The 61343-nt window shown below is 39.2% G+C and overlaps 1 protein-coding gene across 1 annotated transcript; it reads left to right on the forward strand.

Moving 5' to 3' along the window:
• Positions 1-26762: 26762 nt before the first annotated feature.
• RAP2C (RAP2C, member of RAS oncogene family) lies at positions 26763-59924 on the forward strand. Its single transcript, XM_053699262.1, has 4 exons — positions 26763-26839; positions 36616-37193; positions 45784-46103; positions 55706-59924. The coding sequence occupies exons 2-3, from the start codon at positions 36921-36923 to the stop codon at positions 46060-46062; spliced, it is 552 nt and encodes a 183-aa protein (XP_053555237.1). The 5' UTR covers positions 26763-26839; positions 36616-36920; the 3' UTR covers positions 46063-46103; positions 55706-59924.
• The last annotated feature ends 1419 nt before the right edge of the window (positions 59925-61343 follow it).

The raw sequence follows: 61343 nt of genomic DNA on the forward strand, positions 1-61343 counted from the left end.
AGAATACTGGGCTTCAAGGAGCGCCCCCTCCAAGCACCAGATGCCGTTAGAAAAGAGGAGGACATCAAAAGTCCTCCCACTGAAGGGGAAGACAGACTCAAGAAGAAAACGGTCAACAATGCATAGAGTAACCGATCTCCGACCTTCCCTCCAGGGTAATGGTCCCAGCCCAAAGGCTAGTCAAGACCGAAGACAAGAGTCCCAGACCTCTGGAAGAAAAAAAGGATGGATCTACGAAGAGCAAAACCCCAGAGTAGAACTCTCAGCATCTAAATATCAGAATCCAACAAAGAACAGGAGCTTTACCAGAGTTCAAACCCCTAGCCTCCTGATGCAGGGACGGTGGAACCAGTTACTACTCCACATTTCCCTTTCCAGGATTCTGAAACGCAAGAAGGGAAAAACCCCTACAAGGCAAGAAAAACAAGGACCCACAGGTCGTCACAGATACTCAGGTAACTCTGAATCAGAAGAACACACAAGAACCCATCCCCCACTCTAGGAGAGAAGGGAACCAAAGCAACAGAAACCACTCTACCATAGAGGCGAGACCCCTCTGCCAATATCGCCAACCCAGTTGAAGAGACACCTGGAGTCTACAGGAACATCAAATGCACCAGAAAACCAGTAGGGATCCATCAGAGAGACCTAGAACCTCAGCCTTAGGCAGATAGGAATCACTCATGAGAAAAGAACCCCACCCCCTTCGAAGGGACTCGCGGGACTACAACACCTAAGGTGAGACCGAACCATCCACATCCGATCCAGGGAGAGACATGGTCCTCGAAAAATGGAATTGATCGAAGGATCTAACTTCCTGAGGAACACTAAGCTGCCTCCTATGATTAGGAGCGCACCATCTAATTTCCGTAGACTTGGCGACCTAGCAACAGCCTCAAACCGAAGTGTCTGAAAGAACTATTGACCAGTTTAAGAATTTGGCACCCAGTGCTCCTGGATCGTAAGGAAAAATATGGAAGACAAGCTCAACCATGGGTTACGCACGCTGGCAAGGTAGCAACCAGCACCCGAAGATGAATGTGAACCAAGAACCCTCTGCTTGCCATCCCAGTGAGCTAGACGTAAAACACCATCCACAAAGCCCCAACGGGGCATTGAGGATAAATGGTCATCTACCTGACCCCAGAAGGGCAACCATCTGTAACCGACCTCTGCCCTTCACTGTTAAGCCCCAAGGCTAGATATGCAACGAGGTCGCAGATAACACCCGAGCGTCGAAGACCATGGTCAGACCAAGAGTAGATCCTATATGGAAGAGACAACAGCCTACAGAGATCCTTGCAGGATCGATCTTCCAAAAACCCCTTTAACAGGGTAGAAGCTGGAAGCCTTGAGGCCAACGCTTCCCCAGGAGGCTGAACTGAATCAGGCGATCCCATGCCCGATGGCCCTGGTTAACAGAACACGGACAGTATCTTAGAAATATTTCACTTGGGAGATATAAATGAGTCAGCGCCATAGAAATGACCATGCGGAACCTTGCCGTAACCTCTGGAGGAAATAAGCCACCCTCCGGAGGAGTAAAGGCCATAGGGACACTTGCTTGCATAGCCGAGAAAGGGTCTGGGGCATGCACCTCATGGGACATGGAAACCTTGGAGGCGGATGGCTCAACGCACTCTAAGCTCCCTAGAGGGTGTTAGTTCAGGTGTGCCATATGGATAACACAGTGCTTACGCCCATGGAGTTACTTATGAAAGTGCACTGATTGACTAAAATGGAAGTCTATCAAAAGAACCGAAGTAAGGAGGCAGTCTGCAGAAGCTTAGATACAAGGTTATCACAGAGGTAAAGAGTATATTAATATAACCGTGTTGGTTATGCAAAACTGGGGAATAGATATTAAAGGGATTGTCTATGTTTTGAAACAATAAATAATCTGGAGTAGACTGTCCCTTTAGCTTTGGAATTTGCCAGATAAAAATATACTACTCATTTGAAATTAAAAAACATAATTTATGCTTACCTGATAAATTTATTTCTCTTGTAGTGTATACAGTCCACGGGTCATCCATTACTTATGGGATATATTCCCTTCCCAACAGGAAGTTGCAAGAGGATCACCCAAGCAGAGCTGCTATATAGCTCCTCCCCTCACATGTCATATCCAGTCATTCGACCGAAGCAAGACAAGAAAGGAGAAACCATAGGGTGCAGTGGTGACTGGAGTTTTAATTAAAATTTAGATCTGCCTTAAAAAGACAGGGCGGCCGTGGATTGAATACACTAAAAGAGAAATAAATTTATCAGGTAAGCATAAAACAGAATTTATGCTTACCTGATAAATTACTTTCTCCAACGGTGTGTCCGGTCCACGGTGTCATCCATTACTTGTGGGATATTCTCCTCCCCCACAGGGAAAGGCAAGGAGAGCACACAGCAAGAGCTGTCCATATAGTCCCTCCCAGGCTCCGCCCCCCCAGTCATTCGACCGACGGTTAGGAGAAAAAAAGGAGAAACTATAGTGTGCCGTGGTGACTGTAGTGTATAGAGAAAGAAATTCTTCAAACCTGATTAAAAAACCAGGGCGGGCCGTGGACCGGACACACCGTTGGAGAAAGTAATTTATCAGGTAAGCATAAATTCTGTTTTCTCCAACATTGGTGTGTCCGGTCCACGGTGTCATCCATTACTTGTGGGAACCAATACCAAAGCTTTAGGACACGGATGAAGGGAGGGCGCAAATCAGGTTACCTAAACAGAAGGCACCACGGCTTGCAAAACCTTTCTCCCAAAAATAGCCTCCGAAGAAGCAAAAGTATCAAATTTGTAGAATTTGGACAAAGTGTGCAGAGAAGACCAGGTCGCTGCCTTACATATCTGATCAACAGAAGCCTCGTTCTTGAAGGCCCATTTGGAAGCCACAGCCCTAGTAGAGTGAGCTGTGATTCGTTCAGGAGGCTGCCGTCCGGCAGTCTCGTAAGCCAATCGTATGATGCTTTTCAGCCAAAAGGAAAGAGAGGTAGCAGTAGCTTTTTTGACCTCTCCTCTTGCCAGAATAAACTACAAACAGAGAAGACGTTTGTCTGAAATCCTTTGTTGCTTCTAAAAAGAACTTTAAAGCACGGACTACATCTAAATTGTGTAACAAGCGTTCCTTCTTTGAAACTGGATTCGGACACAAAGAAGGCACAACTATTTCCTGGTTAATATTCTTGTTGGAAACAACCTTTGGAAGGAAACCAGGTTTAGTACGCAAAACAACCTTATCTGAATGGAACACCTGATAGGGCGGATTACACTGCAGAGCAGATAATTCAGAAACTCTTCTAGCAGAAGAATAGCAACCAAAAACAGAACTTTCCAAGATAACAACTTGATATCTATGGAATGTAAGGGTTCAAACGGAACCCCTTGAAGAACTGAAAGAACCAAATTTAGACTCCAGGGAGGAGTCAAGGGTCTGTAAACAGGCTTGATCCTGACCAAAGCCTGAACAAAAGCTTGAACATCTGGCACAGCTGCCAGTCGTTTGTGTAACAAGACAGATAAAGCAGAAATCTGTCCTTTTAGAGAACTCGCTGATAATCCCTTATCCAAACCTTCTTGGAGAAAGGAAAGGATCCTAGGAATTTTAATCTTACTCCATGAGAATCCCTTGGATTCACACCAACAGATATATCTTTTCCATATTTTATGGTAATCTTTCTAGTCACAGGTTTTCTGGCTTGTACCAGAGTATCTATCACAGAATCCGAAAACCCACACTTAGACAAAATCAAGCGTTCAATTTCCAAGCAGTCAGCTGGAGAGAAACTAGATTTGGATGTTCGAATGGACCTTGTACTAGAAGATCCTGTCTCAAAGGTAGCTTCCATGGTGGAGCCGATGACATATTCACCAGGTCTGCATACCAAGTCCTGCGTGGCCACGCAGGAGCTATCAAAATCACCGAGGCCTTCTCCTGTTTGATCCTGGCTACCAGCCTGGGAATGAGAAGGAACGGTGGAAACGCATAAGCTAGGTTGAAAGTCCAAGGCGCCACTAATGCATCCACTAGAGTCGCCTTGGGATCCCTGGATCTGGACCCGTAGCAAGGAACCTTGAAGTTCTGATGAGACGCCATCAGATCCATGTCTGGAATGCCCCATAATTGGGTCAACTGGGCAAACACCTCCGGGTGGAGTTCCCACTCCCCCGGATGAAAGGTCTGACGACTCAGATAATCCGCCTCCCAGTTTTCCACTCCTGGGATGTGGATCGCAGACAGGTGGTAGGAGTGATCCTCTGCCCATTTGATGATCTTGGTCACCTCTCTCATCGCCAGGGAACTCCTTGTTCCCCCCTGATGGTTGAAGTAAGCAACAGTCGTCATGTTGTCTGATTGGAATCTTATGAATCTGGCCTTTGCTAGTTGAGGCCAAGCCCGGAGAGCATTGAATATCGCTCTCAGTTCCAGGATGTTTATCGGGAGAAGAGACTCTTCCCGAGACCATAGACCCTGAGCTTTCAGGGAATCCCAGACCGCGCCCCAGCCTAATAGACTGGCGTCAGTCGTGACAATGCCCCACTCTGGTCTGCGGAAGATCATTCCCTGGGACAGGTGATCCTGAGTCAGCCACCAACGGAGTGAGTCTCTGGTCTTCTGATCTACTTAAATCACTGGAGACAAGTCTGTATAGTCCCCATTCCACTGTTTGAGCATGCACAGTTGTAATGGTCTTAGATGAATTCGCGCAAAAGGAACTATGTCCATTGCTGCAACCATCAACCCTACTACTTCCATGCACTGAGCTATGGAAGGCCGTAGAACAGAGTGAAGAACTTGACAAGCGTTTAGAAGCTTTGACTCTCTGACATCTGTCAGGAAAATCTTCATTTCTAAAGAATCTATTATTGTTCCCAAGAAAGGGACTCTTGTTGACGGAGACGGGGAACTTTTTTCTATGTTCACCTACCACCCGTGAGATCTGAGAAAGGCTAGAACAATGTCTGTGTGAGCCTTTGTCTTTGAAAGAGATGACGCTTGAATTAGGATGTCGTCCAAGTAAGGTGCCACTGCAATGCCCCTGGGTCTTAGAACCGCTAGAAGGGACCCGAGCACCTTTGTGAAAATCCTTGGAGCAGTGGCTAGTCCGAATGGGAGAGCCACAATAGGTAATGTTTGTCCAGAAAGGCGAACCTTAGGAACTGATGATGATCTCTGTGGATAGGAATATGCAGATACGCATCCTTTAGATCCACAGTAGTCATAAATTGACCCTCCTGGATTGTAGGTAAAATCGTTCGAATAGTTTCCATTTTGAACGATGGCACTCTGAGAAATTTGTTTAGAATTTTTAAATCCAGAATTGGTCTGAAAGTTCCCTCTTTTTTTGGGAACTACAAACAGATTTGAGTAAAACCCCTGACCTTGTTCCACAGTTGGAACTGGGAGTATCACTCCCATCTTTAACAGGTCTTCTACACAATGTAAGAATGCCTGTCTCTTTACTTGGTTTGAAGATAAGTGAGACATGTGGAACCTTCCCCTTGGGGGTAGTTCCTTGAATTCTAGAAGATAACCCTGAGAGACTATTTCTAGTGCCCAGGGATCCTGAACATCTCTTGCCCAAGCCTGAGCAAAGAGAGAGAGAGCCTGCCCCCTACTAGATCCGGTTCTGGATCGGGGGCTACCTCTTCATGCTGTCTTGGTAGCAGCAGCAGGTTTCTTGGCCTGTTTACCCTTGTTCCAGCCTTGCATTGATTTCCAAGCTGGTTTAGTCTGGGAAGCGTTACCCTCTTGTCTAGAGGCTGCCGAGTTGGAAGCCGGTCCGTTCCTGAAATTGCGAAAGGAACGAAAATTGGACTTATTCTTAGCCTTGAAAGGTTTATCTTGTGGGAGGGCATGGCCCTTTCCCCCAGTGATGACTGAAATAATCTCTTTCAATTCTGGCCCAAAAGGGGTCTTACCTTTGAAAGGGGTATTAAGCAATTTTGTCTTGGAAGATACATCCGCCGACCAAGACTTTAGCCAGAGAGCTCTGCGTGCCACAATTGTAAACCCTGAATTTTTTGCCGCTAACCTCGCTAACTGCAAAGCGGCGTCTAAAATAAAGGAATTAGCTAACTTAAGTGCGTAAATTCTGTCCATGACTTCCTCATACGGAGTCTCCCTACTGAGCGCCTCTGTAGTGACAGGAATAATGCACGAAATAGGTTGAAGGAGGTAACCTTGCTGTACAAAAATCTTTTTAAGCAAACCCTCCAATTTTTTATCCATAGGATCTTTGAAAGCACAATTGTCCTCAATAGGAATGGTCGTGCGCTTGGCTAGAGTAGAAAACTCCCCCTCGACCTTAGGGACTGTTTGCCATGTGTCCTTCCTGGGGTCGACCATAGGGAACAATTTCTTAAATATAGGAGGAGGGACAAAAGGTATGCCTGGTTTCTCCCACTCCTTATTCACTATGTCCGCCACCCGTTTAGGTATCGGAAAAGCATCAGGGCGCACCGGGACCTCAAGGAACTGTCCATCTTGCACAATTTTTCTGGGTTGACCAGATTGTCACAATCATCCATAGTAGATAGCACCTCCTTAAGTAATGCGCGGAGATGCTCTAATTTAAATTTAAATGTCACAACATCAGGTTCTGCCTGCTGAGAAATTCTTCCTGTATCAGAAATTTCCCCATCTGACAAACCCTCCCTCACTGCCACTTCAGATTGGTGTGAGGGTATGACAGAAAAATTATCATCAGCGCCCTCCTGCTCTACAGTGTTTAAAACAGAGCAATCGCGCTTTCTCTGAAATGCTGGCATTTTGGATAAAATATTAGCTATGGAGTTATCCATTACTGCCGTCAATTACTGCATAGTAACAAGCATTGGCGCGCTAGAAGTACTAGGGGTCGCCTGCGCGGGCATAACTGGTATAGACACAGAAGGAGATGATGTAGAACTATGTCTACTTCCTTCATCTGAGGAATCATCCTGGGCAACTTTACAATTTGTGACAGTTCTGTCCTTACTTTGTTTGGACGCAATGGCACAATTATCACACTATATTTGAAGGGGGAACCACATTGGCTACCATACATACAGAACATGATCTATCTGAAGGTACAGACATGTTAAACAGGCTTAAACTGGTTAATAAAGCACAAAAACCGTTTTAAAACAAAACCGTTACTGTCTCTTTAAATGTTAAACAGGGCACACTTTATTACTGAATATGTGAAAAACTATGAAGGAATTATCCAATCTTTACCAAATTTTCACCACAGTGTCTTAATACATTCAAAGTATTGCACCCCAATTTTCAAGCTGTTAACCCTTAAAATGTGGAAACCGGAGCCGTTTTTCATTTTAACCCCCTTACAGTCCCAGCCACAGCCTTTGCTGCAACTTCACCAATCCCAGGGGGGTATATGATACCAAATGAAGCCTTCTAGGAACGTTTTTAGTGGATTCCAGACCCTCACACATGCAGCTGCATGTACTGAACTCAAAATTAACTGCACAGTAATGGAGCGAAAATGAGGCTCTGCCTACTACAGAGAAAGGCCCTTCCTGACTGGGAAGGTGTCTTAACAAGTGCCTGGTGCTAAAAAACGTTCCCCAATGTTATAAAAGTGTGAAATTCAACTTCAAACTGCATATAATACTTAAATAAAGCAATCGATTTAGCCCCTAAAAGTGTCTACCAGTTTATAGCCCATAATAAGCCCTTTATTCTGTTTGAGACTAAGAAAATGGCTTACCAATCCCCATGAGGGGAAAATGACAGCCTTCCAGCATTACACAGTCTTGTTAGAAAAATGGCTAGTCATACCTTGAGCAGAAAAGTCTGCAAACTGTTCCCCCCAACTGAAGTTATCTCATCTCAACAGTCCTATGTGGGAACAGCAACTTATTTTAGTAACTGCTGCTAAAATCATAATCCTCTCACAAACAGAAATCTTCATCTCTTTCTGTTTCAGAGTAAATAGTACATACCAGCACTATTTTAAAATAACAAACTCTTGATAGAAGAATAAAAAACTACAACTAAACACCACAAACTCCTCACCATCCCCGAGGAGATGCTACTTGTTCAGAGCGGCAAGAGGAATGACTGGGGGGGCGGAGCCTGGGAGGGACTATATGGACAGCTCTTGCTGTGTGCTCTCCTTGCCTTTCCCTGTGGGGGAGGAGAATATCCCACAAGTAATGGATGACACCGTGGACCGGACACACCAATGTTGGAGAAATTATGTTTTCTCTTGTTAAGTGTATTCAGTCCACGGGTCATCCATTACTTATGGGATACCAATACCAAAGCTAAAGTACACGGATGATGGGAGGGACAAGGCAGGAACATTAAACGGAAGGAACCACTGCCTGTAGAACCATTCTCCCAAAAACAGCCTCCGAAGAAGCAAAAGTGTCAAATTTGTAAAATTTTGAAAAGCTATGAAGTGAAGACCAAGTCGCAGCCTTGCAAATCTGTTCAACAGAGGCCTCATTCTTAAAGGCCCAGGTGGAAGCCACAGCTCTAGTGGAATGAGCTGTAATTCTTTCAGGAGGCTGCTGTCCAGCAGTCTCATAGGCTAAACGTATTATGCTACGAAGCCAAAAGGAGAGAGAGGTAGCCGAAGCTTTTTGACCTCTCCTCTGACCAGAATAAACGACAAACAGGGAAGACGTTTGACGAAAATCTTTAGTTGCCTGTAAATAGAACTTCAGGGCACGGACTACGTCCAGATTATGCAAAAGTCGTTCCTTCTTTGAAGAAGGCTTAGGACATAATGATGGAACAACAATCTCTTGATTGATATTCCTGTTAGAAACTACCTTAGGTAAGAACCCAGGTTTAGTACGCAGAACTACCTTGTCTGAATGAAAAATCAGATAAGGAGAATCACAATGTAAGGCAGATAACTCAGAGACTCTTCGAGCCAAGGAAATAGCCATCAGAAACAGAACTTTTCAAGATAACAGCTTGATATCAATGGAATGAAGGGGTTCAAATGGAACACCTTGAAGAACTTTAAGAACTAAGTTTAAGCTCCACGGCGGAGCAACAGTCTTAAACATAGGCTTAATCCTAGCCAAAGCCTGACAAAAAGCCTGAACGTCTGGAACTTCTGCCAGACGTTTGTGTAAAAGAATAGACAGAGCAGAAATCTGTCCCTTTAACGAACTAGCAGATAAGCCCTTTTCTAAACCCTCTTGTAGAAAAGACAATATCCTAGGAATCCTAACCTTACTCCATGAGTAACTCTTGGATTCGCACCAATATAAATATTTACGCCATATCTTATGGTAAATCTTTCTGGTAACAGGTTTCCGAGCCTGTATTAAGGTATCAATAACCGACTCCGAGAAGCCACGCTTTGATAGGATCAAGCGTTCAATCTCCATGCAGTCAGCCTCAGAGAAATTAGATTTGGATGGTTGAAAGGACCCTGAATTAGAAGGTCCTGCCTCAGAGGCAGAGACCATGGTGGACAGGACGACATGTCCACTAGGTCTGCATACCAGGTCCTGCGTGGCCATGCAGGCGCTATCAAGATCACCGATGCTCTCTCCTGTTTGATCTTGGCAATCAGTCGAGGTAGCAGCGGAAATGGTGGAAACACATAAGCCATGTTGAAAACCCAGGGGGCTGCTAGAGCATCTATCAGCACCGCTCCCGGGTCCCTGGACCTGGATCCGTAACAAGGAAGCTTGGCGTTCTGGCGAGACGCCATGAGATCCAGTTCTGGTTTGCCCCAACGATGAATCAGTTGAGCAAAGACCTCTGGATGAAGTTCCCACTCCCCCGGATGAAAAGTCTGGCGACTTAGAAAGTCCACCTCCCAGTTCTCCACGCCTGGGATGTAAATCGCTGACAGGTGGCAAGAGTGAGACTCTGCCCAGCGAATGATCTTGGAGACTTCTAACATCGCTAGGGAACTCCTGGTTCCCCCTTGATGGTTGATGTAAGCCACAGTCGTGATATTGTCCGACTGAAATCTGATGAACCTCAGTGTTGCTAACTGAGGCCAAGCTAGAAGAGCATTGAATTTTGCTCTTAACTCCAGAATATTTATTGGGAGGAGTTTCTCCTCCTGAGTCCACGATCCCTGAGCCTTCAGGGAGTTCCAGACTGCGCCCCAACCTAGAAGGCTGGCATCTGTTGTTACAATCGTCCAATCTGGCCTGCGAAAGGTCATCCCTTTGGACAAATGGACCCGAGAAAGCCACCAGAGAAGAGAATCTCTGGTCTCTTGATCCAGATTTAGTAGAGGGGACAAATCTGAGATGCAGGCGCGCAAATGGAACTATGTCCATTGCCGCTACCATTAAGCCGATTACTTCCATGCACTGAGCTACTGACGGGTGCGGAATGGAATGAAGTACACGGCAAGCATTTAGCAGTTTTGATAACCTGGACTCCGTCAGGTAAATTTTCATCTCTATAGAATCTATAAGAGTCCCTAGGAAGGGAACCCTTGTGAGTGGTAATAGAGAACTCTTTTCCACGTTCACCTTCCACCCATGCGACCTCAGAAATGCCAGAACTATCTCTGTATGAGACTTGGCAATTTGAAAACTTGACGCTTGTATCAGAATGTCGTCTAGGTAAGGAGCCACCGCTATGCCTCGCGGTCTTAGCACCGCCAGAAGTGAGCCCAGAACCTTTGTAAAGATTCTCGGGGCCGTAGCTAACCCGAAGGGAAGAGCTACAAACTGGTAATGCCTGTCTAGAAAGGCAAATCCTAGGTACCGATAATTATTTTTGTGAATCGGTATGTGAAGGTAGGCATCCTTTAAGTCCACTGTGGTCATATACTGACCCTCTTGGATCATGGATAGGATGGTTCGAATAGTTTCCATCTTGAATGATGGAACTCTTAGGAATTTGTTTAAGATTTTTAGGTCCAAGATTGGTCTGAAGGTTCCCTCTTTCTTGGGAACCACAAACAGATTTGAGTAAAATCCTTGCCCTTGTTCCGTCCGCGGAACTGGATGGATCACCCCCATTACTAGGAGGTCTTGTACACAGTGAAGAAAAGCCTCTTTCTTTATTTGGTTTGCTGATAACCTTGAAAGATGAAATCTCCCTTGTGGAGGAGAAGCTTTGAAGTCCAGAAGGTATCCCTGAGATATAATCTCCAACGCCCAGGGATCCTGGACATCTCTTGCCCAAGCCTGGGCGAAGAGAGAAAGTCTGCCCCCCACTAGATCCGTTTCCGGATAGGGGGCCCTCTCTTCATGCTGTCTTAGGGGCAGTAGTAGGCTTTCTGGCCTGCTTGCCCTTGTTCCAGGACTGGTTAGGTTTCCAGCCCTGTTTGTAACGAGCAACAGTTCCTTCCTGTTTTGGGGCGGAGGAAGTTGATGCTGCTCCTGCCTTGAAGTTTCGAAAGGCACGAAAATTAGACTGTTTGGCCTTTGATTTGGCCCTGTCCTGAGGAAGAGTATGACCCTTACCTCCAGTAATGTCAGCAATAATTTCTTTCAAGCCGGGCCCGAATAAGGTCTGCCCTTTGAAAGGAATATTAAGTAATTTGGATTTAGAAGTCACGTCAGCTGACCAAGATTTAAGCCATAGCGCTCTGCGCGCCTGGATGGCGAATCCGGAGTTCTTAGCCGTTAGTTTGGTTAAATGTACAACGGCATCAGAAACAAATGCGTTAGCTAGCTTAAGTGCTTTAAGCTTGTCCATAATCTCATCCAATGGAGCTGTGCGAATGGCCTCTTCCAGAGACTCAAACCAGAATGCCGCAGCAGCAGTGACGGGCGCAATGCAAGCAAGGGGCTGTAAGATAAAACCTTGTTGAATAAACATTTTCTTAAGGTAACCTAATTTTTTATCCATTGGATCCGAAAAAGCACAACTATCCTCCACCGGGATAGTGGTACGCTTAGCTAAAGTAGAAACTGCTCCCTCCACCTTAGGGACTGTCTGCCATAAGTCTCGTGTGGTGGCGTCTATTGGAAACATTTTCCTAAATATAGGAGGAGGGGAAAAGGGCACACCGGGTCTATCTCACTCCTTGCTAATAATCTCTGTAAGCCTTTTAGGTATAGGAAAAACGTCAGTACACACCGGCACCGCATAGCATCTATCCAGCCTACATAATTTCTCTGGAATTGCAACTGTGCTACAGTCATTCAGAGCCGCTAAAACCTCCCCTAACAATACACGGAGGTTCTCAAGCTTAAATTTAAAATTAGAGATCTCTGAATCCGGTCTCCCTGGATCAGATCTGTCACCCACAGAATGAAGCTCTCCGTCCTCATGTTCTGCAAATTGTGACGCAGTATCGGACATGGCTCTCACATCATCAGCGCGCTCTGTCCTTATCCCAGAGCTATCGCGCTTGCCTCTTAATTCTGGCAGTTTAGATAATACTTCTGTCATAACATTAGCCATGTCTTGCAAAGTGATTTGTATGGGCCTCTCTGATGTATTTGGCGCCACAATATCACGCGCCTCCTGGGCGGGAGGCGAAGGTACTGACACGTGAGGGGAGTTAGTCGGCATAACTTCCCCCTCGTTGTCTGGTGATAATTCCTTTACAGATAAAGACTGACCTTTATTATTTAAAGTGAAATCAATGCATTTAGTACACATCTTTCTATGGGGCTCCACATTGGCCTTCAAACATAGTGAACAAACAGATTCATCTGTGTCAGACATGTTTAAACAGACTAGCAATGAGACTAGCAAGCTTGGAAAATACTTTCAAATAAATTTACAAGCAATATAAAAAACGCTACTGCGCCTTTAAGAAGCACAAAAAACTGTCACAGTTGAAATAACAATGAACCAAATCAGTTATAGCAACCAAATTTTCACAGTAAATGTATTAAGTTAGCAGAGCATTGCACCCACTAGCAAATGGATGATTAACCCCTTAATACCCAAAACGGATAATCAATATAACAATTAACGTTTTTAACACAGTCAAACACACTGTCACAGGTCTGCTGTGACTGATTACCTCCCTCAAAATGATTTTTGAAATCCCCTGAGCTCTCTAGAAACGTCCTGGATCATGGAGGAAGAAGCAGGAAGACTGTGACTGAATTTTTACTGAGCAAAAAAGCGCTAAAATAGGCCCCTCCCACTCATTACAACAGCGGGAAGCCTCAGTTAACTGTTTCTATCAGAAATATACGACAGCCATGTGGAAAAATTCATGCCCCAATAAGTTTTATCACCAATGTACCTCACAAAAAACGATTAACATGCCAGTAAACGTTTTAAAACATCAATTTTAAAGGTTATGTATTGTTATTGATAAGCCTGCTACCAGTCGCTTCTACTGCAGTTAAGGCTCATATATTACTTCAGTATTAACAGCATTTTCTTAGTCAAATTCCATTCCTCAGAAAATTACTTTACTGCACATACATTCATCAGCCTGATACCAGTCGCTATCACTGCATTTAAGGCTGTACTTACATTACATCGGTATCAGCAGTATTTTCTTAGTCAATTCCATTCCTTAGAAAAATAATTTACTGCACATACCTTATTTGCAGGAAACCCTGCATGCTATTCCCCTTCTGAAGTTACCCCACTCCTCAGAATGTGCAAGAACAGCCAGTGGATCTTAGTTACTTCTGCTAAGATCATAGAAAACGCAGGCAGATTCTTCTTCTAGATACTGCCTGAGAGAAAAACAGCACACTCCGGAGCCATTTAAAAATAACAAACTTTTGATTGAAGAAATAATTAAATAAAAAACTCCACACTCCTCTCACGACCTTCCTTCTATGTTGAGGGTTGCAAGAGAATGACTGGGTATGACATGTGAGGGGAGGAGCTATATAGCAGCTCTGCTTGGGTGATCCTCTTGCAACTTCCTGTTGGGAAGGGAATATATCCCATAAGTAATGGATGACCCGTGGACTGAATACACTTAACAAGAGAAATTAGTGCTATTGCATTGTCTTTTTATTATGCATTTGCCGAATATGCAATTCTATAATATTTAATGATCCTTTAAGTGCTAAGTTTCAAGATGCTTAATGAATAGATAATGCTTTTGAGGGGGATAGATCGGCACAAAGAGCTAAGTGTGAGGAGGGAGGGGCAAGCAGTAAAAATGAAAGTAAAACCTATAATGTTATTGTTTTAGTTAAATAAAAATATTTAAATTGTTTAAGGCAATGATTATTTCACCTATTAAACTGGAGATAGTTCAACTTGCAATAATTTTACAATCATCTATGTATTACTAATGGTATAATTTCAATACAAAGTTTAAAGTGAAGGTCAAGTCTAATGCAAACAGAATGCATCAATGTGAAGTGTAACATGTATTTATTCAAGTCGCTAACTCAGTTTTCAATAAAATATATATATTTTTTATAATTAATAAAAATATTATACCTCCGTTTATTCTTGGGACTCCTCCCCTCCACCACTTCCTTATTCTGGACTAGTGACGTAGCGAGCGGTTCCACGCGTTCACTACGTCACTAACAAGTTTGTGCACAATACATGAAGCCAAATGGGTATTGTGCAAAAGCATGATGCTGTTGACGAAAGCATCTATAGAACGCATGCGCAGTAGTGACGAGTGACGTGAGGAAAAGGGGGCTGAACGCCCCGGGGTGCAAACTATGATTGGCTATAACAGCATTAAAAACTGTCAATCATTATTAGAAAGATGGCGGGCGGACTATGGAATGAAAACAGCTGCGATTTATAAGGTGAAAATTTCAATTTTAGACGAGTAGTATGAAAATTCATGAATGAACATTTATCTCATTTTTTTTTTTTTTTTTTTTATTATAGTTTTTATTGAGGTAGCAATGACATAGATAAACAGTATCACATGTTTTCATGGCAACATGCCTAAACACATACATCATGTCTTACGTATCTAATGCATAGGCACGTCCTATCACTATAAACAGTATAAGTTCCTAAACAGTAGGAAATACATTAGGCCATGAGCAGCACCTCATTTTATATATAAACTCTTTGGCATGGACATCTCGCAACAGCTCAAATGCTAATCAGGAGACCCAGTTTTCTCAGCAGATCTCTAAGAGAAAAGAAATAGGTCCTCATGCGTCCATAACATATACAGAATCAGATATCCAATAAGGAATTATTCTACAATATTGAGTATCTAGTAGCTATAAGCAGTAAAATGGGAGATATATACTTCATGTCATCAACATCATCAACAGGTTAACATTTTAGATTGTCCTTAACATTGTAGATTGTTAATAAAGTCATTAGAGCTTCCCCCTTATATAATAACATAGATTACAGCAGGATGGCCCCAAATATAAAAAAGAGAAAAACAGCCTCTTTTGGATTACTTGGTACCAGAGTTCCCTGGAAAAAGGGGGATTAGAAGTGCATATAGGGCCACACTTGGATCCTTTAATATTTAGAAGACAGCAGCTTAATAGAAAATACGCTGTTTAGCTTGTGGATTCTAATCTTGGCCCTCTAGAAATTTAAAATGGATATAGTATACAAATAGTATTCTGCCTCAGTATAAGGGAGGAAAGCATACTTATAACTATATTTCTCGATACCTCCTAGGAAAATATAAAATGTCTCAACAGGACGCCCCATCTCGGCCGCTGACAGAGCAAATCCATATGTCTATTATTGGATTATAGGTTGAGTGAAAATTTACATCTATTAACTGAACTATTAAGCTTTCTCCCTTTAACCAGAACACATGTACTATGTTCCAGACCCCAACAAGAGGAAATATGACTCTAAATCAGTGAGTGGAGTCTGTGAATATAATAAAGAGTACTCATTTAAATAAATTACTCACTTTGCACATCAGTACTAATATATATTCACACTGGGTGCAAGAATGTGCTTATAAGCATGAGAAGCTCAACTGTATAAACATATATATAACATAAGTTGGGAGTATAGTGAATAACCTTGTGTTTGTACAGATAATAACCCCTTAGGCCTCATATATACAAGGAAGAAGAGGTGTCTTCCTTGCCAGGGGAGCAAATATGTAATTACTTTCAAACAATACATACACAGTCAACATGAAATATCAAGCAGTAAAGTAGGGAGACAGAACCGTGGATAAGTAGAAGAAAACAAACAAACAAAGGTTACAAGTCCAGGCCAGCCATCTCCTTCATAAGCGTAGTACTTGCCACTTCTGAGGAAATAACCTAGAACACAAGCCCTTTGCCTCGTGTGCACTGCAGATGGTCAATCATATACACATTTGAATAAAACAGTTCACACTTCTGTCTCTTATGGCAAGAATAATGTTCATGAAAATATGTATAGCACTGGTATACATCCATGACTCACATCAAAGAATGCATTAAGCGTGTCTTTTGTGCCCCTGCAAATGGACCAGGCGAGTGACTGACTGTAAATACTTAGTGTCGGCCATGTTCTCAGGAGCGTGCCTATTACTAAGCCCGACAGCCCGGAAAGAAGATCCTCTCCCCTAGCCAACACCGGCCCTGTAGATAATATAAGGCCCCAATCTGTGTGGGATGGCAAGCCATATCTCTGCCGCTAGATCACATCCGATACTGGAGGCTCCCCTACCTTCACTATTAGGCCTAAATGTGGGTGAAGCACAATCTTCTAGGCCATCCCACAGCACCTCTGTCTGTCCTCTCGGACCATATAGCGTCCCCGAAGCTCCTTTCTGGGCCAACGCCTCTAGCTGTCTATATGTCCCAACGTACAGGCTCCTGCGTTTCATAAGAGCAGTGCGGTCCCTCAGGCCCACCCCAGCAACCCCACCCGGAATGCCAGGCTCTCCTCTCTCATCATGGAAGGTAGGCTGTATCGGAAGGCAAGTCTGATCCTCTATGTAATGCTGCTCACCTATCGCTAAATTAGGTTGTCGCGGTCCTGCAGAGCCTGCTTTGTTTTCCAATGGGGTGACCCTCGCCGCGGTCGCCCTTTCCACCATCAGTTGGAGCCGGTCAAATCTGGCAGCGAACTTAAGCTCCTGAGTCTTCAGAAGTATAGTATAGTTAGATATGCTTCCTCCATATCTGGTAAGTGTTGCAACGCACCTTTGGCGTAGCTTAACGACAGAATCGGCGAGCACTCTGCCGGGGGGTAGGTAGAAGGCCGCAGCCTCAATATATGCTCCGGTGTCCTGGTGCTTTCAACCAGCTCCAAAATTTTAGGATAATCAGCTGCAGAATGAATAGCTTGTTTGGGAGAGATAGAAATGTGTGCTAAATGGCACCTTAATGAGGAATTTTATCAAGCCAAATCTTCTAAGAGCAGGAGCAGCACCTGAATCTGCGACCGGTCATGGCCGCTGCCCGGAAGTTCCTCCTATCTCATTTTAAATGTACTGTATAACATTGTGAGCGACTATGCCAGACTTGACCTTCACTTTAATTTTCTGCAGGATAAATTTGTAACGATTTAATGCAATTTAATAATACAATTTGTATCGCATCTTTTTATTTCAATATTTATTTTCATACAATTTTAAAATTATGATTTTTTTTTTGTGAGCACTATTGTAATGTATGCATCTCCTTCACATAAGTACATGCAGGGAAAGCGCCTATGCAAAACCCGTTTTCAATGTTAACTGCATTTAGAGAATTACTACAGGGGCTTCATTGTAACATTGAGATTTTTTAACCCCTTAATGACGACAATGTACCCTGTATGTCACTGGTCGTTAAGGGTTTTTTCAGGACATAATAGCACAAGTCTAGAAAGAAGACGCTATTAATACCCTCCCTCCAGCAGGCTTTGTGGAATAGAGCAGTCTCAACGCTGGTGGCAAGACCGCGCTATAAAACAATCAAGTCCCAAAAAAAGGGACGCTGGTCCTTAAGGGGTTAAGGGAATCTCACAAGCACACAGACCTTTCGATAACCTGGCACTTCATAGCTAATTGTGGAAGATTAGCCACAAGCTGTATACATCAGGGGTATCTAGCCTTTTCAAATGACAAGCCATACCAGATTATTTTTGCTGTGAGATTGGTCCACTTACACTGGGTTCTATTCCTGAAAAAAAAACTGTTGCAAAATAAATAAATTAAAATACTCGTGTAAAATGAATCAATGTATATAATTTAAATCAGAGTTATGTTCTAGGCCTCTCAAAATTAACATTAAAGGGATAGTAAACCCCAAAACTTTATTTTATGATTCAGGTAGAACATACAATTTTAAACAACTTTCCAATTTAATTCTAATCTATTATCAAATTTTCTTCATTCTCTTGTTATCCATTGCTGAAGGGACAGCACTGCACTACTGACAAGAAGCTACAAATTTCTATTTAGCCAATCACAAGAGACAAATGTGTGCAGGCACCAATTAGCAGCAGCTCCCACTAGTTTATGATATGTGCATATTCATTTTTTAACAAGGGATACTAAGAGAACAAAGCACATTGGAAAATAGAAGTAAACATAAAAGTATCTTAAAATGCTTTATCTGAATCATGCAAGTTTAATTTTGACTTTCCTATCCCTATAATAGTATTATTCCGATTTGAAATACATGCTATGAATCTAAAAATTAAGACTGTAATAAAAATTAGTTATACAAGTCTGCACATTGCAAACAAACAATCTTAAAACATACAAAAATATAAAGGACTTCTTCCAAAACACTATAGGCCAGTACCGAACTTACAATATCGTGTGCGCATTAACCAATACCCCCAAAGAATCAATGGAGCAAAAAAAAAAGTGTGTGTGTGGGGGGGGGGAAACCAACACCCTACCCTACTCGTGCACAAATACGATTGCATATTCTCAGGGGCGCTAACCCGAAATGAAAATATGAATATTCCACATTCCAATGTTCTGCGCATAGCAGAATATATTCTATTAATTCATATATATATATATATATATATATATATATATATATGGTATTTTGGTACAATATATATCTATACCTATAGATGATTATATATATAGGTATAGATATATACAGATATATATTAGGGCTGAGTTAGACTAGTCGACTAATCGATTAGTCAATCGGTCTCTCATTATTCGACTAGTACGGCATTAGTCGATTACTGATATATTATATTTTGATAGTCAAAAACAGCCGTAGCCAGCCTACCAGCCCGTAGCCTTAGCCTACTACCGATTGTGCATTGTCTCACTTGGTGGCAGTTATGATGACATGTTATTTTGTTATTCTTGCATAGCTTTTGATATCTTTTAAGATTATCTCTAATATCACTAATAGTATTTTTAAATAATTGATGCTTTACGGTCTGTCACTATTTAGCCCATTTTAAACGTTTACTGCTATGGCTTTTTCAATACATTCTTATGTATCTCTCCATTCCTGTGTGTATATACATGTAAATATCATGAACTTTATTATTATTGTTTATCCCCAATTTTTGTTTTGATTTTTTGTATTGAAATGATGATTAATATCTCCTTGTACAATATCCATTGTCTAAGTAAGGGTTAAGTGGGAGTCTTCTTACATGCTCCCTTGTAGCCAATGACTGTGATGAGTGTTACTTTTAAACGCCCCATGTAGTAATACACTGTTACCGTGCTGGTACTATACTAGATTTTTTATCTGTTTGTCAATAAAGTCATTTGGAATTTTTTGAACTTTGGGACTCCTGAATCTCTCTTTTTTTTGCTATGTTATTTTGTGCTCATAGTAGAGAAAACAAATTTTGAAAAAAAAATGGCATCTTCAACAAAAAGTCCTGCTTGGAAATATTTTGAAAAACTACATGAAAAGGCAGTTAAGTGCAACATTTGCGGCGTGCAATTGCAGTACAACAAATCCACAACTTCCATGTTAAGCCACCTAAAAAACAAACACCCGTCTACATTGGTAGCGACAGAAAAAGAAAAAGGACAGCAACAAACATCCATTGCAGGTTTTACAGTAAGTCATAGGCAATGTGACAATGTGCGTGCTGAAACAACGTCGACTCTGATAGCTAATATGGTAGCAAAGGACATGCTTCCTATAAGTTTTGTTGAAGGAGAGGGTTTTCGGGAGTTAATGAAATATGTCGAGCCCGAATACACTGTCCCTGCACGAAAAACAATTACAACTCGGCTTGAAAAAAATGCATGTAGATTCGGCTAGTTCTGTCCGCAACACCTTGGTAAAAGTCGAGAAGGCTGCAATTACAACTGACGCATGGACAGCACTAACTACCGAGTCCTACATTACCATAACTTGTCATTTCATAAAAGACTGGGAAATGAAAAGTGAGGTTCTACAGACCCGTGCCATGCCAGAGAGTCATACAGCAGAGAATTTCGCGAATGTGTTGAACACTGCAGTAGACCACTGGGATTTGCGGGGCAAAAATCACTGCTTGTGTTCATGACAACGCAAGCAATATCGTCTTAGCAAACTCGGCATTAGAATGGGAGTCAAATCCGTGCTTTGCACACACTCTGCAGCTCACTGTCAACCATGGCATTAAACTACAGCATGTAGTGAGTGCGGCTAGTCGTCTTGTATCACATTTTCATCACAGCACAACAGCTACTCAGGCGCTTAAGATGAAACAAAAACAGCAATCTCTGCTGAGCACCGCCTCGTGTAATACTGCCGTACCCGATGGAATTCCATCTACGACATGTTTATCGCTTACTGGAACAGAGATTTGCAGTTGTCGCAGTCCTGTCTGACAGGGTGTACACAAAGTTGACAGATGCCCGCACACTTGACCTGGCTGACAAAAGCTGGGTAACTATTGAAGAGCTACTGCCAGCGTTAAGCTCCTTGAAATGTGCTACAACTGCTTTGTGCGGAGAGTCTGAGGTATTAATATCTATAATTCACCCTGTCACAGCCACTCTCCTGTCCAAGCATCTCATTAGTACCACAGGAGAGTCAACAAAAGTATCACAGTTTAAAACGACTGTATTGGAGTCCCTCAAGCGCCGCTTTTCACCTACAGGCACAGAAGAATTACATAATGTGGCGCTCATCACTTCATTTCTAGACCCCAGGCACAAACACCTTAAGTTTACAGAAGAGACGGTCAAGAAAGCAGTCACATACAAAGTAGCGGAATTGCTTTATCTTACGGAAAACGGTGGTGATGTCACAGAAGGTGAACCAAGTAGTACAAGTACAGTGGTAAGCGGGCCACCCGAAAAGCAACATCGCACTGTTACTGCTATGGCAACATTATTCTGAGATGACTACTACACAGAGGACACAATGTCTCTGCAAACCGAGCTGGACAAATACATGCAAGATAAGTGCATTCCATTTGAAGACCCTCTGGCATAGTGGAAGGCAAATGAATGCAAGTACAGGAAATTATCACGTGTATCCCAGCAATATCTGTACCGGTTGAATGAGTTTTTCTCAGCTGCGGGCCTGATAGTCAACAGACTACATAATTGTCTACTTCCGGAGCATGTGGACATGCTCATTTTTCTTAACAAGAACAATACATATAATTAAAATAATATGGGCATTGCCAAATAAATTGTTGATGTTTTTGTTAAATAAAAACTTGGATGGACACGCTTTGCCGATTTTGTTTTTTTGTTCCCATATAAGGGTTGTTGTGTCGACTATGACATATGTTTTAAAAATAAATTAAAAAAATTACAATTACATTAAAAATATTTTGCATTTACCTATTTTCTGGCAGGAGGGGGTGACAGCTTTTGACTAGTCGATTGTTAAAAAAATAGTCATGCACACCCCTAATATATATAAGAATATCTACTGAGAAATATTTAGAACATATTCCCCTATGTGCAGAACATAGGAATGTAAAATATGCACAGTAAATACACATTGTAACACTATTAATTATGACTATTCAATAAATGTTTTTACATGTCTATATGTGTGTACTTATGTATTTATGTGTGTAAATACATATATAAAGAGATATAAATACATATTATTTACACATATATAGACATATATAAATACATACATATCCATCTTTAATTATGTATGTATCTTAATGTTAAAGCCTTTTTTTTTCTAACACCTGAGACCTCATATATTTGCACCCATATAACTTTTGTGTGCAATATTTTTTATAAATATTTTTAATTAGATGGTGTTTTTATAAGTCTAGGTGTACTTTGTAATGTATTTTTGAAGTGTTTTATGACACTTTTTTGTTTCGTGAAACAGCTAACCACACCTCCTAGGACGTGCTAACCCTACGAGCGTTAACTTGAATTGCCCTCAAACGATTGCGTTTATTTTCAAATTGTAATACCAGCACAATTTAACCGGAGCGCAAATGATCACGAAAACCAGATATCGTTTGTGTGCAAACGTTTGCACTCCACTCATAATCTGGCCCTATATGTGTAAAGTCTCTTCAATTCCTGAGCCCAGAAGTAGAACTTTTTCTCACTTTCTGCGATGACATTATTTTAGTCAAAAATTTTCTGCAGGTCATTTTGAAATTAAGTACAATTTAAAATTAGGCAGTTATACTAAAGTACCAGTTCAATTGCAATATACTGATTAACTGGAGAATAAAGCAAGTTGTATATATTATATTGCAGCAGTTAAAAAGAGGCAGTCATCAATCAATGCGCTGCTGCTTTGCAGTGCTACCCCATATTTGACTTTTCTCTTAAAACAGTGCTTCGATGTGGCTGCACTGTGTTAAAGTGAATGTCAAATTTGACGAATGTGTGCCCGGTTTTTAAAAATCCTATTAAAAACAGGGGCACTTTCATTCATCAAACTTTACATTTCACTTGTTTTGTTAAAATACTTCTCTTTTATTCTTAAAAGCCGTTCCAGCACTTCCCCCGCCTGTCGCAAGCTTCTTCATACGTCAGCAATGACGAATCCGGCTTCCTCCAATCACGGCTCCCCCCCAGAGCAAACATTGCCTGAGGCCAAACCGTGATTGGAGGAAGACAGATTCGTCCTTTTTGACATATGAAGAGACTTGCGACGGGCGGGGGAAGCACTGGAGCGGCTTTCAAGAATAAAAGTTAAGTATTAGAGTGAAATGTAAAGTTTGCAGAATGAAAGTGCCCCTGTTTTTAATAGGATTTTTTAAAACCGGGCACACATTCATCAAACTTGACATTCACTTTAAAGGAATAGTCTAGTCAAAGTTTATTTTTGACTAGACCATTCCTTTAAGGAAATTGTACAGAATGCAGTCAGAGCAAAGCGCTGTTTAATGAGAACACCCTGTTTTGGAGCAGCGCTGCAAAGCGAAAGTGCTAACTGTTCGGTCATCTGTCTCATTCTTTCTGCAGACATGCTGCATTTTTTGTGATGACATCTCAGATCACACCATGTTCTGCCTTAGAGTTCCTGAGCAAAAACGTCTTAATAGTCTCTCACACAGTTTTAGAAAATTATTTATTGCTGATAATTTATAGGGATGTGCAAATATTATGGCAGCAATCTACATCATTAGTCTTTTTCTGTTACCAGATTTATTAGAGTAAAAGTGCAGCACACAAATATCTGTGTGAATCCAGTGCGTTGCGCTTTTACTCTTGCAAATCTGGCGCTGAAATTAGCAGAACACTGCAGACCTTGAACATTGTACCATTTTCTAGAGATGTGCAAAAATATGCACACCCCTAGTAAATTTTCCTTAATAAGAGATTAAAGCAATATGTAATTTTCTTATTCCCCAATTTCAGGTGTATGCTTTAAGTGTTGTCAATAGTCAGAAACTATATATACACAACAAAATCTGTTGGCGCTCTACAAATTACTGATGATAATAATAACAAACCTATATATAAAGCACAATCCCCATGGCAGAACATGCTGAGATTTGAGATGTTATCGTGGAAAATGCAAAAATGCTTAGCACTTTTGCTTTGTAGCGCTGCTACACATTAGGCTATTCTCTTCCAACAGCACTGTTTTTCCTTAACACAGTGCAGTCAGAGCAAAGCACTGTTTGAAGAAAACAGTATAAGGAGCAACTCTAAGGAATTTTTTCAACCCTCCCCCCTAGCTTTTCCCAGTCTGCAAAGCTGTGACTAATGAAATATGTTCTTCTGAGCAATGCTTTTTATCAATAGCATTTCATTAACATATCTCTACCCTTATATCAGAAATCATGTCTGCAAACTTAATTGTTTTCCAAACCCACTCCGAGGGTATCCCTTGCTCTGTACCAATCTGTTTACAATACCTAGGTTTCAAAATGGCGCTTTAAACACAAAGTTATTGGTTTAAGTATTTTGAACACACAGTGCTGAAAATAGTGGGCAGGATAACGTGACATCATCGGCGAATAAAAGATATAACTTTTAGAACATTATGAAACTTCGTTTTGGAGAAAATATAGGTCAGTAGGTTTTAATTAATGTTTATTAACTTTAATATGTTAGATGTTTAGCTTAAAAATTATAACAGAAAGTAATCCTTTAACAAAATCCTGTTATATCTCTGCAGCTAATATGCAATAGAATTTTCAGCTAGTTCAATATATTATACAACTTTAGAAATTACTTTATTCCCCAGTTAATCAACACATTGCAACTAAGCTGGTGCTTAAAGGGACACTGTACCCAAATTTTTTCTTTCGTGATTCAGATTGAACATGACATTTTAAGCAACTTTCTAATTTACTCCTTTATCAAATTGTCTTCATTCTCTTTGTATCTTTATTTGAAATGCAAGAATGTAAGTTTAGATGCCGGACCATTTTTGGTGAACAACCGGGGTTGTCCTTGCTGATTGGTGGATACATTCATTCACCAATAAAAAAGTGCTGTCCAGAGTACTGAACCCAAAACAAGCTTAGATGCCTTCTTTTTCAAATAAAGATAGCAAGAGAACGAAGAAAAATTGATAATAGGAGTAAATTAGAAAGTTGCCTAAAATTGCATGCTCTTTCTGAATTACAAAGGAAATTTTTTGGGTACAGTGTCCCTTTAAAGGGACATTAAACCCAATTTTTTTCTTTCATGATTCAGATAGAGAATACAATTTTAAACATCACAATTTACTTCTATTATATAATTCTTTAGATATCCTTTGTTGAAGAAATAGCAATGCACATGGGTGAGCCAATCACACAAGACATCTATGTGCAGCCACCAATTAGCAGCTAGTGAGCCTATCTAGATAAGCTTTTTAGCAAAGGATATAAAGAGAATAGAGCAAATTAGATAATAGAAGTTAGAAAGTTGTTTAAAATTGCATGTTCTTTCTAAATCATGAAAGAAAATGTGGGTTTCATGTCCCTTTAAGGGTGACTGCTTAATTTAAAATTGTATGCAATTTCAAACTGAGCTGCAGAAGATTTTTCACTAAAAAGAATCTCATTCCAAAAAGTGAAAAGTTCTGCCACTGGGCGCACAACACACACTAGGCATGTGCATTTGGATCCAAGTGCTTTATCACGTTTTTTGTTTATTGTTGTTGATTATTTTTGATTATAAGTTAGCATTTGTATTGATTTATCACAGATCTCAGTGTGTTGCACTTTAACAAGAAGAAATTTGAAAAGAGCTGAATGCCAAGATCAGCTACCTTCTTTTGCGCATTTAAATCATCATGAATCATTTGAATGCACATGCCTAACACACACACATATAGTAGGTTGCACAGAAAAAGATCAAGCTACCCCCTCAAAGGAACTGCATAAATGATTCATGTGGGTAAACTAAGGCCTAATAAATCTGTTTATTGACCATTTCAGTGTTGTCATTTTTCGCATATGTGATGAACCACACCTAAAGGATTGAACACAGATCTACACAGAGCACACAAGCCATACAGTTTGCACACTAACATATTTGAAAGAACAGTATCATGCTATTATCATATAAAAGTACTAAAACAAAGTGTTTAGTCCTTACTGCCAAAGCCATCACTATACGTAATTTCCAGGAATATGATTTGCTCATTTAGACAAACACATAAGGCTTGTGCACACACAAACTGAAAAGGACATGAAACCTAAAATGTCACGATTTGGAGAAAGCATTAACCCCTTCATGCCAGGGGGCAAGTGCTTAGATCGGAACAAACTTCAGATGTAAATACTTGCTTGAAAAAAGAAATCATGCAATCATGTGATTTTGAGGCCAGGATTGAATCATGGGGGACTGCCTTGGCCGCTATGCACAACCACACAGTCCATTTTTTAATTTCCTGGAAGGAGGAAGCTGCAGGATTTTACACAGCTTTCCAATTTACGTCTGGTATCAAATTTGCTTCATTCTCTTGGTATGCTTTGCTGAAGGAGCAGAAACGCACTACTAGAAACTAGCTGAACACATTGGGTAAACCAATGATAGGAGGCATATATGTGCATCCACCAATCAGCAGCTAACAATTAATAGTGCATTGCTGCTCCTCAGCCTACCTAGATTTGTTTTTTTAACAAAGGATATCAAATGAACTAAGTAAATTAAAGAACAGAAATGCAAAAGTTGTTGTTTCGAGTTTCATGTCCCTTTAAGAACCAGAAATAATAATTATGTTGTCTGATCTCATTGTCATTAAAAAGACAGATATTGAATGAAAGAGAAAAAAAAGTCAACATACAGTGCAACTTTTATGAACTCAATCGGAACGTATGAATATACAATTCCAGGTAAAACGCTTTAGGCATAATAAACATTTGACCTCATTTGAAACTGCTAGCATGAGCCTTTGGCATTACAAGACGACTTCATATGCGCAGTTTAAATCATTCCATTAAAACTAGACCGCTACCACAGTCGGTAAGTAGCCCCAGAGTGTCTCTGTAGGTATATTAGCACCAGCTAACAAAGCAGCAGAAGCCTATCAACCTGCACTAAGTCTCCAAAATTCACTCTAAACAGCCAGCTGACCTGCTCTACACCGGAAATACTTTATCTCTCCTTCGGGTTGCGTTTCCGCTACCGGGTTTCTTCTTCCGCTTTTAGATTTTTCGTACACTTCCTTCCGGAGGTTCCGGGCTCGGGCGTCGGATCGGGGAACCACCCTGAGCAGGGAGGTAAGTGCTATGGTTGGAACATGGAATGTAATTGTTTAGTACGGGCAGTTAAAAGGTTAATAACACCCAGAGGCATTTCGTGTTAACACAACCGGGGCTGTATGAGACCCTCCCAGAGACCACCCCGCCCTAATGCATAAAACGACTAGCCCCAGTACTGACAGTAAGACCCCTTAGCGGAGACCACCAGACGACTGACAGCTCTCCAGACCAAGGAGGTTATATAATTTAATGGTGTGGGGGTACTAACCCATCCATTAAATAATAGATACTCTGATATAAAGAACACAATTTCCTTTAGGAAAATGATCCAATATTCCCCACCCAGCAAAGTGACTTAAGTCATAATTTTAAAAAGCCTCCCATTACCAGCTTAATGTAACACCCATATTTACAAGAGCACCAGCCAGAAAAACACTGACACTGAAACCTTAAAAAGCATAAGGGACACCACATATTTTCTTTGGTCATAAAGTAAAAACTTTCCTATTACCAGCCATATTTACAAGAGCACCAGCCAGAAAAATACCTTAACATTGAAACTTTTAAAATCATAGGGGACACCACATATGTTCTTTAGTCATAATTGTAAAACCGTTCCCATTACCAGCTTAGTGTAATAGCCATACTTGTATCAGCACCAGCCAGAACAATACCCCAACACTGAAAACAAACATTAAAAAGCTCAGGGGGGTCACATATTTCGTTGCGGGCAGTTACAAAATAACAATTTTCCTTTTATAAACCTAAATTATTTGCTTAGCCATACATTAGATATCCAACTATATCAATAACAAAAATAATATATATTTATTTTTTTTCCTGACTGGCAGTGTGTGATATGTTTGTCTAGCCCTGTTTTATTATTTTGCCCATGTGAACCCCATTTTCATTGTTGCTTGTGGGGAAATATCAGCATGGTTTTCAAGATGAGCCTAGCACTGCCTATAATAATTAGTATCTTTATATTTCACCAATTGGCAATGATACTTTGTAACCTATTTCTTAGGGCCCAATTCTCAAAAAAGTATGTCGACCCTCACAGACTTCACTTCAGAGAAAATAATGAAGCTCTTTAGCATACAGATTCATGCAGGAGAGAGAGCAAATGTGACAGGGACTACCCAGCGCTTTTTTATTTTTTTTATTAAGCATGAGCAAATCAAAACACACTCTTTATAGTTTACTTTACCTTGTATTTGAATCTAGTTTCACATAGATGTATTTTTCTATCTGTAAAATCAGTATATTGGATATTTTAAACAAGCTTACAGTAAAAAACAGACCTCCAGGTACAACATGCTTAGAGAATGTGATGGAACCTGTGCAATAGCCAACACTGACATTTTATTGCGCTATACAAATTAATAAAATAATAATTTCAGGCACATGCAAGAAACACCCCTGCTCAAGCCCATTCAAAAAGACTGCATGACTTATTTTACAATAGAAAAGTAAAGTATCTTTTGAATTTTGTACTCTTGGTTACAATTTTAACTTACTTTTTAAAATTATTTTGTATGTTAAATTGTTTTGTTTGTTTTTCTGGGGGGTGGGGGGGTTTACAGTGCATATCACATACATTTTTATTTTATTTTTACTATGTAATATGTTTTCATTTTGCTGTACATTTTTAATACGTATTTCAAGATGTACTATTAATACTATTTTTACTGCCTTCTTTAAAGGGACATTGAACCCAAATTTTTTCTTTTGTGATTCAGATAGAGTATGTAATTTTAAACAACTTTCTAATTTACTCCTATTATCTAATTTTCTTCAGTCTCTTGGTTTCTTTATTTGAAATGCAAGAATGTAAGTTTAGATGCCGGCCCATTTTTGGTGAACACACTGTGTTGTTCTTGCTGATTGGTGGATAAATTCACCCACCAACAAACAAGTGCTTTCCATGGTCCTAAACCAAAAAAATAGCTTAGATGCCTTCTTTTTCAAATAAAGAAAGCAAGAGAACGAAGAAAAATTGATAATAGGAGTAAATTAGAGCATGCAAATTTAAGCAACTTTCTATCTGAATCATGAAAGAAAACATTTGGGTTCAGTGTCCTTTTAATTATATTTACAACATATTTTCACCACGCTTCACACACTGCTAATTTTATTGAATGCTATATACCATAATGTCTCTGCGTTGCATACAGAAATGTAGGTAGTTTCTGCTTCTTAGCAAGGTCTACACCACTATCAAGATATTATTTGCCTTTAAAGAATCTCATAAACGCTCTTGTAGCGCTGATGGATCTTTTTAGAAGCTTGTGCTTAAGGGGAGAGATTTAGCGAATCAGGGCTTGACAAAATATAAATATATATAACATAACAGTAAATAGCTCATTTAAAGGGAAAGTGTACTGTAAAATTGATTTCCCCTTAAAGGGACGTTACAATCAGTTATATGAAAACTGGTGTTTAACAGATACTACTATATGCACAGATACTTATCTAAACATCATGTATAAAAACTTACTTAGAAGATGATCAGGTTAGGCTGGGGCACCCAGTGAAATGAGCTGGGAAAGCAGGAAGGGCAGACACTCCCTCCCCTGCATATGAAAAGCCCCTAATACTTTGGGGCTTTGTTAGGAGTCTGAAAATCAGTGCAGTGTTATTTAAAAAAAAAAGAAATTCTATGCATTACAAAAACACTCCCAGATGGCCTAGACAAATGGATCATCTTCAAAATATTTTTGAACTTGCAGGGAGAGCAGGCATCCATATATTTTTATGTTTTTCCCCTCTCTAGCCACAATGGCCTCATCTTTATTTCTGTCTGATTACACAAAAGCAAGTGCAATTGAAAGTGAATATTTTAGTACAAATATCTCACCTCCACTGGGAGTGTAAATTCTTCTGCAGCTACATGTTTACATAGCATTATTATAACTCGTATTACTTAAAGGGACACTAAACCCAATTTTTTAAGATAGAGAATGCCATTTTTTAGCAACTTTCTAATTTAATACTGTTATCAATTTTACTTCTCTTGCTATCTTTATTTAAAAAGCAGGAATGTAAAGCTTAGGAGCCAGACCATTTTAAGTTAAAGTGAAGGTAAAGTTACATGGGTGTCTTTCTATAATAACATTCTTTGCCGCAAATAAATATGAGTTTCATTCATCATTTTTTTCATATTGTACTGTAAATAAAATTATCGACGTAATAAATACCTTTTTTATAGCCCGCAAATTCAACCCGTTACATATTACAAATGTTCTCTCGATCACGTTTTAAGAAGCTCCAATTGAAATTCTGGCCGTTAGGCGGCCGTCACCCTACGTCATCTGCCTCCTTCTTGATCTGCGCATGCTCTATTATTTACTTCATATCTTAATCCTCGCGCACGCTCCTGTTTCGCGCATGCGCAGGATTTCACCGGCTTTTACGGAGGTCTCCGATACTGAAAATCCTCTCTCTTGACTTTGCACAGGTGCATTTCAAAGGAGTAGATTTGTGAACGCGCTTTAGAGATACGTATAGAGCGGGTATGACAGCTCTATACGTCACAGAACATGAAAGCAGGGAAGAGGTTGGGAGGAGTTAGCATCGAAATGGTAGATATATATATATATATATATATATATATATATATATATATATATATATATATATATATATATATATATATATATATATATATATATATATATATATATTTGCAAAATAAAAAAATAAATAAAATAAACATAGCGATTAGTTTATTTTAATATTAAATAATGCATTGCTGTCTTCATATTTACAAAACTTTACCTTCACTTTAAGCGCCATGGATAGCGATTTCTTATTGGTGGCTACATTTAACCACTAATAAGCAAGCGCAACCCAGATTCTGAACCATAAATGGGCTGGCTCCTAAACTTTTATTTTCAAAGAAAGATACCAAGAGAACAAAGAAAAATTGATAATAGAAGTAAATTAGAAAGTACACAAGTATATATTTCAGATTAAAGTTGAAGTAGCTATTTGTAAACAATAATACATTCCAACAGGTAAAATGCATAATTGAGAACACATTAAAGGGGAGAAAAGTTGAATTACTCATTTAATATCATGACATGCAAATAATAATTGCGTATATCATTTTACAATTAAAGGGATTTAAGACACCTTGTAAATAAGACTTGGTGGTGTTGCAATAAATGAACATAGTGGGAAACCTTTCTGAATAGATAAGCACTTGAAAGTGATGCAGCATAGCTGTAAAAAGCTGACTAGAAAATATCACCTGAACATCTCTATGTAAAAAAGAAAGATATTTTACCTCAAAAGTTCCTCAGTAGCCACCTCCCATTGTAAAGGATTTCTAAGCAGCATTTTAGTGTGTATGTTCTGGGACATCTGAAAGGATGAGCCTCGTGAACTCTCATATTATTTCACCAATCGGGTAAAAGAAGCTTACTATGAAATCTCATGAGAGTTAAGTCAAATTTCATGAGATCACAGTAAGAGTTCATGACCTCAGCACTGCTGATGCTGATTGGCTGCTGTTAATTTCTTCATTTATTTTTACCTGCAGCTGGGAGCAGCTGAGTATAACTTTTTATACAGAACTTACTCTGCTGAGCTGAGGAAATTGTGAGGTAAAATATCTTCCTTTTTTACATAGAGATGCTCAGGTGATATTTTCCTGTCAGCTTTTTACAGTTATACTGCATCAGTTTCAAGGGATTTAGCATATGAGTATTGTGTCCCTTTAAAGTGTTTCATGTCCCTTTTGTGTGAGGGACTTTAAACATGTTTTGCTTTTGTGTAAAATTGTGCTTTGTCTTATGATCCCTATAGAGGCGAAGAAAGCAAAATCTGTAGCCTAGATTTTCAAAATGCTACAACGTGCATAATCCAGCTATTTCATTAGCAGATTTACATCATTTGCTTGGCCAGAAAGTTTTGTTTTGGATAGTAAAGTAAATTCATTTCCCAAAATATTTAGTTTTTTGTTTTAAAAATCAAGAGCGCACTAACCCAATCTTCTTCTTGCCAGCTGGTTGGGAGAACGGCTTGCATGCCGTCATGAGCGATGGTGATCGCCACAGATTAATAACATTTTTGTCTTGCGAAAAGCCCAGGTTGGGGCCGAAACGTTGACAATCAACTTGTTTATGTAACCTTTTGGAAATAAAGATTCTTCTGTTCTGAATAAAAAAAAAAATAAAAAATATATATATATATATATATATATATATATATATATATATATATATATTTTTGTATGCAAAAGTTTAGCAATGTCATTTTGATCTATCAAATAACTGAAGGACACAGTAATATTTCAGTAGTGAAATGAGGTTTATGGAATTAACAGAAAATATGCAATATGGCAATATGCATCCAAATGAAATTACAGGTGCATAAATATGGGCACCCTTGTCATACTACCTAGCACTGATTAATTGGAACACACAATTGGTTTGGTGAGCCCATTAAAGTGAAGGTAAACTTTGATGAATGAAAGCCAGTTTTTTAAAAATACTATTAAAAACAGGGGCACATTCATCAAAGTTTACAAAGCAGCCATTTTAATTAAAAACTTACCTCACTTCTTTGCACAGCCAGAGCAGCTTCCCCCACCTGGAGATCCTCTTTTCACACATCAGTCACTAATCCAGCTTCCTCCAATCACAGGATGGCCTCAGGCAATGACTACCCTGGGGGGGAAAGCCATGATTGGAGGCTGGATTAGTCATTGATGGTGTGTGAAGAGAGGATCTCTGTGTGGGGGAAGCTGCTCTGGCTGTGCAAAGAACAAAGGTAAGGGTTTTTTTTTTTTTTTATCAAAACAGCTGCTTTGTAAACTTTGATGAATGAAAGTGCCCCTTTTTTTAATAGTATTTTTAAAAACCGGGCTTTAATTCATCAGTTTACCTTTACTTTAAGCCTTGAACTTCATAGACAGGTGCATCCAATTATGAGAAAAGGTATTTAAGGTGGCCAATTGCAAGTTGTTGTTGTTCTCTTTGACTCTCCTCTGAAGAGAGGCAACATGGAGGCCTCAAAACAACTCTCAAATGACCTGAAAACAAAGATTGTTCAACATTATGGTTTAGGGGAAGGCTACAAAAAGCTATCACAGAGATTTAAGCTGTCAGTGTCCACTGTGAGGAACATATTGAGGAAATGGAAGACCACAGGCACAGTTCTTGTTAAGGCCAGAAGTGGCAGGCCAAGTAAAATATCGGAGAGACAAAGGCTGGTGAGATCGGTCAAAAACAGACCAAAGACCTACAACATCATCTTGCTGCAGATGTTGTCACTGTGCATCGTTCAACAATTCAGCGCACTTTGCACAAGGAGAAGCTGTATGGGAGAGTGATGCGGAAGAAGACTTTTTTTCTGCACACTCGCTTGAGGTATGCAAACGCACATTTGGACAAGCCACCTTAAAGGGACACTAAACCCATTTTTTTTTCTTTTGTGAGTCAGATAGAGCATGACATTTTAAGCAACGTTCTAATTTACTCCTATTATCAAATTTTCTTCATTCTCTTGGTATCTTTATTTGAAATGCAAGAATTTAAGTTTAAATGCCGGCCCATTTTTGGTGAACAACCTGGGTTGTTCTTGCTGATTGGTGGATAAATTCATCCACCAATAAAAAAAGTGCTGTCCAGAGTACTGGGCTAATAAAAAAAGCTTAGATGCCTTCTTTTTCAAATAAAGATAGCAAGAGATCAAAGAAAAAATGACAATAGGAATAAATTAGAAAGTTGCTTAAAATTGCATGCTCTGTCTGAATCACGAAAGAGAAAAAAATTGGGTTCAGTGTCCCTTTTAATTTTGGAAGAATGTGCTGTGGACTGATGAAACAAAGATTGAGTTATTTGGTCATAACAAGGGACGTTATGCATGGCGGCAAAATAACACAGCGTTTCAAGACAAACACTTGCTACCCACAGTCAAATTTGGTGGATCCATCATGCTGTGGGGCTGTGTGGCCAGTGCCGGTACTGGGAATCTTGTTAAAGTTGAGGGTCGTATGGATTCCACTCAATATCAGCAGATACTTGAGAATAATGTTAAGTAATCGGTCACAAGGTTGAAGTTACACCGGGGCTGGATATTTCAACAAAACAACAACCGAAAACACTGCTCAAAATCTACTCTGGCATTTTATGCAGAGGAACAAGTACAATGTTCTGGAATGGCCACCCCAGTCCCCAGATCTGAATATCATTGAAAATCTGTGGGGTGATTTGAAGCGGGCTGTCCATGCTCGGCAACCATTAAATCTAACTGAACTGGAGATGTTTTGCAAAGAGGAATGTTCCAAAATATCTTCATCCAAAATCCAAACACTCATTACAGGCTATTGGAAGCCTCTAGAGGCTATTATTTCTGCTAAAGGAGGCTCTACTAAATATTGATGCAATATTTCTGTTGGGGTGACCAAATTTATGTACCTGTCTAATTTCATTTGGATGCATATTGCACATTTTCTGTTAATCCAATAAACCTCATTTCACTACTGAAATATGAGACTGACCTTCAGTTATTTGATAGATCAAAATGAAATTGCTGATCCAAACACCCAATTATTTATAAATGAAAATCATGGAAATTGTCAGGGGTGCCTTAACTTTTGCATACAAGTGTATATATATTTATATATCCGGACCAGTGACTCGGCAACATCCCAGCCCTGGGTGCTAAATAGCACTCCAAAAAAGCTGTGATGTCACCAGAGCCACAGGCAGTTAACCCCAGTCTGGAATGGGTGCAAGAAACAAGGGGGGTTACAAACAAAAAGTAATACAACACATAGAGACACCCAGCACTCACCAGCTAAGATAAAATCACAACTGGAAAGGTTAGTTACCGCATCTGGCCAAATGGGAAAAGCTCAGGCACCACGTCAAGGTCCTTTCCACAGCCTGAGTCCCTAACACAGCCACACCATGCGAGCTCACAAAGCCAAACAAACTGAGAACAAAGAAGGGGTGCACAGGTGTATGTAATCGCCCAAAGAAATACAAAACACGGAAGGGAACTGCACTCCAAGACCGGACCAGTTACACATCCAGTGACTCAGCAACATCCCAGCCCTGGGTGCTAAATAGCACAACAAAAAAGCTGTGATGTCACCAGAGCCACAGGCAGTTAACCCCAGTCCAGAATGGGTGCAAGAAACAATGGGATGTATGTGTGTGTGTGTGTGTGTGTGTATATATACAGGTGACCCTCATTTTACAACGGTTCAATTTACACCGTTTCAGAATAACAACCTTTTTTTCCAGTTATGTGACTGCTATTGAGAAGCAGTGCATTTATTAAAATAGCCAGTAGGTGGAACTGTCTGCTGGTGTATCAGCAAAGCCAAGCAAGCTGAAATTAATCAGTTTAACCAGACCTGAGCTATTGAGCAGATTTCAAAGGAACAAGATCTTCCCGTCTATAAATCAGTCTAGATTGAAATGCATAGAAAGAACTGTTTGCAGAAAAAGTGGTCTGTGTTATGTGATTATTTTGTTAGGTTTATAATGCTGTTTAGCAAATGTTTTTGTTCATTTAACTTAGTTTGATTATATATTCGGTGTTGTGTGATTATTGTATTAGGTTTATAATGCTGTTTAGCATTTAAAGTCTTCATTTCAAAGCTTTAAAAATATTGTATTAGGTGTTACTTATGACAATTTTGAGAGGGGCCTGGAACCTATCTCCCTCACTTCCCATTGACTTACATTATAAACTGGGTTTCAATTTACAACAGTTTCGATTTACAACCATTCTTTCTGGAACCTAACCCCGGCGTAAACTGAGGGCTACCTGTGTGTGTGTGTGTATGTATGTATGTATGTATGTATGTGTGTATATATATATATATATATATATATATATATATATATATATATATATATATATATATATATATATATATATATATATATATATATGGAGCGGGTTTGCATAAACAAGCCTGCTGCCACATATTTAAGAAGCAGAAACTGCTTCTTTCTCCACCCGCCAGGCCACCACCTCAGAGGTGGCAAGGTCGGTCACCCCGATACTCGCTTGTTTGGGGTTATTGACATTCCCTGCTCTAGCACAGTTGGTTACAGGGGGCAGCATTGCACAAGAAACCTCTTGTGCAGTGTTACATTTCACCATGCAATACAAGATCGCAATGATTTCAAATTTTTATCATAATATACTACATCATGAGATGTTGGTATGTATATTTGGGAGGAGGGGTATGTTTTTATTATTATTGCATATCACAAATAACTTGCGTATTAGAATATAACAAACACTAACCCATATGACATAGTCACCTCGAAGTATCCACAAGTCTGATAAAGCCGGTCATTCTGTTCAATGGATGAGTTGTGCACAAACATGCACTTCCTGTTGGTTTTAAAACATTTTTAACACAACACATTTTTAGCATTCTTAACGACAGTAAACCCCTTGTAATTAAGACATTTCTGCCTTATTGCTATAGAATTGCATATCTGCAAATTCTAAATGTTTTAAAAGCAAATTAGCATCCTTTTTACTAAAGTTGCTTTCATTAGCCATAGTTCAACATTTACCTTATTTGGTAGAGCCAATCCAGGCTTTAGTCTGGTGACAACAAGGCTATTCACTGTCCTAAAGTTAGTATAAAGTACATTATTTTCTAATTGTTATCATTTAAAGCCAATTATAGACAGATGTCAGCAGGGTGCATTTAATGTTCTTTAGAATAAGAAAATACTCAATTCATTGGGCAAGTTGTATATATAAAATGAATTATCCACTTATCTTTCTATGTTTACTTTTTTATGTAGATCTGCTGTTGGGATTAAGACCACCCCAATGTGTTTCTGTCCTTACTTTACTTGTTACTGGACACAGAGGTGCAGCCGCTTGACTTCTGCGGACTGAAAAGTAGAAGCAGCTGATCGCAATACTTGCAGAGTTTGCTACAAAACCAGGAAGTCCTTATTTTTATTTTTTTCCCCCCAGTTTGTCAACCAAACATCTAAAGTTGAAAGAGGATATGAAAAACCTAAACCCCAAGCCAGCATTGTAACCTTCTCCTCACGTCTTCTGTTCTGTTGCATGTACTGTGAGACCCCACAAGTTCGGGCCCATGAGGGAATACAAAGTGGTGGTGTTAGGCAGTGGTGGGGTTGGGAAGTCTGCTTTGACTGTACAGTTTGTGACAGGCACTTTCATTGAGAAGTATGATCCTACCATTGAGGATTTCTACCGCAAGGAGATTGAAGTGGACTCCTCACCCTCTGTGCTGGAGATCTTGGACACAGCAGGCACAGAACAATTTGCCTCCATGAGGGATCTCTACATAAAGAACGGTCAAGGTTTCATATTGGTGTACAGCTTGGTCAATCAGCAGTCATTCCAGGTAAGGGGAGAGTGTCTTTGAATCTCTGTGTTTTATTATGGAAATTAAGCCACTCATTGTTGCATTACTGTTTTCAAACATTATGATTTCTGTACTAATGCAGTATGTTTATTTTGTATAATAATTTTAAGCAAATTATTAATATACTAGCAGATTAGGCAAGTGGAACCCAAATCTGTCTACTGGTAACCCTAGCTGACCAGAATCTGAGAGTACCTAATTACAAATTGGTAGATCAAAATTACTGAGCCTCTGGTCCTCTAGCTATCTAAGTTTGGCAAACACAACAGGCCAGTCTAATAGTCTAAAAAGCTCTAGCTTAGTTTGTCTTCAGATTAGTTAAGGGTTTTGCAAATCTAGGTGCTAAAAAAAACTGCTGGTTCCTGGATTTGTGTGCTATAAATTTGACAATCCATCATGTCTATGCCTTGCCTGATCTCAGCAGTGACAGACTGCATGCCCTAAGACAAATTATGCACATTTTCGAATGTACAGTAGTGAGGAAAAGCTATAATGACACTTGTGTGGTCTGTCGCACAAGCTGAACTGCTCTATAGTCTAAGACACCTAGACCCATCCACGCAAGTAGGTAAGATCTGGCTACTGGAATCTAGAAATCCTGATTGTTTTTTTGTAGCTGGGTGGTTAAATGATCCGTAAGTTATGAGTCCAATTTCACTAGATACTATTTGTTTCAAGTGAGCTATGGAACACCTGCAGCTCTTTATGTAGCATACAGTATAAACTATATGTTCCCTACCTCTGAAAAAGTATTAACAATATCTTATTTAGAAGTCACTTGTTAAATGTCACCCCTTTCACTCACAAACTTATTTTAGTATTGCTTGTTGTCTGAAAATTACTTTTTCTGATCATTAGTTACTGGTGCAGTGGGAGGGGGGTATGGTAGAGAGCTATTTCTAAAGGATCAGGGAGCCCTAAACTACACAAAATTTAAAAAAAATCATAACTGCAGACTGTCTGCCAGTACCTACGATTGCGGAAAATGATGGTGACCAGGGGGGGGGGGGGGGGGGGAGAGAGGTGATAGATGTCAGGTGGGAGGGTAATCGTTACACTACATTTTACTCTAACTGCTGATTATCCCCTTCACTGTCAGGAATTTCAGATTTGTGGTAAGCAGCTGCAATTAGCGGACTTCTAATTACAAAAAAATCAATGGGAAAAGTATGCATGTTTGCTATTTTTGATCAAAGGAGATCCCAGAGAGACTTTTACAATCTTTTTTTTTTTTTCTTATGACTGCAGTAGTGTGTAAATAATATTAGTTTAATGCCCGAACTTTGTGAAAAAGTTTACTGTTTATTTTTTTTTATTTTTTTTATATATATGATGACATTTGTCAGTCAAATGGTGGCATGAAATATAGCAATATGGGCCTAGATCAATACTTTGAGTTGTCTAGTTTAAATAAATAAAATCTGGAGATATATATAGATAGATATCTTTATCTATCTCCAGGAACAAAAAGGGGAGCCATATTTTGGGGTGTAAAGTCCCTGTTTTCCCCATAGACTTTCCACAGCCAGCCAGCTCTTCTCACCTACATGGATACATTGTATCAAACCCTCAGCCTACAGGTTTTTATAAATTTGTAACTGTTTACTGTACCCAGTCACTTAAAGCTGCCCTCTCAGTAACAACTGTACAAACTGCTGAGGAAATAATGTTCACACAGCACAGCCTTATAGGACCAGTAAACCTAGGAAATAATGTTATATAATTCTGCACATAGTGCAGAATTATATAACATTAGCTTAGCTCCAGATTTCTAAAGTGAATAGTTAAAAAGATATCGCGCAAAGAAAACAGAACGCCGCTCCTGGCTCTACTGAGTTCCAACGGGTCTTTTCTTCTGCTAAGCACATCACGGGCACGCTGTCTATTCACAGCACGCCCAATCGAGCTATTAAAATCAATGTAGCTCGCTCTGGTCTGGGAGCGGGAGCGAGCTACATTGATTTTAATAGCACGTTCAGGCCAGCTGTGATTAGACAGCGTGCCCAGATGGTTTTTAGGAGAAGAAAACAGACCCGCTCACTAGAGCCAAGAGCGGTGTTCTGTTTTCTTTGCATGATATCTTTTTAACTATTCACTTAAGAAATCTGGAGCTAAGCTAATGTTAAACAATTCTGCAATATGTGTAGAATTATATAACATTATTTCCTAGGTTTACTGGCCCTTTAAAGGGCAGGGTAGCACCTGGTCACACAGTCTTAAAGGGACAGACAAACCCCCACACAGTTTTGCTTAGTTCTCTTGATATTCTTAGTTGCAAGCTAAACATAGGAAGGCTCATATGATAATTTCTAAGCCCTTGAAGGCCGCCTCTTATCACATGCTTTTTTATTTGCTTTTCACAATAGGGGAGAGCTAGTTCATGTAAACCATATAGATATCATTGTGATCACGCCCATGGATTGTGGCAGACACTGCACTAATTGGATAAAATGAAAGAAAGTCGATAGATAATAAATAAAATGTCATGTGATAAGGGACAGTATACCGTAAAATATTTTTTCCCTTAATGTGTTTCTAATTACTTTTTAACCAGCTGCAGAGTATAAACTGTATGAGAATTAGCTTTTTAAGGTTTGTTTGTGTATATGAAGTAGCTGTTTTTGTGTTTTGAAGCCACAACCTAATAAAATGGGTTGAGCTTGTAGATATAATCAGAGCTCATTACTTTATCACATTGTGTACTTATACAAGCTTCTTTCTTATATCTGCTTGTAAACCAATCACCAATACTTGTACAGAACAATGAAAAATTAACATTTTATTACCTTATCACTTCTATAACCCACTGGGAGTGTAATTTCTTCTACTGGCTGTGTTTACACAGCTTGGCCTTGAGGCCAAAAACTTTCAGAATAGGTGGGGATACCACAGGCTAAATCAACTATTTCAAATGCCAATATAAGGGTAATAGAAATACTTGTAAACAATTTAATACACTCCAGCAGGTAAAGTGGATCATTGGGAACAAATTAAAGTGGAGACATTTTTTGAGTAAACAGTCCCTTTTAAATACAAGGTAATCACAGAGGTAAAAAGTGTATTATAACAGTGTATGTCATGCATCTTTTAAAACAACACAAATCCTGGTGTTGACTGTCTCTTTAAAGGGACAGATCAACGTAATGTGCACACAGCGCAACCTTAAAGGGCAGCTCGACACCTGCGCACAGATCCTTAAAGGGACAGATCACCGTAATGTGCACGCAGCACAACCTTAATGGGCAGCTCGGCACCTGCACACAGTCTTTAAGGGACAGCCACACAAAACCTTTAGTGGTTAAACACACACAGTTTTAAAGGGAGCGATAGTATGCATCCACACACAAAGCAAACCGCCTTAAAGGGACAGGGGCACGTGCACACAAACCGCACTCACAGCCTTTAAAAGGACAACTTACACCATAAGCACACAGCATTAAAGGAACAGCTCACACCATGCACAGTCTTTAAGGGACATGCACAGCTCACACCATGCACACCTAGCGCAAACTTAAGGGGCAGCTCGGCTCCTGCTCACATTCTTAAAGGGGCAGGCACACACAACCTTTTAGTGAGTTTACACTAAAGGGAGCGATAGTATGCATCCACACGCAAAGCATACCGCTTTAAAGGCTGCGGTCTTTCATACGCCCAATCCTATACGATCGGGTTGATTGGCCGTGAATCTGCAGGGGGCGACATTGCACAAGCAGTAAACAAAAACTGCTTGTGCAATGATAAATGCCGACAGCGTATGCTGTCGGCATTTATCAATGTGCGGCGGACATGATACGCTACATTGTATCATATACGTCCGCACTTTACTTTAGTAAATCGGCCCCTTAGAGATGGCTCAAGGCAATCCTAAACAGAGTTATAGAGATTTTATGGCATTCACACAAAGCGATGAGCTGTGCTTTTAGCCTGTGAGTGTGTGTGTGTGTGTTTTTGTTGTTGTTGAGCTAACGTTCCCCAATCAGCCCTCTAATCATACAGCACCTTTGTTTTACAGAGATGATTGGAAAATATTTCAAACTGTTAGTTCAACAAAAATATTACTTTTCAAGTGGGCGGCCAGAGGGCAGGGTATTATATTTTTATATTATAGCGCTTCTTCATAACAACTGAAGAGTTAAACACCTTCTAAAATATCTGTAACATTCCAGATTTGTTTAGACAAAGGGAAAAGTTTACTATCACTTTAAGGACTGTGTGCATTATGTGAGGGTGTCCGTGCCTTTAAGACTGTGCAAGCGTAATGTGATCTGTGCTTTTAAGGCTGTGTGCTGCGTTTGTGCACCTATACCATTAAAACTGTGTGTGTGTGGTGTGAGCTCCCCCTTTAAAGTCTGCGTTTGTGTCTGTCACTTTAATACTGGGTGCCCCTTTAAGGCTGTGTGCATTTGGGTGTGCTTTAAAAGCAGGTGTGCCTGCCACTTAAAAACACTGCATGGTGTGAGATGTTCCTTTAAGGCTGCGTGCGGTGCGTGCGGATGTATACAGTTATCGCTCCCTTTAAGGTTGTGTGTGCCTGCCCTTTTAAGACTGTGAGCTGCCCTTTAAGGCTGCGCTATGTGTGCATGGTGTGAGCTGTTCCTTTAATACTGTGTGGTTATGTTGCAAGTTGTCCTTTTTAAAGGCTGTGCATGTGCCCCTGTCCCTTTAACACAGAGCGTCCCTTTAAGGTGGTGTGCTTTGCGTGTGGATGCATACTATCGCTCCCTTTAAAACTGTGCGTTTAACTACTAAATGTTGTGTGTGCCTGTACCTTAACCCCTTGAGTGCTAATGACGGCTCTGAGCCGTCAGTTTCCCACTCTGGTGCTAATGACGGCTCAGACGTCACTAGCACTCTTCCCAACTTGAGGGAGATCTGGGGGCTCCTACCCCGGCGATCGGGCCTGCATAGTGACGGGCATCGCTGGGGCTTCACGTTATGCGCGGTGACGTCACGCGCAATAACGTTATGACGTCACCACGCAACTTTATTTAACATTAACGATAACGTTAAATATAGGAGCAGGGGGCATGCTGCTTAGAAGCCTATATCTCAAGCATCTAAGCAGCTACAGACCCCCGAGACCCACCGTTGTAAAGTTAATCGCCTAACCTTTCCAACAGTGTAAGTCTTGGGGATCTGAAATAAAAAATAAAAATAAAAAAAGTGAAAAAAAAAATATATATATATATATATATATATATATATATATATATATATATATATATATTTTTTTTTTTTTAAAATATAAAATAACAAACCCTTTAAAAAAACCTTAGCACCCAGGTGGGAAAGTGCTTATCACTCAAAGGGTTAAAGACTGTGTGTGCAGGTGCGGAGCTGCCCTTTAAGGTTGCGCTGCATGAACATTACGGTGATCTGTCCCTTTTAGCCTGTATTCATCTGGTGCAAGTTGTCCTTTTAAAGGCTGAGAGTGCTCTGTGGGTTTGTGCACTTGCCACTGTCCCGTTAAGACAGAGCGTCCCTTTAAGGCTGCGTGCATCACATGGGGATGCATACTATCGCTCCCTTTAAAACTGTGCGTGTAAACTCACTAAAAGGTAGTGTGTGTTTGCCCCTTTAAGACTGTGAGCAGGTGCCAAGCTGCCCTTTAAGTTTGCGATAGGTGTGCATGGTGTGAGCTGTCCCTTTAACGCTGTGTGCTTATGGTGCAAGTTGTCCTTTTAAAGGCTGTGAGTGCGGTTTGTGTGCACATGCCCCTGTCCCTTAAGACAGTGTCCCTTTAAGGTGGTGTGCTTTGCATGTGGATGCATACTATTGCTCCCTTTAAAACTGTGCGTGTTTAACCACTAAAGGTTGTGTGTGCCTGTCACTTAAAGACTGTGTGCGCAGGTGCCGAGCTGCCCATTAAGGTTGCGCTGCATGCACATTAGTGATCTGTCCCTTTAAGACTCTGCGCAGATGTTGAGCTGCCCTTTAAAAGTTGCGCTGCATGAACATTACAGATCTGTCTCTTTAAGACTGTGTGCGTGTGGTGCTAGTTGACCCTTTCAAGGCTGTGTGGGGGTTTGTCTGACCCTTTAAGACTGTGTGACCAGGTGCTATCCTGCCCTTTAAAGGGACACTGTACCCAAAATTTTTCTTTCGTGATTCAGATAGAGCATGACATTTTAAGCAACTTTCTAATTTACTCCTATTATCAAATTTTCTTCATTCTCTTGGAATCTTTATTTGAAATGCAAGAATGTAAGTTTAGATGCCGTCCCATTTTTGGTTAACAACCTAGGTTGTCCTTGCTGATTGGTGGATAAATTCATCCACCAATCAAAAACTGCTGTCCAGAGTTCTAAACCAAGAAAAAAGCTTAGATGCCTTCTTTTTTATATAACGATAGCAAGAGAATGAAGAAAAATTGATAATAGGAGTAAATTAGAAAGTTGCTTAAAATTGCATGCTCTATCTGAATCACAAAAGAAACATTTTTGGTTCAGTGTCCCTTTAAGGCTGTGCTGTGTGAACATTATTTCCTCAGCAGTTTGTACAGTTGTTACTGAGAGGGCTGCTTTAAGTGTCTGTGTACAGTAAACAGTTACAAATGTATAAAAAGCTGTAGGCTGAGGGTTTGATACAATGTATCCATGTAGGTGAGCAGAGCTGGCTGGCTGTGGAAAGTCTATGGGGAAAACAGGGACTTTACACCCCCAAAATAAGGCTCCCCTTTTTGTTCCTGGAGACACAAACAGTAAGTCAGTATTGTTGGTAGCCCTCATCTCAACCCCCACGCTAACTTTTCTAGGAAAATTAGATATGGCTGAGAAAATAATTTAGAACGATAAACTCAGATTTTAATATATATATATATATATATATATATATATATATATATATATATATATATATATATATATATATATATATATATATATATATATATATATATATATATATATATATATATATATATATATATATATATGTATATATATATATATATATATATATATATGTATATGTAAATATTTGCATAGGAATTTAGTGCATCTAGGCAAGTATCCCCGCTTGCTTTTCCCCAGAAATTCTTAATATACAATGTTTCCAATGCACAAGAGAATTGTGGGTAAGATATGCAAATTCTCAGTTTTTTTGCTATATATAATCTATCTCTATCCTCGGCTAAATTTTTATATATATAATTAGTTTTGATGGTCAATTTTTATAATTTGGGCAGTTAAACTATACTTGATACAAGATACAATGTGTATATATGCACAAAGGATATGCGTGAATACAGTCCTCAGACTTGTTTCATGTGAAATACTCAACCAAAAAAGGTGTACAATCATGAAATCCTGTTATTGATTGAAGTTTTGGTAGGAACTATGAAAGTATACTCCCATATTCATGAGCTTTAGACTAAGCTCAAATTGTAATTGCACTGGGAGACCCTTCCATGGTGGGACAGACTTCCACAAACAGAGTTCAGATTAAAATATACATTTAGTGGTTAAAAGGACAACATATTACTTGGGTTACAAGGACATAAGAACTGCTGCACATATAACAACAAGATATACGCTGTGCACCCGAAATTTCTTACTGGTCAGCAAGAGCAGTCTGTTGAAAGTCACACCCTCCTTGTGATGTTACGTCCAATCAAAATATTTAACACACGTTTCAATAACGTGTTTGGCTTTTTTCAAGGCTATACCAAATGAGTTACCACATTGCATGTGTGTGTATGTATATGTGTGTATGTATGTATATGTATGTATATGTATGTGTGTGTGTATATGTACGTACGTATGTATGTATATATATATATATGTGTGTGTGTGTGTTAGTGATGCACCGAAATGGAAATTCTGGCCCGAAACCGAATACGAAAATCCGGGATGCACTTTGCTGAAAACTGAAAATGTATTTTTTCAAATTATTTTCAAATTTTTATTTTTTGCATAATTAGAGCCAATAAAAAACCCCACACTTTTATTGAAAGTAACACACTAAAATTGGACAAAAATATCTTAAAGCAATAATATGCTACACAATTTTACCAAGAAAAAAAAAACAGGCAAAAAATAATGGCATTTTCGGCCAAAATGTTTCTGTGACCAAAATTTTGGTGCATCCCTATTTAAAACAATTATAAATATCAATATACTGTATTATTCTTCATTTAGTTCTATGTAACAGAATCCTAGTTAACAGGTTTTGTTTTTTTACCAATTATCCAAATAAAGTATAGTCCTAGAAAACTCATTATATGCAGAACAGTAAATCAAGTAATTAACTTAAACAGCAGCTCTAGACTAGCATCAAATTTAAAACATGCTACAATTTCAAATTACATGCTCTCTCTGAATTATGAAAGTTAATTTTGACTAGAAACATTTTTCAATAATATATTTGATCTTGTTGAAATAATTCCACGTATAGTTTGCAAGCAGACTTTGTATCTGTAATTGTATTTATTATTTTCATTAGATTTCCATCTACCTTGATATGTGAAAGATTTATGAAAGTTTGAACACAAGAAATGCAGATAATGCTCACACCTACATTATGCCTTCAATGTTTGTTTTATTAACATTTTGCATTTGTTTGTAACCAGGACATAAAACCCATGCGGGATCAAATCGTGCGAGTCAAGAGATATGAAAAGGTTCCTCTCATCCTCGTCGGGAACAAAGTGGACCTGGAGTCAGAGCGAGAAGTTATGGCAGCTGAGGGTCGCTCACTGGCTCAGGAATGGGGCTGCCCTTTCATGGAGACTTCGGCCAAGAGCAAGACAATGGTGGATGAACTGTTTGCTGAAATTGTACGGCAAATGAACTATGCTTCTCTGCCTGAAAAACAGGATCAGTGTTGTACCACTTGCACTGTTCAATGAGAAACTCAAAGAAGGACCTCAAACATGGCCATAAAGAGCAGGTCGGTTCTGGAGCCAATTTTCATGGAGATTTTGCTTAATGCACCTTATCCTGTGTTCAGGCGACATTTCCTGTGATTTTCTTGGGTTAAGCAGAAATGTTGTTGCCTGCAGTTAGTAACTCCCAGTTAAGAGGTTTTTGAGAGCACTATATTTAAGTAGAACGTCTTGAGCAGGAACAAAGCTGCCTAGTGAACACTCAATCACTGGATATTTTTATTGCAGTATATAAGATTATGCTAGGGCCCAGCTGACCAAAATCTAGCAGCTCACCCATACATTTATGAACTTGAATATTTTTTGGAAATATTGTGATTTACTTTTTTCAGCTATTTGCCTGCATTTCCTGGGCATGTTCACAACTGGGACCTAGCTGAACACATTTTGGTGAGCCAGTAACAAGAGGTATGTGTGTAGTCACCAATCACCAGCTAGCTCCCAGTAGTGCATTGAAGCTCCTGGGCATAGCTATGCTTTTTAACAAATTATGCAAGTAATTTTGATAGCATAAGTACAAATATCTTAAAATTACTTGCTTTCTCTTTATAGTGAAAGTGTAATCTTGACTTTTAGGTCCCTTTTTAACAATGCATGAAACATTAAAGGGATAGTGTACTCAACTGCTTTCCCCCTTTTTGTTGTGTTTTTCAATTATCTATTTTACCTACAGGAGTGTAGTAAATTTTTTATGTTGTATCTCCACCTAATACTGAAAACTTCTGAATTTAAGGAACAGTTTACCCTATTTTATTTCTCTTTTCATTTGTACCCAATGATCATTTTTACATGATTAAGTGTATTAAACAGTTTACTAATCGCTCCTTTACCTTTTTATATTGGCATTTGAAATAGCTGATTTTGCCAGAGGTATATCTGCCTATACTGAAATTCTCTAGAAAAGCTGTTTAAAAATAGCCAGCAGAAGAAATTACTCTCCCAGTGAGAGGTTGGATAGATAAGCAAAAATGTTTAATATTTGTTCTTTCTAAGTATTGGGCTTTGGTGTACAGACAGATATAATATAAATAACCATGTGTGTGTACCAAAAGTTTTAAAATAAGGAAATCTGATTTTCCTGCAAGCTCAACTTTTTTTAGTGGGTTTTGGTTTCAAAGAACAAAAACCAGATATTTAATTTACAAAAATACAATTAAGAAGCATAATTTATACTCTGCAGCTGGTGTAACAAGCCATCGAAAACCCATTAAGGGAAAATCTGTTTTGCAGTACACTGTCCCGTTCTGGTTACAAAAAACTATGTAATAGACTTGTGCATTCTGCATTTATATTCAGTGCCGAATGCAGAAGTAGGCGGACTTTCATGATCAGATCATTTTGGAGCAGAATTTCCTCTTGTGAAATTGAAACACTCCAAAATCTGGATTTACACAGATGTTAATGTGCTTCACTTTCACAAGAAAAAATTTGACTGTGAAAAGATCCGAACATCACTAAAGACAGGCTACTTCCGCATTTTGCATTGCACATAATTTTCGAATGAACAAATCTACTATGTAAACAAGAAGCTTTAGATACAACAATGCTCCTAGTTGGTGAGCATTTAGAGGTACTAAAATTTTCATTTTCCATTGTTCTTTTGCCGTTGAGTAAACAGTGATAAATTAGATAAGGAATTGTATTGTATTCGGTACTTGTAAAGCGTGGCTAATCACCCGTAAGGGTCTCAAGGCGCTGCTCATTTTATCATCCTCGGAAGGATGAAATTTGTGTAAATAATTGGATAAGATAGAAGTCTGTTTTCTCTTGTAAGGTGTATCCAGTCCACGGATTCATCCTTTACTTGTGGGATATTCTCCTTCCCAACAGGAAGTGGCAAAGAGAGCACACAGCAGAGCTGTCCATATAGCTCCCCCTCTAGCTCCACCCCCCAGTCATTCTCTTTGCCGGCTCTAAGCAATCGGCAGTGTAAAGTGAATGTGGTGTTAGAATTGTAGTTTTTATTTTCTTCAAGCAAAAGTTTATTTTAAATGGTGCCGGTTTGTACTATTTACTCTCTAGCAGAAAAGAGATGAAGATTTCTGCAGAGTGGAAGATGATTTTAGCATGTTGTAACTAAAATCCAGTGCTGTTCCCACACAGGACTGAGGAGTACCAGAAAACTTCAGTTGGGGGGGAACGGTTTGCAGGTTAGGCTGCAATAAGGTATGTTCAGTCATTTATTTCTAGACAAGACTGTGATAATGCTAGAAGAGACTGACAATATCCCCATGAGGGGAGGGTAAGCTGTGTTTAGAGACTCAGTAAGGAATTGCAAGCTTACATAACAGGGCTAGTTTATGCTGGTTGACACTAATTCAGGGCAAACGATTTTTTTATTGAGAATATCGTTTTGTAAGACACTTTGAAGGTCCCTTTGGGTTTCTTTCAGGGGTTGTTACCCACATGGCTATATTTAATTCACTCAGGAGTGTTTCTTTAGGCCTCACAGCTCCGGAGTAGAGTGGGAGGGGCCTAATTTCGCGCCTCAGATGCGCAGTTAAAATTAAATAGAAGTTCATGCTGCTTCACATGGAGGGTCCTGCTGCAGTTTGAGGGCCTATAAGAAGCTTTTTCCCCCAAATCTGGTCCCTAAGGGCAGGTAGGGCCACAGCAGAGCTGTGGCAAAGTGCTGTAGAGTTTTTTTTAACCGGTTGTTGGCTTAATGTCGATCCGGTTTGGGCATTAAGGGCTTAATCGTTTTTATTACTAGTGGTGCAATCTTACTAAGGCTTTAGGCATATAATGTAAAAATTTCGAAAAGTTTACTGCATTTTTCACTGTTTTGCAAAATTGTGTGTCTTTTTTTTTTTATCTCTTAAAGGCACAGTAACTTTTTTTTCAAAGTATATTTTTCTTTGATTAAAGTGATTTCCAAGCCTGTTTGTGTATACTACTAGTCTGTTAAACATGTCTGACACCAAGGAAAGTCCTGTTCAATGTGTTTAGAAGCCATGGTGGAACCCCCTCTCAGAATGTGTCCCACTTGTACTGATATGTCTATACACTTTAAAGATCATATTGTTGCACTTAAAAATGTGGCCCAAGATGATTCTCAGACTCAAGGTAACAAGGGTAGTCCGTCAACCTCTCCCCAAGTGTCACAACCAGTTATGCCCGCTCAAGCGACGCCTAGCACCTCTAACTAGTGCGTCTAACTCTTTTACCTTACAAGAATTAGCAGCAGTCATGGATAATTCCCTCTCAGTATTCTTATCTAGACTGTCCGTATTACCTGCAAAGCGCGATATCTCTGTTTTAAGAACAGATTATGAACATCCTGACGCTTTAGTAGCCGTATCCGATATACCCTCACAACGCTCTGAAGTGGGGGCGAGGGATTTGATGTCTGAGGGAGAAATTTCCGATTCAGGAAAGGTTTCTCCTCAGACAGATTCAGATACATTGGCTTTTACATTTAAACTAGAACACCTCCGCATATTGCGCAGGGCGCTATGGCTAAAGTCCTGGTCGGCCGATGTGTCATCAAAATCCAAGCTCTTGATCATCCCTTTCAAAGGAAAGACCCTCTTCGGGCCTGAATTGAAAGAGATTATTTCAGAAATCACTGGGGGTAAAGGCCATGCTCTCCCTCAGGACAAGTCCTTTAAGACAAAGAATAAACAAAATAATTTTCGTTCCTTTTGGAATTTCAGGAGCGGTCTTGCTTCATCCTCCCCTGCTGCAAAGCAAGAGGGTAACGCTTCACAACCCAGGGCAGCCTGGAAACCTTACCAGGGCTGGAACAAGGGTAAACAGGCCAAAAAGCCTGCAGCTGCCACCAAGACAGCATGAAGGGGTAGCCCCCGATCCGGGACCGGATCTAGTGGGGGGCAGACTCTATCTCTTCGCTCAGGCCTGGGCAAGAGATGTACACGATTCCTGTGCATTAGAGATTGTATCCCAGGGATATCTTCTAGAATTCAAGGACTCTCCTCCAAGGGGAAGGTTCCACATTTCTTGTCTGTCTACAGATCAGACAAAGAAAGAGGCGTTTTTACGCTGTGTTGAAGATCTACATACAATGGGAGTGATCCACCCAGTTCCAATTGCGGAACAAGGGCTGGGTTTTTACTCAAATCCGTTTGTGGTTCCCAAAAAAGAAGGAACTTTCAGACCAATCCTGCATCTCAAAATTCTAAACAGATTCCTCAGAGTCCCATCATTCAAGATGGAGACCATTCGGACAATCTTACCAATGATCCAAGAAGGTCAATATATGACTACCGTGGATCTAAAGGATGCGTACCTGCACATTCCTATCCACAAAGATCACCAGTTTCTCAGGTTCGCCTTTCTGGACAAGCATTATCAGTTTGTGTCTCTTCCCTTCGGGTTGGCCACTGCTCCCAGAATTTTTACAAAGGTGCTAGGGTCCCTCCTGGCGGTTCTAAGACCGCGGGGCATAGCAGTGGCGCCTTATTTAGGCGACATCTTAATTCAGGCGCCGACTTTCCAAAGAACCAAGTCTCACACGGAAATCGTGTTGGCTTTTCTGAGATCTCACTGGTGGAAGGTGAACATCAAAAGAGCTCTCTCTCCCCCTTCACAAGAGTTCCCTTTCTAGGAACTCTGATAGACTCGGTAGAAATGAAAATATTTCTGCCATCTCTCAGCAATTCACATCCCGGGAGTAGAGAACTGGGAGGCGGATTTTCTAAGTCGTCAGACTTTTCATCCGGGGGAGTGGGAACTCCACCCGGAGGTGTTTGCCCAACTGACCCAGCTATGGGACACTCCGGAGTTGGATCTGATGGCGTCCCGTCAGAACACCAAACTTCCTCTCTACGGGTCCAGGTCCCGGGATCCCCAAGCGGTGCTAATAGATGCTCTAGCAGCGCCTTGGTCCTTCAATCTGGCTTATGTTTTTCCACCGTTTCCTCTCCTCCCTCGTCTGGTCGCCAGAATCAAGCAGGAGAAGGCTTCGGTGATTCTGATAGCTCCTGCGTGTCCACGCAGGACTTGGTATGCAGACCTAGTGGACATGTCATCTGTCCCACCATGGACTTTGCCAATGAGGCAGGACCTTCTAATACAAGGTAATTTCAAGCATCCAAATCTAATTTCTCTGCGTCTGACTGCTTGGAGATTGAACGCTTAATTCTATCAACGCGTGGTTTCTCTGAGTCGGTTATAGATTCTCTGATTCAGGCTAGAAAGCCTGTCACCAGGAAAATCTACCATAAGATATGGAGAAAATATCTTTGTTGGTGTGAATCCAAGGGTTGCTCATGGAGTAAGATTAGGATTCCTCGAATATTGTCCTTTCTCCAAGAAGGATTAGAGAAAGGATTGTCAGCTAGTTCCTTAAAGGGACAGATATCTGCTTTGTCTATCCTTTTACACAAGCGTCTGGCAGAAGTACCAGACGTTCAAGCGTTTACTCAGGCTTTAGTCAGAATCAAGCCTGTCTATAGACCTGTGGCTCCGCCTTGGAGTCTAAACTTATTTCTTTCAGTTCTTCAGGGGGTTCCGTTTGAACCTTTACATTCCATAGATATTAAGCTTTTATCTTGGAAAGTTTTGTTTTTGGTAGCTATCTCTTCTGCTCGAAGAGTTTGAGTTATCTGCCTTACAGTGTGATTCACCTTACCTGATTTTCCATGCAGGTAAGGTAGTTTTGCGTACCAAACCCGGTTTTCTTCCTAAGGTTGTGTCTAATAGGAATATTAACCAGGAAATTGTTGTTCCTTCTCTGTGTCCTAACCCTTCTTCGAAGAAGGAACGTCTGTTACACAATCTTGATGTGGTTCGTGCTTTAAAGTTCTATTTACAAGCAACTAAGGATTTCAGACAAACATCTTCATTGTTTGTTATCTATTCTGGTAAGAGGAGAGGTCAGAAGGCGACTGCTACCTCTCTTTCCTTTTGGCTGAAAAGCATCATCCGTTTGGCCTATGAGACTGCTGGCCAGCAGCCTCCTAAAACAATTACTGCTCATTCTACCAGAGCAGTGGCTTCCACATGGGCTTTTAAACATGAGGCTTCTGTTGAACAGATTTGTAAGGCAGCGACTTGGTCTTCGGTGCATACCTTTTCCAAATTTAACAAATTCGATAGTTTTGCTTCTTCGGAGGCTATTTTTGGGAGAAAGGTTTTACAAGCAGTGGTGCCTTCCATTTAAGGTACCTGTCTTGTTCCCTCCCTTCATCCGTGTCCTAAAGCTTTGGTATTGGTATCCCACAAGTAAAGAATGAATCCGTGGACTGGATACACCTTACAAGAGAAAACAGAATTTATGCTTACCTGATAAATTACTTTCTCTTGTGGTGTATCCAGTCCACGGCCCGCCCTGGCTATTAAGTCAGGTAGATTTTTTTGTTTAAACTACAGTCACCACTGCACCCTATGGTTTCTCCTTTTTCTTCCTAACCTTCGGTCGAATGACTGGGGGGTGGAGCTAGAGGGGGAGCTATATGGACAGCTCTGCTGTGTGCTCTCTTTGCCACTTCCTGTTGGGAAGGAGAATATCCCACAAGTAAAGGATGAATCCGTGGACTGGATACACCACAAGAGAGAGTAATTTATCAGGTAAGCATAATTTCTGTTTTCTCTACTTGCTCAACCTATTTTGTTGGCTTGGAGTTTCATACACCAAAATATACCTAAAGAAACCATTTTCTATACATTTTAAAAAGTACAGCTGGTATAAGAAGTAATTGGAAACACATTGAGAGAACCAATTTTACAGTACTCTCTCTTTATATCCATTATCACAGATACAGGCAACAAATGAAACCTTTGATTTTCTGTTACATCCATGGCTCAGACTTAAAACATCTACCAGTGATTGTACCCTCTTTCCACACCTTAGTCGCATTTACTTCTATTTAGAAAACTGAGGCGAGCACTGAACCTCAGTGCCAAGTGAATATGTAGAAGTCGTGCAAAAGTCATAGTTAAATGCATTATCCTGGTGTACAGGAGATGGTTTGTTGGCATTATTGCTACTCTTTATCAAAACAATGTCAGGGGGCTTACAATGGGATTTTACTTGGGATATAGTTGTATGGCAAATGTAGAATTTAAAAATCAGAAACTACAAAAGTCCTGGAATCAAATTTGAAAACATTTTGATTAATAGATGTGCCAGGTTTTTTAGTAGTGACCACAATTTGTGACAAACTGCCGTTTCCTTGACATACTTTCATGGAAAGGAACTAATTATTTTGTGTACTTTTTTTATATGATAGCATAAAACCTATCCTCCACACAACTTAAAGGGACATTTTACAGACTTTTTTTTTTTAATTTTCTCTCCTTTAATAATGTGTTCCCAATGATCTATTTTATCTGCTAGAATGTATTTAATTGTGAGGTACAACACTGGTCTGTCATCTCCTATAGCTTCTGCAAATTTCCCATAATCTTTTAAAACTGTGTTGACCAACTCAGCACTTGTGATTTAAAGTAAATAGTGTGGATTGAGTAGTTGCAGTATCCTAGAAGTTTTGCAGCAGAATTACTTTATACTTTTTGTGCTCGGCTGGTTTAATTTCGGTAAAGGAAACCAATAGAAATTTGTAGTTTTTCTACTGTACACTGTATATAAGAATATATTATTTCTTGTGTTTCAAATACATATCAAAAGAAGAACTTAACAAAGTTCTTCCATCTTGAATCGGAAAAGCACCTATAAAACTTTATACATTTTTGAGCAACTCTTTGCTACAGGATTCAGTGTATGCACTTGACCATATGACTTGCTGGGATGAAATCTAAAGAGCCAAAGCCCCTGACATTTTTTATTTGAGATCCCAACTTTTTAAATTACTCTTAATATATCAATATAGAAAATCCTTTAATCTATAAAATGTGTATCCTTTAATGATCAGTAAAACATAGTTATTAATGTTACATAATTCTGCATTATTTGGAGAATTATGTAACCTTAAAGGGACATTCCGTTCAAAATTTAAATGCACATAGATGAATTATATATTTAAATAGAAACATATTTGCAATATACATTTATTGGCAAAAATGCTTCTAGTAAAAATTATCTCTTTTAGTGTTAACATTGTTCTGTGCATGTGAAGCATAGATAAATATTCTCAGTGCACCAGCATTTTAAATACTGCAGCTGCTCAGAGTGTCAGTGAGGCTTGGATTATGTCAGCAATTAACACATTGAGTCATTACCAGAAGATACAAGCACCTTAGGCTCTCTAAACAAGTGTTGTGCTTAAAATGCTGGTGCACGTTACATACTTAAAGGGACAGTCAACCATAGAATTGTTATTGTTTTAAAAGATAGATAATCCCTTTATTACCCATTCCCCAGTTTTGCATAACCAACACAGTTATATTAATGTACTTTTTACCTCTGTGATTACCTTGTATCTAGGAACCTTCTTCCAGCCCCCTGATCACATGACTGTCACTGTTTATTATCTATTGTCTTAAATTTAGCTTTGTATTGTGCTAGATCTTAAATAACTTTCTGTGCCTGAACACAGTGTTATCTATATGGCCCACGTGTACTTTCTGTCTCTTTGTGTTGAAAAGAGATTTAAAAAGCATGTGATAAGAGGCAGCCCTCAAAGGCTTAGAAATTAGCATATGAGCCTACCTATGTTTAGTTTAAACTAAGAATACCAAGAGAAAAAAGCAAATTTGATGATAAAAGTAAATTGGAAAGTCAATTAAAATTAAAAGTCCTATCTGAATAATGAAAGTTTAATTTATACTTGACTGTCCCTTTAAATATACCTTTTGAACTGCTTTAGATTTTATTAGAAGCGTTTTTGATAATACACGTATATTGCAAAAATGCTTCTATTCAAAACTGAAATGTATCCATGTGGATTCCAATTTTGGCTGGAATGTCCCTTTAATCTATTGGTACCTGTAAAAAAAAAAAAAAAAAAAAAAAAAATTATAGATTTAACCCACCCAAAAGTTTAATTACCTTACTTTCATCACTGTCCCTTTTCCTTTTTTTCCTTTCCTTCCCATATCACGGGCTCGCTGTTTAATAATAGTGCACCCAGTTGTGTTGTTGAACTAAAGGCAGCATGGTCCTCCAATGGGTAAATCAACTGACAGCTGTACCCAGCTTACCAGCCCGCTGATTTTACTGGTCACCCAGCATTTGGTAAATTTAGCATAGTTTAATCTAAGAGAGTGGCATTTACATTTTCAATCTATCATTTTATAGGCTCATAAAAAATAAAAAAAATTGTGCAACAATATTATTTACATGTCTAATGCCACAACATTGCACAATTTTTAAATAAAATTTTTTTACTTGATGCATTTAAGAAAATGTGATTAGATTATAGCCAATTTGGGCACACACTCTTATTAATACGTTTTCTGCATTATTACTAGGCCTGCATTCTGCAATGTGTGAGTGCAGGTCACCCCGCTTCTTCATTGTACCAAGAATCTTCACCGTCTAGTAGCTATAGAGACTTGGTCCTGTTTACAGATCCAGAAACATTCCTGGAGTTTAGAAGTGGCCAACAAAGATGCTTAGGAAAGCAGATGACAGAAAATGTCTGTATCCTTCTGCAAGTAATTGTCTTCAGTGTGATGCTGTCTATATGTAAACTAAAAACTTGAATGCTTGATTGACCGCTGCATGTTCTTTTTCTTCCCACAGATAACTCAGAGGAAATTTGCACAGCTACCGCTTTGGAGAACATAACCGCCCAGGTTGCAGATCTGAGCCTTGATAAAACCTGTCTGTACAACAGCACATTGCCATACATATCATCGAATGCTTAGGGTGTGTCTTTTACACTTGCATACCTTCAGCAGCTGTGTTTAGCACATTAACCACGAGTTAGCATCTTTTTTTTTTTTTTTTCCTTTCAGTTTTTAAAGCTTTCTTTGTTCTTATTAACAGTTAATATGCAAGTTCATTCTTCTTTATATATATTTTTTTTTTTATTTTAATTGATTTGTGAACATGTATTTATTAAATACTTAACTCAGTATTACCTTCTTAACGCCTTTTTAAAACATTTTTTTAACCGAGGATAATTTTAGCCTTAATCACATGGTTACTGCTGTATATTACCTCACATCTGCCCTTAATTTGCTAGTTCTCTTCTGAAAGTGGTTGGCGAATACTTTGAGACTATGTTTACGTTTTAAGTGTCAAATGAAGCTGCTCAAAATGCCCCCGCTTGTAGCGCTCTTAAATATTGTGGCCTGCATTGATTAAGTAATGTTACTGCAAGAGATACCTATATGCTTGAAAGGCCATGTTTGCAAACCTGTACTAGTGAGTAATTCACACTGGTGTGTTTGAAGGCCAATCGATGAGGCAGAACTAGGACTTATCATGGGCCACTAAATATTTAAATGAGTTGATTTTGGTCTCATGATGTTATTTTAATCAGATTTTTCAGTGAGTTAATTCTTGCCAGTCAATTTCATCAGTGGGGGTTGTTGTGTTTTTTTTTTTTTTTTTTGTTTTTTTTACTTTAGCAAGTATTTAAGCAACTTATGTTCTTGATTTCAGCCAAGCTTGCTTCACATCGCCAATTGTAGGCATATACTGGCTCACAACAGGTCAGTATTGGGCTGTGCAGTTGAGTTTAGGGGCTTGTTAAATCAATGGCACAAAAGTTTTATGATTCACCCAGTTTTCAGAGTCACCTTGCTGTCTAAAGACTAAGGCCAAGCGACAATTAAAAGGAAATACAAGTTGTAAAGTTCCTGCCACAAAACAGTCACATGTGGGAAAGTGTTTTATTCACATCTGTGGATGAACAGGAAAGAGTGCTCATTGAAATAATGATTAGTATAACTTAACGTAACACACACTCAGGCTTTACATTTTGAGATAATCCCTCTACTATAAGGACGTAAACCACATTTTGGAGATGTCTTCACAGTTATTAAGGGATAACATTTCATCACTCTGGGTGTTTACTACGACATACAATTAAAATGTTTCTGATTGCTAATATGCTTGTGCCTCTGATTTTTTTTTTTTTTTATGGGCTTGTGTGTGCCCCTTTTATGGAAACCAGTGGTTCTAATATATATATATATATATAATTTCTTTTAGATTCCAATTTTTTTTATTGATTTTTTTTTTTTTTTCAAAGCTTATTGGTCATCTGCCTTTATTATTCTTTAGGAGAGCATTGTTAACTTTTTTTTTTTTTTGTAAAGTAATGACATTTTGATTTGCTTCCCACCTGTGCACATTTAAGTCTATTGCAAATAAAATTATTTTATTAGTTCGTAATAGTTGTGTTTTTGAATCAGCTTGTTTACAAATAAAAAATTAAAAAAACACCTGCACAATTCTGTGTACTCTACCCAGATTTCTGTCCCTCATTATGAGCTGAATTTAGTCCCTGGTTTTTGCAATGTGAAATGCCAGTGACACAAACCATATGTGCTTTAAGCAGTCAGTACCAGGATACTTAAACATGATAGTAAGCCTTTAAATCCAAAGAGGCCCTAATTTTACTTTTCATAGTTGCCTGCATCAGGTGAGATTCCAACAACAGCAAAAGTTTTCTCAAACTGGCCCTTTCTGGCAGCTTAGGGGTTAAATTGACACTCAATATTAGGTTACATTAATATAGAGTGTTTATTTTTCTTATGTTTTGTGATGCATATAGAATAAGGGGACACCCCACTTTTTTTTTCTGCACAATATTTAATCACTGAAAAGGTATTTACCAAAGGCTCAAAAAGCCCAATTTATCCTCTTGGCAGCAATTTAAATTGAGAGTCTGCATAACACCTGCAGCAGCCAGTGTTTGACTCAATTACACCATTATTGAACTTGATATTCTCTAGAAGGTATATTTGACTGTGTAATGGGTTTATAAGAGAATTGTTAGTCTAGCAAATTCCTGAGATACTGTTCTTCTCGAGTATCTCAAATGGTGTGTTTCTTTTCATAGACCATATTATTAATTGACAACGTTGATTAATAATAATGTTATTACCCTATCATGTACTACATAAGTTTGCAAAATCAAATCATTAAATCCAATCATAAAGTAGGCCACTGTAGTGACCACTAGGGATACTGTAAAGGAAACAAGCTCTTACAAAAAGCAATAAAATAACTTTGCTGTAAAACTCACAATGTATTTTCTGTTTAACTCAATACTGATGCAAATTGAACTTGCTCTAAACTGACTTGCAAAATATTTAGAAAACTGCTGATTCATAATTGACAAATATCCAAAGTGAATCTGGACTTCTTGTATATTTTTGAGTGGAGTAGTATTTTGGATTTGTTAGGATTTTGGAATTTTTCTTTGATATGAAACTCTTGTTTCATGTTTGTTTTTTTTATGGTAAGTTTTTTAATAACTTTGTTTCCTCCTCCTTTCCTTTGAGTCATAGAAAATTGTGTATAACCAGAGGCAAATGTTCATGTAAAATGCACTTTACTACCAAGTTTAACCAAATCATGGGTAGCTGTTAAAATGCATTAACTGTTTGTAGTGCACATGGGAAAATACTCTTAAAAAGACACACACATGTAAGCAATATTTGTAAACCATTTCTTTTTTTTTTTTTTAAATGATTGTGTTCTTTATAATTTACCAAGTCATAGATGGTGAACCTTTTTTATGAGAGCATGTTTAAATTATTAATCTACTAAAAAATATATATTTTCACAGGCAGTATTGTGGTAGCCCATGGCCACGGTATACTGTGTGCCAAGAAAAACATGGCAAGGTTCCCCACTTCTGAATTATGATATTTGACATACTCATACTCGTACCTCATACATCAGCTGAAGTCCGAAGCATTGATTTGCAGCACTCCATTTCCTGCATTGCTAGGAAACTGGCATTTGTGAGCGTAAATATGTCCCTGCAGATATGATGTTGGTATATACCATCTAGTCTTAGTGGAACTTAAAAGCTCTCTAACACAAGTCCATATGCATCACAAGAAATCACAGCTTCAGAGATTAAGCCAAACATAAAATTTAGTAATCATTTATGTACAGGTTCTTACTTTTGTAGGAAAAATTAATCTCTGATAAAGCACAAAATCAAGAATATGTTGATTTAGCTCCAGATGAGATTTTTCTGGGTATCCTATTATAAGATGGATGTGTGCAGTCCTTTTGCTTGTGCTGCCCTAAGATGATGATGTATTTTGTTAATAAGGTGTTAATATATTTAATGACACATTCAGGCTTCTTTTCCTCACCGTCTCTTTACAAGGTGATGTTTTTGTTGTTCTTTGTTTTTACCCCTAATTTAGCTATTACATTTTTCTACTAATGTATTTTCTTACAGTACTCTTGTCATGTTCCTTTTTTTAAGGGATTTTTTTTTCCCCATGAGACATTTATACCTCTTAACATTGCTTCCTAGTTACATTCCAGCAGAAGATTTCCAGAAATGTTTTACCTATGTTCATTAACATTTGCTGGTTTAAGGGAAGGGTCTGAATTTTGCTGGCCTTGCCTATAATACATTGGATACGTAAGCTGAGATTTAACTTTTTAGTACATGGTTTCTTCAGCACAGTAAATGGAAGAAATGGACCAAAAGATATCAGAGCCTCTGGATGAATGTGCATGTGGGATTGCTGTTTGAGGCTGATATTTATTAATACAACAAATGTATTTTTATGGCATCGGGCTAGCAAGTTGCTCTACAAACTGACGGTGTTAAACTTGGACATTTAACTATGTATTAATTGCCGATCTAGTAAATTAACAGAACTGGGGATAAACACAACCTCTGCAAAGCTTTGTGTTGGAAATTCTGAGTTCATTGTTGGCATTTTGTAAAACAGCCCTACAATTCACTCGTTTGTAAAGTTTATTTTTTTTTATATATATATATCTCTATAAAATAAATCTGTATTACTGACAATTTGTTTTTATTTCTGTGCCTTCTTGGTGGTATAGTTATTTGGGTTTAAAAGTTTGTTTTATTTTTATGTATCATGAACATAGCAGATCTCAGTCAGGAAGTGAGTTGTTTCAGGAACATATTTTAAAATGTCTGTTATTGCAAGTTATTATTATTTACTGAGCTACGTGATATGTAATGCTATGTAACCCTGGGGAAATGTTATTTTTGATACTCATACATAGTGGTAATGGATTTCATTATTATTAAAATTCCACATCCAGAAATAAAATATGAAAATAACTAGCTTATACCACAATTAGTGATGATATAAAGTTAGCCCCCTTAACTTTATAAAAAAAATAAAAAAAAAAAATAGTTGAGCAGCAATACAAAACCTATATATGCAATGACTTAAAAGGACAGTAAAGTCACAAAAAATCTTTCATGATTTAAATAGGGCATGTCATTTTAAACCACTTTCCAATTTACTTTTCTTTCATGTAATTAGCAAGAGTCCATGAGCTAGTGACGTATGGGATATACATTCCTACCAGGAGGGGCAAAGTTTCCCAAACCTCAAAATGCCTATAAATACACCCCTCACCACACCCACAATTCAGTTTTACAAACTTTGCCTCCGATGGAGGTGGTGAAGTAAGTTTGTGCTAGATTCTACGTTGATATGCGCTCCGCAGCAAGTTGGAGCCCGGTTTTCCTCTCAGCGTGCAGTGAATGTCAGAGGGATGTGAGGAGAGTATTGCCTATTTGAATGCAGTGATCTCCTTCTACGGGGTCTATTTCATAGGTTCTCTGTTATCGGTCGTAGAGATTCATCTCTTACCTCCCTTTTCAGATCGACGATATACTCCTTATATATACCATTACCTCTGCTGATTCTCGTTTCAGTACTGGTTTGGCTTTCTACAAACATGTAGATGAGTGTCCTGGGGTAAGTAAATCTTATTTTCTGTGACACTCCAAGCTATGGTTGGGCACTTTATTTATAAAGTTCTAAATATATGTATTCAAACATTTATTTGCCTTGACTCAGAATGTTCAACTTTCCTTATTTTCAGACAGTCAGTTTCATATTTGGGATAATGCATTTGATTTATTCATTTTTTCTTACCTTCAAAAATTTGACTCTTCCCTGTGGGCTGTTAGGCTCGCGGGGGCTGAAAATGCTTCATTTTATTGCGTCATTCTTGGCGCTGACTTTTTTGGCGCAAAAAAAAAAATTAGTTTCAGTTTCCGGCGTCATACGTGTCGCCGGAAGTTGCGTCATTTTTTGACGTTATTTTGCGCCAAAAATGTCGGCGTTCCGGATGTGGCGTCATTTTGGCGCCAAAAAGCATTTAGGCGCCAAATAATGTGGGCGTCTTATTGGCGCGAAAAATATGGGCGTCGCTTTTGTCTCCACATTATTTAAGTCTCATT

Source organism: Bombina bombina, chromosome 1 (genome assembly GCF_027579735.1).
Source record: "Bombina bombina isolate aBomBom1 chromosome 1, aBomBom1.pri, whole genome shotgun sequence".
Taxonomy (NCBI): Eukaryota; Metazoa; Chordata; class Amphibia; order Anura; family Bombinatoridae; genus Bombina; species Bombina bombina.

Excerpts from the sequence above, each read along its gene's own strand:
- RAP2C (XM_053699262.1), top strand. The coding sequence starts at position 36,921 with ATGAGGGAATACAAAGTGGTGGTGTTAGGCAGTGGTGGGGTTGGGAAG. Across the intron at positions 37,194-45,783 it reads TCAATCAGCAGTCATTCCAG|GACATAAAACCCATGCGGGA; the intron begins GTAAGGGGAGAG and ends GTTTGTAACCAG.